Source organism: Cylas formicarius, unplaced genomic scaffold (assembly GCF_029955315.1).
Source record: "Cylas formicarius isolate icCylForm1 unplaced genomic scaffold, icCylForm1.1 PGA_scaffold_6__28_contigs__length_40554024, whole genome shotgun sequence".
Taxonomy (NCBI): Eukaryota; Metazoa; Arthropoda; class Insecta; order Coleoptera; family Brentidae; genus Cylas; species Cylas formicarius.
Genome location: NW_026844347.1, coordinates 34,788,496 through 34,860,584, shown reverse-complemented (window position 1 = coordinate 34,860,584; position 72,089 = coordinate 34,788,496). Strand labels below are relative to the sequence as shown.

The following is a 72,089-nucleotide window of genomic DNA, read 5'->3' as shown; positions in this document are numbered from 1 at the left end:
TTTTTTTTTTTGGCAAGCGTAACATTAGCATGCGGCTGAAGATTTTGGAACCCTGTTATCGCGTTTGCAGATATACATTTCACACAAGTATAAGTCATATTTTAGAATAGAAATTAAATATAGATCATACAAAAGTACCAAATGAAATAAGATATATATAAAAAATTCAGTTGATTAAAAAATTAATAAAAATTTGCTACGAGTTTCGTTCAGTAAGTCCTTAAAAAACAGTTAAAAAAAACATTTTTTTTGGGCATTTTTCTTTTGTCCAAGCGATTTCCCAGTTTTTTTAAAGACAAAGTATGATTTTGGAACCTCCTCAAAATAGGGATTACTTTATACGATTACTACCTGGTTAGAAGTAAACCTTTGTCTATCAAGCCTTCAAGTATGGCAACAAGAAATAGTCTCAGTAATTCCATAATTTTGGTCATCGCAACTGTTCAGGCATGCCGTGGATTGTTTTATCGGAACAGGATCTTCATACTTTTCAAATAAGGACGTTTTTCCTTGATCTGTTTGCTTGGCCGTTCCACGAATGGACATAATAATCTCCTATCAATGCAGATTATGAAAGTTCTTGACATAAGTCGTCAACAATAATTAAACTAACAGCTGACTAGTTTGGAGTGTTATTTAATTTTACTACTTTCGCCCTCTTTTGGATTTTCCAAGGACTTATTGAACCTCGTATATAAAAAAATATGGCAGCACCTAAAATATCTGTTTTATAAAGTTTGGTTCTGGATTTAGCTAAAAATTTTGAAAAAAGTTGTATTTTAAAAACTAGTTAACATTTTGTTGTTCATCAATGTAAATAAAATTCGAGAAAAAGAATTGGTTAAAATTTGTTGAAAAATAAATTAATAAATATCTTTTTTGACTTTGCGAGTATGGAAACTTAAAAATATTACGCAATTATTTTAGGATGTTGAGGCAATTAATTTAATAACAATTGTGGCCTCTCATAAATATTTTACATGATTCATGGTTATGAATCGAAATTAACAACAGCTGTTATGCATAACAGGAAAACATATTTAAAAAATCCTTAATAGGTTATTTAAACGTGACTGAACAAAATATAGTAGTGTTGTCCCAAAAACGCCGCTCATTTCTTACTGAAAAAACCGTTAAAAACGCGGCGTACGATTTTAGGCGGACTGTTATAAAATTCTTCCGTTTCGCGGTCGGAGCCAATTGCATCGCTTGTCTCTCATCATTTGGGCAGGCGTTTAAAATCCGTAAGAAAAAAACGCGACACGCCTACGCGAAGCAGATTGTTCGACTCAGGTTAATTAACGATTATTGACATTCGATCGGTAAGAGTTCGAGCAATAATTTGTTTATGTATGCGAAAGAAAAAGGCCCGCGGTTAATTATTTGACCTTTTCTTCTTCTTCTTGCGGTTTTCGAGTGCCGCAATAACATACGCTAGACATACTTGATTTTGAAAAATGGCATCAGGTATTGACATGGACTGCGTAAGAAATAAAAAGGAGCTGACGAAAATGTCGAATTTTGCATTTACCTCGTTTTAACTCGTTGAAGTTTGAGTAATTTGTAAATGCTGCTCATGCGCAAAAATGTCTAAAAATTAAGTAAGACGATTATTTGTCCACACTAATGTCAACATAACCAACTACTACCACATTTTCTACTGCTGTTGCTAAGTTATTTAATTCAAAACTAAAATATTGGTTAATTAAAAGTTTTTTTTTTATTTTTAAATTTTAGAAAAAAATCCAGACTGGAATTGAATGTCTCTAAATCAAAATGTTGATAATAAAAAAAATGTTTTATTATTCGTGATTATGGCTTGGCTTGCCATTTTATCTATTTTATTCTTATATACTTATACCAATTTTTTTTAATGCATCTTCTACCAATATTAGAAATTCAATTTAATTAAACACCTAAAATATTCGTTAATATATTTAGAGTGTATTATCCACGGTGTAAATGCCGTAAATGGTCACGAAAACAACAGAAGTTTTGAAAAACCAATGTTTTAATAGTTCCATTAAATTAAAAGTTTTGACAGTCCAATTATTGCTATGCGCAAAGCGCGCTTTGAAAAATAAAATGTCATTATTGACAAATAGTTGACAGTTAAACTTCAGTTACAATACGTGGCCTTTAAATTAGTTTTGAAATGGAAATTTCTTGTTAAAGTGTTACATCTTGTGCCATAGTAATACTAGAAGGTGGGCAGATGTATATGAAATACCTACACTAAAAGAATACAACGAAATAAAAAAACATTTTTTATTGGAATACGGGCTCATTTTAAAAAACCAATTAGTAAAAGAAATAAAGCATGCCAATAAGGAAACTGAAAATAATTTACTGTTAGCTGTAATTGAAGACGCTAAAACATCAGTAAGTAAAGTATTTTTATTTTATTTTTTTTTATTTTTTGAATTTTCAATTTTGATTAAACAATGAATGTAATACCAATGCAGAGAATGCGATCAATGGACTGCCAAAACTTTTGTTTTTCCGAATGTCTGTTGAGAGCGATCAATTCCTGCTATAAAAATTTTGCTTTTGTGTGAATAAAACGATAAATCCATCATTAATTAATCTAATAATGAATTTATTCAATATAGCCCCAATAAGAAAAATTAAAAAATATATGGTGTATCTCAAAACGAAGGAAAAAATGTGTTTCCCTTGATGCCATTTTTCTTAAAAAAGTGCTCTAATAGTGTCCTGGTCCCACATTTAGTGTATATTGGGATTTACAGACGAAAATAGAAAAATATATTTTCTTGAATTTCTCCGAAATGATTCACGTTAGAATTATTTTCCGTTCAGTTTAGGTTTCTCATAAAGTTCTTTAAAACTTTCCTAATTTAACTGACCTCGTATCTCCCATGGTTTCCGATATATCCATGCTATCCCTTTTTTACATTGGACATACTGTATATTCATTACAATAATAATAAGTAGGCGAAACACTAGGATGGAAAAAATAGAAAAATAGTCAGTTCATAATAAATTCAAACACATATTGTGTACATGATTTTTCATTTTACATTTACTTTTATTTGCAGCAAATTCATTAAGTAATTCTAATTATAACAAAATACGTTTTAAAATTTCATTTATTACTTTTTAAAATACTCAAATATTATAAAATGGGACTACTTTCCAAGGTATAGAAAATTCTAACGACACTAACGATATTTTTTGACAATCAGTTGTGCTTGCTTGCAGTTTTTGAAATGTTAATAGGTGTTATATTTAAATAGATATCTATGGAGAATTAAAAGTACAATAATTACGAGTGATTTAGCTTATACACGATTAAACATGATTAGGCGTACAATTCCATTTGTTTCAATTCATTAAAGAATAGAAAAGGAATGTTAAGCAGGACAAAATCACAGTCCAGCTTATATCGTTGGCTATAAATTATATTACATAAGATATTAAGGGCGTTTGACGTCAACGTACAAACTAACAAAGCATTTTATCGGGGATAATTTTTCACTACCAATATGTTTACGCTTGCAAAAAATATATAATATCAAATCTGCTCTGTAAAAACAAATGAATTAGACGGCGATGTCGAAAAGCTCCATCATTGCTAACAGCTGTCGCGTAATACTGTAATAAATGTATTTATAATATGATTTATTTATCAAATAGACGCGAGCTATTTTTCCCGGGCAATAACCATTAAAAGTCAGGAAATTTTAGCAATTACCGGCGATACTTTATGTTAGCCGACGAGAATATGTAAATTCCTGTTGTCACAGATTTATCAACCGCACTTGGCCGCTTTATGAGTAATTTTCCCTCAGAGAGAAAATTACTTTCTTTATTTTAATCGGTCGGCAATATAATCGCTTCGACCAAAAAACAAAAAACGAAGGGGCAGATATACGAGGGTAGGCTGAGAAGTCCCAAAAACAACGTTTTTTTTTAATTATATTGAGTTATATAGCCTTTATAACTAGTAAAACAGCAATTTCCTCTAGCACAGTCGCTAGGTGCTAAGTCGGGCGAATAAGGTGGATGAGAAAGCAATTCAATGCTTAATTCGTAAATTTTAGCTGTGGGAACGACTGGTGCATTATCATGGTGAAACAAGGTTTTGTTTGCCAAATATCGAGGTGTTATTTCTTTATTTTTTCGTTCCCTAAAACGTCGTAAGCTGACAAAATTGCCTTTGACTTCTTTGGACTTGTTTTACCATTTGCCGTGTGGTGGTGACTCCATGCTTCATCTGTCGTCACAAGTCGACAAATTCGTTAGAATTTCGTTTATAGAGTACCAAATTCTCACTTGAAACTACTTTGCTCAAACGTTATCAACTGTGCCACACTGTGCGCTCTTTTAGCTGGAGCGTGGCTCATCATTAGTGCTCGTACTCACCTTTGTTAAATTGTGTCATCCATTTCGTTTTTTACTAGAAAAGGAGTTATATTCTTTAAAAGAAAGTATTTTATATTTGCAGGTTTTTGAAAATCTTCTATTTTTGTGAAGAGGTCAATAGTATTATGATTAAAAGGCTGTCAAATGAATACGAATTAATGTAATAACCTGGTTAAGGATAGTATAGTCCAGCATACGATGAATAAATGGAAGGCCTTTTAGCCGCAATAAACCAAACAATAATCCATTAGAGAGCCGATTTACAAACGTTTATCAGTACAGGGAGTTATTTTCATTTTAGTAGTGTCGACAGGTTATATATTTTAAAATCATTTGCACTTTGCCATTAGTGATGTTACAGTCATGATTTGTTATATGTTGACCGTGGGTTGAAGAAAATTTCGACGACCGAATAGAGGAGAGTAACGAACCAAAAAGAAAATGTCATTTGAATATGTGCTGCAAGAGAATCGTTTTACGAGTATATAAAGGTAAAATTTATATGACACTCATAGTTTTATCTTTATTATCGGCCAATGGCAGTTACTGCTTCTCTAGAAATTAAAAAAAACTGTTTGAAAAGACATCAGACGACGTACATTCTTTACTATAATATACTTTAACATGGCACATATAAAAATCCGCAAATAATTTATATTTTTTTATGCAAAATTTGTCTGTGGGTCTTCTTAAAACGTCAGAGGGCATGCACAGTGTAGTTAACTGAAACAAAGGAATAATAAGAGTTTTTAGGAATGGTGACGCAGAGTGGATTCGCAGGGAAGATTTCCACACAAAATCGGATTTAGATTTAGAAATAATAACAAGTGTAGTTGCATTAAACAGACTGAACGATTACCAAAAATATAAATTCAAAAATGTCCGCCCCATGAATTAATATCAGGGGGCAGTTGGAGAGAATGTGTTAATCTTGTGCTTGAAGTAGAAAATAATAAAAAGCGAAACTAAGAAAAACTAATCTGACGACTAATTTTATTTAATATATTTTTATATGTAATATTAATTAATACGTACATATATTTTGTGTTTCAGTTTCCTAACCTGGACCGGTTGGATTTATTGGCCCAAATATGCCTCGGATCAGATAAATACGTTTATACATTATTACAGTCATGACCGTTTATCTTCGGTCGGACTATGCCATACAACGGCAGCAAAAAAATTTAGATGGAGTCGCGATCTGTGTCAGACCCGGGACTTATCAGCCCACCCTCGTATACCGATTATCTATTTTATTATTGATCGTATGCACAAAAACCAGAAATGTCAGCCGACGAGCGAGGTGGTCTTTTAACATTTCAAAGAAGATATCGAGTTTTATAACCGGCAACGGCAAAACAATGAGCTGCATTCCGCGTGGCCTTGGAAAGAGTTTTATATAATACCGAGTCGGCCGCTTTGCCTGGTTCGGCCGCGTTCGATAAAATTGCAAATTTTAACGAATATTTAGTAGGTAAAATGTCTGGAGACACTGATTGGAATTTACCGTAGAATTTCTATAGTGAACGTGCATACTGCCATTGCATGAAAATTTTCCTTAACGTATAGCATACAAAAGAATGACTTTTCGATAAGGGAACGTAAATTTTCGCAAGTGACCACGTTTCCCATTAAAAAGAAAAGAATAACATTTTATAAGAATTGTCCTTCGACCATAATCCATCTGCCTTATTGATGGCAATGGTAAATTCTAAACTGCTAGTGCGATAACGTAACAGATCACTTATAATACTTATAAATAAATGGATATCTCACCTACAAATTAAGTAAATGTTATTCATTTTATATAATAATTAAGCACTCTATTGGGTGTAACTTTCTACAAAATGCAAGCTAATAAACTTACAAATGGATGCGATAAAGTAATTACAAGAAATGAAAATCAAAAGGACCATTAGATAAAACATAATTAATAGCTAGTAACAGGATACGGCCAGATTTTACCAACATTTTGTTAAGAGACTCCGTGTGTGCACATAAAAAAACTAAACTAAAACACACACACTAAGTTTTGGACAACAGGCTATATTTTATAGAATTCAAACAGTTCTGACTTACGAATATCAAACTCTTAGACCACATAATGCGAAATAAATCCAGATGGAATATTGAAATATTCTTTCTGTAAGTATTTAACTATTAAATAATTATAATCGTAAATTGAGAAAATAATAAGAACGTTTACAACTTCCAGATAATCTTCCGCAGAAGTTTTATTATTTGAGTTTTTTTTTTTTAATTATTTTTTCAAGATAACATTGTAATAATTTGAACTGAGGCGGCTTTTGCTTGTTGAAAATCCATTTAACAAAATAAATAAGAACTAAAAGTTCAGATTTTCAAAAAATTATATATATTCACGTGACAATTGATCAAGACACTATGTTGTCGAACATCAAGTAAAAGCCGGCTTTTGAAAGAAGCTGAAATTGGTTTCTTGGCTATTTGGTATTTCAAATTGCTTCTGCGTTGCCGAATATGTTCCCGAAACATTTGGTTTTTCAATAAATGTCTACAAAATAAGGTATTTCCCAAGTTTATTAAATTAAAAACCAACAACAGAAGTCCCGCTGCAAGGAAAGCCCAGACCCACGGCCAGACGAAATGGATGAAGGAAGAACGAAGACACGAGTACAGAAAACGGGATACAAACAACATTTATGTAAAGGTAATACATTCTGAATTTTATCATAACATTGTAATAGTTTGTTATTATTAACCTGTGATTATATTGAATATTTTCATCTACATTGAGTACCCACTTAAACAAAAATACAAAAATATATTCAAAAATTTAAATTTCTTACTTTGACTGACTTCTGAACAACTTCCGTTATTTCAAAAAATTGCGAGAAGTGATAAATTCGGTCAACTCAGTAAAAATTAAAGTAAAAATTATATTATTATATATTTAATGAGTAAGAAGTAAGTAAGACAATAAAATTTTTGTATCTGAATTTGTATTTGTTCATCTTCAATATAATCATAGGTTATAAATAAAAAACTGTCTTCCTATACTCTTTAAAACAACACTTCAGTAAAAAAAACTGGCAAATAAATTTCTGCAAAAAAAAATGTATCATTTCTTGACGTTGCAAAAGAATGACTCTTAACAGAGATGCCGATAATACAAGACCTTATGAAGCACCTATGAGAACAAATTTGAGAAGGTCTATTCAATATGCTTTGGGGTACGGCATTTTTAAGACAGTATTTTCTCAAAATATCTTAGATCTTATTAAACGTTTTAGGAAAACGAGTCAAGTGTGTGGAAATCTATATGGTTGCAGGTTGACTTTAGAATTTATTGAATAATTGTTACTATATTTGTGTTACTTACATTACTATCACTACCATATACATATCAATGTTTCTGGCAAAGAAAGAATAAGTTACCTATGTGGATATCGCTGTTTAACAAGAAAATAAATGAAAATGTCATAGCCGCCTGAGTTATATGAATTTTAACGGACTTACGCAGCCATATTGTCTAATTGCCACGTGGTTATATGACAGAGGAGTTCTTAATTTTTGTGTGTCACATTGGCTCGCATTTTACGCGTTTGTATTTGTATTCTGCGAGGCACGGTGATATGTAAGCATAGAAGCGACGTCATTTTCGATTTCGACGATCGTATTTTCGTCATGGCCGGCTTTGCTTCGAAAAATGTCTAATTTACATGCTCCAGTTGTTGCGTAACCGTTAACAATTTTACCGGGCTCACGTAAAAGAGTTTCGTCGAAATTGCAAAATGTCCGTATTCAGATACGTTCTTTTTTCTGGGCCGGTTAGTGTTCGGCTCGTGCATTAAAGTCTTTGTCGGTCTGACGTGAAATCGTATGCCGGCGAACGGTTTTTATCCGCCCATTTTTACAATCGACCGACGTAAAGATATCATGGGTGCTGCTTAATCCGCGGTTAAATATGGCCCATTATCGGCCATTAAAAAATCATAGTAAACGTGATGCGAATTAATAACCGCTTTAAAAAACCTCGTTAGTTTAGATATTTTATCGTCTGTAACACCGGCACAGCGTAACACCGGTTTACAGAAAAAAAAAGTAATAGCAACAACAATTGCGGTATAGTTTTGTTCAAATTATATCTTTACAGGGGCCAACCGTGAAATTCTAATTTCAACCATAAAATTATCGTATATCTCGAACTACCTTCTCGAGCCACGTGCTTTATCATTTACTGTTTTGAATCACCTATCCTCCGTACGTAGCGCGTCAAATAAATTGTTCCGGTTCTTTGGCTCGAATTTTATTAAAAAAAAAAACGTGTGTTTCAAACGAAACTTCGCTATCTGGAACAGTGTCAAGCAACTTTTTAATTTTTTTAAATAAATTTAATTGCGAAAACCATTTCCTAAGCAATTTTTCATAAAGTTGGCCGATAAGATCTCAAGATTTTTTGCTCTGCGGAAAAAATATGGATGGAATAACCACTAAGGCCTTTAGTACTCATTAATGCCTTCAACAGTATTAAAAAATGCTGTCGGTTTAGTGTGGGCGGTTCGGCAGTTCGAACTCTTAGTTTAGGTTAATAGTTAAATAATTTGTCACATTGTGATTATTTTTCCTTTGTGTCCCTTAGTTATGGTTATAACATTAATAGTATTTTTTAGAATTATTTTTATTTATTATCGTTTATGGTCTAGAAAGATGACACACAATCACACAGAATAACGTCCAACCTTCAGTTCCCACCAACTAACAAATTCAAATCATTATAGGTCGAAGTTAAGGTTAGAAGTTTAAGGCATGTGGCCTACTTTTTATAAATTGACTGCAATTTTGAATATTGGTACGCAACAGCCTTTATATTTTTTACTACTTTACTACTTGGACTAAATTTAAGCTCTCTTGAAATATGTAGTATGCATAAAAAGTTTTCAATCTCTGCAAAGAAGATGTGTTCCCATGAGAAAACAACTTGCTTGGTCCCAATGTACTTCGGAAAGTTCGGTTCAACTTTTATTAGAATCAACTTTTGTTTCAGAAAACCTTAAAAATGAGGAACTTGAACAGAAGCACCTTGAACTTTCATCAACAATTTTCAAGAATAAAGCAATATTTTATTTAAATGTCGTTTATCCTTTTAAATTGAATGTTAGTGGTATGACAAGATCAAATATATAAAATAGTTTTGCAAAATATAACGTTCAAATTCTAGATGCATGTGCAAAATTAAAAAGGGAACAACTTTTATCAGTAACATTTTTTCAGATAGAGACCAATAAGCATATTTTAGTTTGTTGTTTAATTAACTTTAGACTGAAACGAAAGTCTCGTACCCCCTCCAACTAGGAGATTTTTCAAGCAAACTTGAATTTAAAGAAACGATAAGGAAGTGTGACAAATGAGAATATTTCAAAACGGTAGATAAATTCGAACTTGAAGAATCGAAATTTACGCGTAAGTAACCACCTAGTGTTGGGACTAATCAATTGACTAGTCAAATTCAATCGAAATGTTTCAGATAACAAGCATTTTCGATGTTCATTAACTCTTATCAATCGATACTTAGCAATCCGGGGAATTGCAATAAAAATATCCACTCTTAATACATTCTACAAAACTTCTGGATTCCTCCCGCGTCGGTCTTTGCTGAGTCGAACTTGCTGACGTTTCGCCAATCATCCTGTTGGCTTCTTCAGAGCTTGACTGAAACTGGTTCGTATTTTACTCTGTACCTGCTTATATATTGTTTGAGGGGCATAAACACCGTCTCGGATGACTGATTCCCATATTGGTGATAGAGATAACAAAATATCATCGACGTAGCGTTTCGATAATTTTGGTTTTAGATGAAAGGTGTCGAGAGCTTTTTTCTCAAAGGCTTCCATAAATATATTCGCGATGACTGGTGATAGTAGAGAACCCATAGCTGTTCCCCACGTTTGCTCAAAAATTTGACCGTTATAAGAAAAATATGTTCCCGACAAGCATTTCTCAATTAAGATGGGAAGGTTGGGTTCCAGATTCTCGGACTTTTTCAGGAATAGAATGTCTTGTGTATCTAATGTAATGCGTTTTAACTGTTGAGAAAAAAGCTCCCGACACCTTTCATCTAAGACCAAAATTATTGAAAAGCTACGTCGATGATACTTTTAGATTTACCACTTGTCCAAAAATTTCTCAACATCTTCGGTCCGTCAAAGACAAGATTCCATTTGAGACGCCAGGAGTTTACAGCATTCCATGCATATGCGGCAAAGAATACATTGGAGAAACCGGACGAGAAATATCAACTAGACTCAAAGAACTAACCAAAACTAAAATTCTTGCATGCAATGAGTTCTTCAACAACGAAAAATCCGAGAATCTATAGAAATCTATAAACGACCTAACAATCTTAACCACGACTCAGGTCACCAAGTATCGCATCCGAGACTGTGTTTATGCCCGTCAACAATATGTAAGCAGGTACAGAGTAAAATACGGGCCAGTTTCAGTCAAGCTCTGAAAAAGCCAACAGGATGATTGGCGAAACGTCAGCAAGTTCGACTCAGCAAAAACCGACGCCGGAGGAATCTAGAAGTTTTGTAAAAAGTAAAATATTCACTCAATTTAGTTTTGGTTAGTAAATATAAATAAATACATATAAATTTCATTGCATTTTTAAAATTAGTTCACTCAGTTGGCAAAAAAATTGATCGGTCAGTCCCACAACCTACTTGCTATATTTTTGTAAGCGGTTTTCACGAACGATCCCGTAAACCGTAACATTGAGGCGTCGAAGAATGTATCCGATGAAATGAAAAACAAAGCAGTTCCTTCCGATCGCGATCGAAATTTGGGGGGCACCGGTTTTGGAATGGCGTCGATGAAATCGTCGACACGCGGCAGACTTTGTCCTAGATTCGAGTGAATTCGATGTCACCAATAACAGAAAGTGATAGTATCGGCGTATATGATCGTCACGATCCCACTCGCGTCTCTTCATTTCTAGCGATGAAAATTAATGAGACAAATATTTGTTTGCAGGAATGTATGCCCGAAATATACAGCTTTTTTTCTTTACAGAATAAAAAGTCTTTTAATCCGCTTACATGCAATAACAGCAGATACTTTCGTAACCTTCTTATTTGCCAAAAGAGAACTTTGCGTATTTTTACTAAATATGGGCGTGACACAGTCAATGTAAGGTAAATTTAGGGAACAAAACATACTGTTTCAACAATTTATATACAAGAATGTATACTGCTTTGTTAAAAAGAACCTTATTCTTTGATTCTATGATGATTGTTCGACTATATCTACCTACCCAAATAATTTTATAGAACCCGCTTATTAGAATAGAAAATTTGAAAAATATGAGTTTATAAGAACTAGTGCTGCAATGGTCAATGGAATGGGACACTCTTGACGAGTGCTTTAAAAATGTCCAACCGCAACTAATAACACATTTCTGAATGCTTTATATACTTTTTCTACTACCGCTTGAGGACCTTTTTTGCAAAAGAGCACGAATACATTCACTGAGTGACGTCAGTCCTAACGGTCAAAATTGACAAACCTCAAAAAATACCATCAGTATCTACAATACATCCGAACGCTCTCAAACCCGTAGGTAGTATTTAACGAAGCGTTTTAAAGGAACACTTCTTTTAAGTTTTTGGTGGATTGGAAACAAATTGAAAAACCGGCAACACCGCGAAGTACCACACCAAGACAGTTAATAAAGTAATCATAAACAGTTCATTAAATATTTTTTAACTGTTTATTAACAAAACAATTTCAACGAAATTTTGCACAAGCAGTTTTACTAGCCAGTGGCGTGGTAATGTTAATATTATTGGGACTTTGACAACGAAAAACAGTCCAAGGTATAGGATTATAAATCAACAGTGTCCCCAATACATTTTATATAAGTCATAAAATTTCATGTCAAGGTAAGCAGAAAAGCATTAAAGAGCTTTTATTTTTATTTTTTATTAGAGAACTACGCCCTTATAATATTAATTTAACTTCAACTCATAATATAATTATAATCAAGTAAAGCCAAAAAATAAACAAACCAAACAAAACATGAGATAAGAAAAATTGGATTCTATTAAGCTGTATAATACAATATACAGGGTGTTTAAAAAAGATGCGCTAATATTTAAGGGACTGATTTCTGAGATCATTTTATGAGGAAGAAAGACTAACCAAAAATTTAGGACCGGAAATGCATTGTTTTTAAGATGCCATTGTCTTTAATAATGTTTTTTTCAATTTATTCCTCTCAGGGGTTTGTTTGAAATTTGGCACATATATCGCGCCTTTTTGGAATACACGCTTTTTGAGTTCCTGAAGGCACGTACAATTCGTCACAAGAAATCCAATGTGGTTTATGTACCAGCTCATTTTGCATCGATTTCTTGGGAGTTTTTTGCAATAAGATACAGAAATCGCTGGATTGGAATGATTTGAACCCTTTGGATTTTGGTATACGTTACCCGTGTGGAAAATGTAAAAGACCTAAGGGATCGAATCGTTGCTCGGTTATACCCGGGTATTTTTGACAGAATTTGCCAGTCCATGAGGAGATTGGATTCCGGCCGGGAGGTGGTCAGCTTCAACAGTTTTTATAAATTTTTTGTATGATAAATTTTAAATTATTTTTAGTCGAATTGTTCGCAAATATTATTGGAATGTTGAAAAATATTTTTATGATAAATGGACATGAATGCAGTATCTACTTTTACTCCCCCAATCGCAGAGAAGTATCGAAATTGAGTTAAGGTCAAATTCGTGCAAAGATATTTCAATTAATTAAAAAAACATTACTCAAAAACTTTAACACCCTGCTACCTTTTATCTTTCATGGGCACTTTTTTCATAAAATGACCTGAGCAAGAAAGTTTTTTAAAGACACTATACAACAAAAATAGCATTGATTCGCATATACCAAACATACTTTTCAGCTAAAACTGCTTCACATCTGCTAGCCACCTCCATAAAGCACTCGAAAGAGTGCTTTTGCGGAACAGAGAAATAAAATTTTCCAATTTACTAGAAAATAAACAAGCCAATGTGAAAAAATTAAAAATAAAGGTTGCTTTTAAATAAGAGCTCAGACGAGGTCAACTAAAGGGTTTCTAAGGGGTGAAGATTGACGCAAGTTTAGAACAAAAAGTCTCGAAATTTTTTTTATCGCATTTCGAGATATTCGAAATGAACACCCGGTGTATAATTACCCTATACTGGATTGTCCCCCTTGCCGGAACAACTGAACCGAAGCGCTTTCATTTCAAACGATTATACCATATTCGCCGATAATTGGTCGTATACACAATCGCCATTTTTCCGCGTCGGAAAAAAAAACTTACGTTCAATTTCACTTCCGGTACGTCGAGTGTATCCCGCTGCGACAGTTATTCACGCGCGATGCGCCCAACAACTTTTCGCTTCCTTGAAAACGGTCCATCACCCGCGCAGCCATGCTAAATCCTCACTCACAGCACATCACCGCGCGGCAAATCGATAAACAAACGAACATCGCTCGATCGAAACAACGTCAATAATAATTGCACATCGCCCAAATATCGAAACGAACGTAACTAAGCGACTGCTGCGTCGGCCTTCTTCTTGGACATGGCCTACCAAGTGTTGTGGGTATAGTGTTAGGTGCAGAACGAAAGATATATATGAAAGTGTGCAGCTACAAGGCAATCGGAGACAGCCATGGGCGTGCGGTAGAGGGAACGAATGACATTGTTACGTAAGATGTTATCGGCGGTCCACTAATTAACCGGGTGAGCGGCTGAAATTTTCGGGGGCGATATCAACGGCGATTCGTTTTATTGGTGATCGCGGCTTTTGAGCAGTTTTTGGCATAGGCAAAAGTTATTGGAGACACGTCAGGTTGATATGCAGGTTTGAAAGTTTCATAAACCCTATACAAACCTGACAAATTAAACTAAACCTAAATATTTGTGGTTGGCACACACAAATAGAAATAAAATTGAGATTTAAAATAAAAACAGAAATAAAATTAAGAAGATGATATTTTTTTATGCGGCCAAACAAAAATTCTTTTGAACTAATCCCTTTTCTCCTTGCACACACATGACCGTTCAAAAATATAGATTGCTATTAGACAATATGGATAAATATGGATGAGCAATTTTCCACCGCAGCAAAAGTTATTGGCTGGTCGGGTAAGTTTCCGATCAATAATTTAACATACGTACCTTATTGCACACACAGACATTTTCTTTGGATCTCTCGTAGAGAAGGGACTGACTTATGTCTGGCATGTAAAAAGCTATAAAAAGCGGCGAACAAAACATAGTCGATGAAAAATAAAAGTTTAAGACACTGTTTTTTAATATAAAAACCGTATTTATTGAGGATCCGGCGATTTAATGTCAATTTATTCAAAACTGGAGTTTAGTTTCCACTTCTAGAATATGCGCACTTTGGATTCCAGGTATAAATACCAATACGGATTACGGTTATGGGTTAAAAGTAGATTTTTGCGTTCATTTTTATTTGTACTAAATAAACGGTGACCTAGATGAGCTTCTACTTTTATTTAAATTTTTTATTTTATTATTTTAATTTTTATTTTTATTTAGATGTAAAATAAAACTCTACTATGAAAAAAGTGTTTTTTGGAGTGTATATCAGATTATCTCAACGATTAAGACAAGAAACTGAGATAAAATCAGTCCAGTCTCTTATAGTCTAAGTAAAAAATGAATGTAAATGTTGAAAATGTATATTATTTCATATAAATTAAAGTTAGACATTAAAGCATTATATCTTTATTTACCATTTTTCTTAATTTCTTGAAAATATTATTTTTACTTAATTTATATTTTGTTCAATATATTATTTTAATTTTTGATCCAAACTTTTCAAAATGACAACTTACATTTACGTGTGTGTTTATGTAAAAATTTAAAAATTACTCCCGTAATGATTTAGAATATACAAATAACTGTCCAACTCATGATTTTCAAAGAAGATGGGAAAATTAGAATAAAGATAAGAATAAACATTAAAATATAAAATAAAATTTAATGATCATAAAAAAAATATACGTGGTTCTTGTCATACTTCCAAGTGATGTGAAAAATAGACAGTATTTTTAACATAATCATTGAAGATTTTTGAAAAAAGTAGTTTTATAGCTACATATTTTTAGAACAAATGAAAACTTCGACACAAAGTCGGACACTACTGCTCCAGAAAATAAACACAGTGCAATGAAGCAAGGGTATATTTGAAGCAGGAAATTTGTGGCTTGGTGGAATAACATTTGAACCGTTCGAATTTTTAGCCACCCGCGTTCAATTTAAGTTACAAAAATTCTTGGGCAAGCGCCTGAGGTTAATTTTCCAAGAGAGCAGTAAATTTTAAAAGTTTTGTGGGCCATTCACCATTTAAGCGTTTTAATTTGCGTTTTTATTGTCGCCGTTATGCTAACTAGAGAATGTAGTGTTACATAGAAAAACATTAAGATGGTGATATATATAACTAGAGATGTTAATAAAATAAAACAACAGTTTTAACGGGAAGGGCTTAAGTTCAGTTGAGAAAATAATGAAAGTATCCAATTTGTCAACTTTGATAATAATTAGTAGATTCTGCCTTTCAAGCCTGACGATCCACTATGTGAGAAAGTGAAAAGTTTGGATAACTCTTCTGACTGAAAGAATTTATAGAAATAGAAATAGAAATTTCCTTTATAATTTTTTTTATATTTAAAAAAAATGCAAGAAACTTTCACAAATCAATTTTGTTAAAGCTATAAATTTAAATTTTAATCAAATTTAAATCATCAAATTATTCCGCGTGAAACTTAACGAAACTTTAAATTTATTTCGTCCAAGATAACAAAGTCACTATTTCCCATACACAAGTTGAATAATTTATAAAACGTCTCTATCTATCGATTATTTATATTTGAGAGTTCCGGCGTTTCTTTTTAACTGACTAGTGCGCGCCGCACAGTATTATGGAGTTCTCAAAGGGTGAAAATCAATCGTAATTTTGTCAATGCGATCTCTTTTGCAAGTGATCTATTCAAAATTACCTCGACAGGAGTAAAAGTGAATTAAATATTAAATAACAGACTGCCTTAAATGGCAATACATCTGCTCTAAATTTTATAAAAAGCTATAATTTCACAATTTTTTTACGGAACCTTTTTTAAATTGAAGAATTAAACATATCTGTATTTACTGATTCAACAATTTTAGCGACATATCCATAAATATTAAAAAATCACAAAAGCGTTCCATGTTACAGTTATGAAAATATAATGGACAGAAAACTCTTGAACGAATTCTGGGCTGAGCGAGATCCAGAAAAAAAATATCCCCCGATCAAGTATTTTTAAATCTACAAAAGTGTATGCCATGCCACTGGTCGGAGGTCGGTTACTTTCGATTCGATTATGAACCGTAGGCAATAGTGAACTTGAGATTAGCGGTGCTTTGGTGCTGTCGTTGCCGCTGTATCAGCTGGAATGGCGGCCGATTGACTTCGCATCGACGAAGTGCTGATTTGGGCGAATTCTTCTAACCGTAGCGGTTAGATGACTCTTACTTTCTATACACCGGCTGAGGTTACCGTCGCGATGTGCGTTTGGGACAAGAGGAAGTCGTTCAGGTTGTTAGCGGACCATCTTCTATCGCATCGTACTTAATTAAATTAATTTTCGGTATTCAGCATCCTAAAGTAGTCGCTATAAGTTAATTAGAGCGTCTGAAACTCTGTCGGATGGGCTGTTAATCGATTTAGCACGCTGATAATAGGCAATTCCAAACCGCAGACCAAATCAAATGGTTGTGTTTAACCATTCTTAAGAATTATTTTGAGTTTCGTTGTGTTTTGCGTTTTAGGTTTCTGTCTTATAAAAATTATCCCCTCTGCACCTTTTACTCCGAATCGCAAAAGGGTGCGAAAGCGAATGAATTCTTGTTTATAGGAAAGTGCTTGGCTATTATAAACTAAATTATATATTTAAGTATCAGCTTTTCAATTTATGTTCTACCTATTGAATTACAAATGCATTAGCACCATGTACTTTCTTAATATAAAGTAAATTCTTACTTAAAGTAGTATATATCAGTCTACTGATAGATACCACAAACTGAACCACAGAATACAAAGTTTACTGTAGCTTTGTCTCATGTACATTTGAATACAATCATTCAAATGAAAATTAATGACTCCACAGAGGACTTAATCTTAACCAAGACATATTATGCGTGATCAGCTTTTAAATGTGATTAAACCAAACAACTGTCAATTTTTCTGAGTGCTCTGTTTTTGGTGGCTAACTAGGTTTTTATCTACTTGCGGCTGCTTTGTGGGTTTCAATTTTGCTATTGAATATATGTGTGCCTTATACATAATGATTGAGCATGTGGTTGATGGGTTTGAGGAAGGCCTGTCGACTTCGGTAAAGATGTGCGACCTCAGCAAGGAATTGGACTGCGTGGATACTAATATACTTCTTTCTAAATTTAAATATTACGGAATTCGTGAAATCGTTTAAAATCTTTTTTGACCCGAAGAAAGCAATATGTTGTCTGGAATGATCGGAAATCCACTCTGTTGGACATTACTAATGGAGTGCCTCAGGGTACCATCCTTGGTTCACTTTTGTTTATAGTATACATAAATGACGTAGTAGTATAGTATACTCTATGCGGATGACACATCATTTATTGAATCGGATAAAGATCTAACTAATTTAAATAAAAAGGCTGTCACTACACTCTCCATGATTAAGCAGTGGATCTCTGCAAATAAAATTAAATTAAATTCCGATAAAACAAAGACTCTAATTTTCAATACCAATAGAAGAAGTAAAAAATCTGAACCGGTCAAACTCCTTCCTGTTTACCTAGATGCGTTTTTAACCTGGTCGCCTCATATAGACTACCTGATATTCAAAAAATTGAAAATACTTACGTTACCATGTATGTTTATTCTCCAAACTATAGTTGAAATCCACTCAAATTTGTCTGTTTTTCCGACTCATCACAGTCACATGACGCGAACAGCTGACAATATCATAACATTAAGGTCGAGGTTGTGTACTACATAAAAAAATTTTTGCAAACATTCCTTTTCGGTCCAAAAATATTGATGTTAAACGACTTTCCATTAAAAAATTCAAACAACTATCAAATAGGTTTTTTTGAAGAGCATTGTTTCTATTCTATAAACGAATTTGTTACTCATCAGGCACAGTAGATCTAAGTTATTTTAAAAATTAATTATCCTTAGAGTGTACAAAGTTTTACTTTCTGGTTACACTGGTTAAACTGTTTGTATGTAATATATTTATCTTGTTTGTACTCTTCCTGACTTCAAAAATACGTTTTTGTATTTAGAAGTGGTCAATAAACGATTATTTATTTATTTGTTTGTTTGTTTTGGTATTTGACGGTGACTGTGAATATGCCACTACATTCAAGCTGAACATAACGTCATTGGTGTGAGGTCGGTAACTTGGAAAACAGTGTTTATGTCAGCGGAATATTCCCTGATGTAAAAAGAGTGTTGAAGGGTGGTGAGCGAGATGCGCAATGTTCGAATGTTAATATACTGTGTCAACCTGCGAAATGTTTTTAAAAGTAAACTTATTTCATAGCGTTAGGATCTGAACACATAGTAAGAGACAAAAATTAAGCTGCAAGAACATTTTCCGTGGTAAGTATTGTTGAATGTATTAGTGCAGAACGCAGTTATTGTCATATAGATGGCATTACATGTATTGTTTTTGAAATAACTTCCTTTTTGGCCTACGTGACTAGAGAACAAGCACGCGGTGGAATGGTGGACCAAGTGTTGGATGAATTTTGTTAGTTTTCTTATAAATTCCAATATTTAATATATCCTTCTTAAAATAAAACGCTTCCGTGTGTGTTATTAAACCCTCATAATTCAAGAAGTATAACTATCAGACACCTCTTAAATTTTATCAGCATTTAATATTTTATTCCGAATTAAGGGCTCTCCATGGAATGGTAGGTATTTAAGGACAGAACATTAGGGACGGACTCTCAAAGTTTGTTTGTTTATGTAAGATGTAAAACAGTATGCCCAGCCTGTTCAGCCAAATTATCGCATACATACTGTTTTTTAATTGCATATGGATTTGGGACCTCCAGAAGTTGCGTTTTTTTGTAACTGAATTCAAAATAAATATCATTTTCTAATAAATACTCCCGGATTTCAGTTTTTCAAGTTAATAGTGCCTTGCGTAACAAACGGCTGTGGTAAATTGCGTTATCCATGACATTTATTGGGAATATTTTTGAAGAGATTGTTTTGAAACCATTATTCAGAGTCCGAAACTTGTATGCCCATGTGTACTATCGTGATGCGTTTTCCTTTATTTGAAAGTGCTTTCGTCTAACAATTTTGAGTGAAATCAACCCATCATTTGGATACATTATCGCGTGTATCCAGCTATGTATCCATCTATATCTTTTAATTTCTTGAATTAAGGTTATACGTCGTTAAAATGTCATCGCTAAAATTTCAATCAATATATCTTCTATCTTATACAGTACAATGCGGTTGTTATTATATGCAATGCACCAAATTATAATTGTGGTTTTTGTATTAAATCCCACATGTAATGAAAAGTATTAACTAATTAAGGCTGTTAGCATGATTCCTTTCGTATTACCATTTACCGGGAAGTACATATTTTCACATCAGTTTTTATCTTTTTCTCTCTTCATTTTAAAGAATCCTCGTTTTTCTTTATCCGAGTCAATCATCGACCAAGACGTAGGTAGAGGTACCTACAACAGCAATTAGAAAATTACTAATAGTTAAAAAGCAAATTACACAAATTGTCGTTTCCTGTTCTTCGCGACATCCTTGATTAATGGGAGTATAATAGATTTAGACCTTTTACAGTTAGTCATCGGTTCATAAAGAGAAAAATTCCGGATAATTAAGCGGGTCTGATAAGGTCAGGGATATCTCAAAATCCCATTTGCTTTATTGATACGGAACGCACCTATAAATGAAAAATTAGATCATAGATATAGGTAACCTACGTATGTATATACACGATTCGACGAAATGCTTAACAGGATGTGGGCATGGATATCGAATAGTTGATTGGAATAACCCGCTTGTCCCCAATCAAATTTTGGTGAACAATGCGGAGTAACTGTTTTATGCCTATAAACGTTAATGAAAAAGTCTGGAATATTTTAGCTGCCAGATAAGTCTCCGATAGACCTATACATTTTATTTTACTTATTTTATCGGTTCTGTACACTATAAACTTTGTGAGTGCGATTGAAATATGAATATAGTAATAATATGACTATTTTTGTGTTCATTAGAGCTAAAACTAAAAAATTTATACAGGGTGTTTCAAAACAAATATGGAAAACTTAAGGGGGTGATTCCTTGTTCAAAATAAATGGAATTTTGTTATAAGCCAACCACTAGCGAGAAATCTTGCTACAAATATGGCAGAGAAATAATGTTTATATTTTTTAATTTAAAACGAAAATAGAAAATAGAAAACGAACGAAGAATAAAAGGTTACGGAAGTATTACTATTATATATTATATATTTATTTATTTATTTATTTACCCCTGTTATTCTTCTTAACTAAATTTAAGGAAAAACTTATGTATTGACATAAACAACGTATATATTTTTTTTCTATTATATTTATTTAGAAACTTTTTTGTCTCCTGTAATTGCTTCATAATACTTACCGTTTCTAAATAAAAAAATTTAAAGCAATCCAAAGATTTATTACATGAAAAAATACATTTTCGTTTTTAAGATAAAAAATGAAAACATTTTTTCTCCATATTTGTAGCGCTTATTGTTGATTTTTGACCCAACGTTTATATAACACCCCCTTAAGTTTTTCGTATTTTTTTTTAACTACCTTGTACATGATAGTTTTAACAAAACTGATCTCCCTATATACACAGTTAAACAAAACCTAATTTAGTTAGTGATTAGATATTAATTAGAGATATTAAGCGTCCCATCACAAAATACATTTCACCACAACCTTCTAAAGAATGCGAGTCCAAACCCAAACCCAAAAGTTAGTAATGTTAAAACCAAACCAAAAATCTATCAACATCTTCGATCCCTCAAATATGAAATTTCGTTTGAGATACCAATGGCTTACAGTATTCTATGCATATGCGGCAAAGAATACACTGGAGAAAGGGAACGAAAAATATCAACTAGGCCAAAAAGAACATGAAAGACCCTCAAGACTATGACAAACTCATCAGCAGTTGCAAAACACAATTATGAAACCGGACATCAAATCATATTTGATAAAACTAAAATTCTTGCATATAATCAATTCTTCTATCAAAGAAAAATCCGAGAATCCAAAGAAATCTATAAGCAACCAAAAAATTGTAATCGCATCTCAGGGGGAATCAGAAGATTTGTAAATAATAAACTAAAACCTGGTGGTAAGCACCCTCAATAATAGGCCATACATAATTTTTGAAGGTCCCGCCTATAGTGTTTGCAGTCTTTACAGCTTCGGTCAGTTATTAACTACTACGCTAGTGATTCTCGTTTCATTGCATGGTATCCTATGGTAAGATAGAATGGCAAATAAACCAACAACAGTTCCCTGTTTGCTTATCCCAGGAGTGTTTTTACATTAAGTTATTGTTATATTACTAAGGAGATTGGAATTATTTAAGTTATTTTTCAACTTAACTAGCGTTTAAATTTACTATAGAATCAGATTTAAATTTAGTCCAACTTCTATTTAATAATGTTTATACTTAAAATGTAAAATTGCGACCGCTAAGATAACCCGTTTTTTTTATTTTTATTTTTTTAAGTTGAAATTTAAAACGAAATTCGTTAAACTAGTTTTCTTTTTTTGGGCTCTGGTTTGTGATTAAATACGCCATTGGTTAGATACTCAAAGTACTAGAACTTTCTTTGTAGTCTGTGACAGACGATTTCTTCTTCTTAAATTTTTTCAATTCTTGAAAACATGCTAAGGACACTTGTTCATTAGCTATATCTGTCGAAGGCTGAATCCACCTACACAGACGGCAGCTTTCACGTCACGACCTACTTGATGCGTTTAAAGTAGACGAGTACTAGGACTGGATGCAGTGACAAAAACCAGGAAAGTTATGGATCATTTTAACAAGCTTCGTTTTTTACATTTCCATTCAAATTCTTACCAACTAAAATTAGATGCGTCATTAACATTAATTTTTATCAGTTAAAAAAACATATTTGCTTTATACACCTTTATTTATTGCAAGAAAGTGTCACCCAATCAGGTTATATTAATAATATGCTTGGCTACTACTTATGAAATTTGAAAAAAAAAACTTTTGGTTTTTGATAATCTAAACCGAAGCCGAAGTTACCATCTGTGGTGATTCTGTGGTGGAGCATTGCACGCGGCGGTCTAACCTCCGTTCGCTCCTAGCAGAATCCGCTGAATTCGTTCTAAAAACCTTTGGTATCGGTCTTCAATTTGTGTGACTCTGTTTCGGCAGTGTTTGGTGTTTGTTTTAAGTGTAAAAGCTCCGCCGGCCCCGTTGTTTTAACCGTTCACGCCGGTATGGAGGCTGGATGGTCCGGGTGGAAGCGGGGGGGTATCGGTTTTTTTGGTATCGGTCAAAATTGTTTTTTGCTAGTTGAGCAAATATTGGTTATATGTCTTCTTTGTACGTGTTGGTCCATGACCAAAAGCGAAGATCCTCGACGGAAGTCGGCAATGGGCGAATGATCCTAGCAGTCGAGCCCAAAATTTTTTTGTGAAACGCATAAGTGAACTTGAACTTTGAACCATCTGTGGTTGGGCGAATGATCCTGGTAGTCTTGCCCAACAGTTATCTGTGAAACGCATCATTGAATTGAATTGAACCATCTGTGGTTTTCAATGATAACGTCAGTCTTTGAATGTGAAAGAACAGCGATTTTAGTATTCTATGGCACGATAATAAAATTTATAGAATATCCCAAAAAGTTAATTCAAGGCAAATTTTTTTGAAAAATGTAAATCCACTATGGCGACTCAAGAAAAACTACAAAAATCACTGGAATCTCTAAAAAACCTGCTGAATTCTAATCAACAGACGGACAACGCGAAGTGCATCTACAATTATTTACATATCTTGTATTGGATTCCAACTCTATTCTTTTAGGAAAAAAGAAAAAATTCATCATTGTTTGGTCATAACGGAAGCTATTTCGAATCCAACAATCAGAATATCAGCTAACTTCTCTGTACTACTTGGTGTGACAATTGAAACATTTTTAACTCTTTGCGATGATTCAGATTCTGATGTACGAATGAGAAGTGATGAATGTCTAAACAAAATTATAAGGGTATGGTTGTGTATAATTAGTAACGGCATGCTACGAACAGATTTTGTTTCTCTTTAGTCGGTCACTGAAGGGCACATAGGGAAAGTTCAAATTGAGCTGCATAAGGAGATTAAAAAGAATGGATCAGCTAGGTCCCTACGTTTAGCTTTAATGAGGTTTTCTCAGTTGGCTCACCACATTAGACCACACAAAGGAAAACCCTATATTGTTAACTTGTTTCCCAGTATTATAAAAATTACTGAGAGAAGTGAAGAGTCCATTCACGAGACTTTAGCTAGCTGTTTGCCAAAAATTATGAAAGTGCTGGGTTGCTTTGCCCCAGAAAATGAAACTAAGGTATTTCAATCAATTGTAAAATATTATTAAAAGTTGTAAGTCATTAGATCTAATTTTTCTCAATATTTCTCTTAATTCTGTTGGTACATTTAGATGAATTTGGTTTTAGATTTTGTTAAAGTCATTTTTAAAAAACATCTCTAACCCATCTGCAGTGATTAGACGAACATCTGCAAGTTCCATTTTGATTATTTGCCTGAATTCTAAGAGGCCTTATACATTTGTGACCTATTGTACTGACAATGTCCTTGGTAGGTTTTATTTATAGTTGGTGAGCTATTTAAAGAAAAAGATATAACAAAGGAACTATATTTTTTTGTAGATTTGGTAATTCCTGTTGAAGACAAGCAAAATATACCAACAATAATGGGAGTACTTGGATGTTTAAAAGTCTTATTGCCTTATTTAAAGGATACACCAATAAATTATTTTGGATCATCTAGGGAAGAAATTCAAATATTCCCTCTAATCAAATTGTTGCAGGTGATTTGTGTGAATTTCACTACATTTTTTATAGTAACTTTAAATTTGTTTTCTTTTATAGATATATGAACTATGTATGTATTATTTAAAAAGTGAAAATCATAATGTTATCAATGCAGCTTTTGAAACTCTAAACATCTTGCTTCAAACGGCCAGTGTTGAACTTAAGGCTACATTATTAAATCCTAGAGGAATTGATAAAGCGAGAATATATAAAAATCATTATGTAAGCCATCTCAAATCTCCTAGTAAGTATTTTAACTATAAATTTGAAATCCATTTTCTTAATCACAAATTTAAAGGTCAACTGAGTGTTGTAACGAACTCAACTTCTGTGGATGATAATTTATTCTCGGACTGTGAACTGACTGAAACTATTGAATCAGACATGATTGAAAAATGGATAGGAGAGTCAAAACTGTCAGTAATTAATGTACCACTTACAATCACAACAAACAAATCGGTATCTGTAGATACTTTAACTGGGTGTTCAGATTCAAATTTTCAGGCTATTGATCTCTCTGGCGAAAAAATGCCTGAAATTTTTGAAATCAAACGTAAAAGCAGTAGTGTTGGAGATCAGTTGGACGTTTTGAGTGATCGATCATCGGAAAACAGTTATTCTGTAGCATGTGATTTAGACGAAGTAGAATATCAGGTAATTTCATAAATTTCTGTTTTGTATTTGTTCTGCTTCTGCTCCTCCTTTAATTTTTTGACAAAGATTATGAAAACTATGATTAGCAACTGCAGTTTTGTTTTTTCTTTGAGGAATTGGATGTTGGAGATTATATGGAAATGTCAGTTCCTCTCTTATATTGCACCAGATTTATAACAAAGTCCTTCCTTCTGTCTGGGGTGCCAAAAAGATATGTCAGCGACAAATTGGTCAGAGTTTCTGTGAAAGCTTCGGCTCTGTCCTGTCTGTCGTCTGTGTTCCGCATTTATCCAGCGGGATTTTTTCAATTCTTGGATAAAAATTGCAATAGCGTCAGCAAGGGGTACCGAGTCAGCCCTCAAAGGATATCGGAAATTGTCTTATTTGCAGACCATCCAGACCTACAGCTCAGGGGAGCGTTAAGAAGTTTAATTGCAAATTTAATTGTTGCAATATTGCATGAAAGCGGAAAGGAGTTTGACGTATGGATAAGTGTAAATGGGCATCAGGACTGTTTTTCTGAAATTGATAACTTCATAGATATATTATTAAAGGTAATATCGAAATCTCGACATTTTTGAAAGCGTTCATTGTGCTACGGTTTTCACAAATTTCCATCACAATTTGGCAATACTGCCCGCATTAAATATTAAAAGACTGCGAAATTAAATTAAAAGCTACCGACCTTCATTTTTAAAACGAATTTCAGGGTCTCCAAGATGAAAATGCGAATTGTTTACGTCAAATTTTGTTAAATTTATGTCCAGTTCTGAATGGAATTTTGGTGTCGTCAAAAAATCAGCACGTCTTACCAATTTTAGCGAGGTTGCCATTTTTGGCATATAATCCTTACTGGCTGGTAAAGGTAATGTCGAACACAAAAGAAGGTTGCCACCAAGGTTCATGGATCTTTTGTAGGTGGCATTGGCTGAATTGGTAGCGAAGTTGTGCTACACGACCATATATCACGTGACGGGAAACAATAAATTTCAGAATAAAACGTTTAATGTTTTACTGCTATTGCTGCAGGACTATGACCAGAGGATAAGGACCGCATCAGCCAACGCCGTCGCTGAGTATAATGAAGAATCGGGTGTTTTCGATTGATGCCTTGCCAATTTCATTTCAGAATCGTAAAAAAATTTTATTACGACGACTTTTGTCCGAAAGATTCGGTAGTAGTTGCTAAGGCCATAGAATACTGCAAATTATATCTCACTAGTTTAAGTACCAGGAAACTGGATACTCATAATTTAAATATAAGGCATTTTATGGAAAATATGCCCACCCCGTATTCATATATTGCTCATGAGGGCTGTGATAGGCTAGAGTTCACTTTATCGAAAATAGTATCGAATTTGTACATTAGTGTGCTGAAGTCGTCTTCGAAGCATTTCATTGTAAGTGAGGATAACGGATTGCTAAATTTTATTTATACCGGCTGTCTTTACTTTCGTTCAGTTTGGTTGTGTCGAAGCTTTGTCTATGCTGTCGACTCGTTACCCGTGTACAGTGTATAGAAGAGCGTGGACCAATCTCAAGGCATCTAAATCGAGCAATTCGGTTGGGGTAGTGTCAAGTGAAGTGCCAGATTTGTTGAGTCTGTGCATAAACTTTTTGACGGGCTCCGCCCATGTGTATGACATCAGGTTTCAGATCCATGTGATCAGTTTAGCTGCCAATTTGTTTGCAGGTAACTGCCACTAACATTTATTCAACCTAGGTATAACATTTTCATATACAGTGAGAGACCTATCCAAAAAAAAAAAAAAAAAATGAAAATCAAATCGTAATCAAAGATTTTACAACGAGGTACACCCTTAAGCAGATCATAGACGATATTTCAAATAACCTGTATTGAAACATTATGAAAATGGTATAGTTTGGTTCTAAGTATTCCTGAATAAGAATTCGTTGCCAATTTATTTATTTTTTTAATTCCTAATAGTACTTCTCTCTTCCCTCTCTTTTGTTAAATAGCCCCAGCATGACTTTAGGTTAACGCTATGAGCAAAACAAGGTTTTATTACATTTTTCCGAGAGCTATCCAACAAAAAAAAAAATCAAAATCAATCTATAAACAAAGTTATACTAGGGTGTACGGTTCTTAAGTGGGACACACTGTATATATAGGCAAAGTTGACATATACAGATACAAAACTTCTTTATCTTAATTTAATAATTAATAGATTTTTTTCAATGTTTATTATTCCAATGTTCACAATGTTATTACAGATTTGAATAATTCAGCCTATTTTTTTTTTGGCATTTGGAGTGTTGCCGAAATGCAATTACATTAATCGACGTTTAAAATTAATTTTGCCTTGTTTTGGAGAATAATTGCTGTACTACCTAGGGTTATTGTTTTAGGTTATTCCGTTTGTAAAATAGAACCTCCCACTGATATGAAGCCATATTTGTGGCACATGTTTTCCGACAAATCGTTCAGATCCCTTTGTGAACAATATCTGACGTTCATCATGAAACTATTGAACATATTCCACCACGTAATCAACGATATCACTCCAGTTTCCATTCCAAATAAAACCAGTCTTCCTCATTTACCCGCCCCTAGTACAATTTCCCCAATCAAACGAAGAAAAAGCGATTTGGAGAAGAAACAAACGCAAGCAAAAGCAAGCGAAAAAGACGAGAAAAAAACGTGCGAAATAGGAAGTTTCGTTCAGAGTCAACATTATATGAAAATTTTTGAAAATCTTAGAAATTCCTTTGCAAATTATAAGGTAGTGGGAGCAAATGTTTGCCGTAGCTAGATTTTAAGAAACTTAAAATCGTAGATATCGTTAGAACCTGAGGCTTCGGAAAAATTTGTAGATTTACTGAAAAACACGCTGAACGCTTTGTCAGTGATAATGGAGGTCGCAACTCTAAATGAATTCGGTAGAATGGCCGAAGAAATTTTAACCTATATGAAATCAACATTCACCATGGACCCTAATTCGACTATGCAATGTGTTCAGCAATTACTGAAATGTTTATTTGATACGAATTTAACCGCAAATTTGTCTAGCGTTCTTCAGGAAATTAAGAGTCGTGATGTATGAACCTTTCATCAACAGCAGGGACTTTTAGCTTTAGAATAACTGTTTTTCTAAGTGTATAGAATGCCAAAACCCTACGGTACATTTAAAATAAAGTTCATATAAAAATGTGCATCCTTCAAAAATATGCAGGGTGTTAATAATTTTGACACAACTAAGCTTTGTAGTTTATTTATTGCGCCTGATGTTAAAATAATTTAGATTATCGTACATTCAAAGAAAAGTTGCTGAAGTAACTAACACATTTTGGAAAAGGCAGTGGCGTGCCATTTTTCATTTGACATGTTGAAATCTTTTGAGGCGACCTTCAATGCATTTTTTAATTGATTCATTTTAACTACTAGATGTGACTGCTAAAAGTCCCTAATATTTTTTTATTTTCTTTTGAAAAATGTGAGTCGTAGGAAGCTCCCAAGAATTGCGGATTGTTCTACAATTTATTTCAAAATCCCTATGATGATATTGCATCTAGTATAGAAATGCTACGAAACAATAGTAAAATCGATTACGATGGCGACTATACAATTATGGGTTATTTGCATCGCCCTGGGTTAAAAAGTATCGTCTCCATATCAAAGGCATCGGATAAAACACTCGCCGACTACATTAGAATATTCGAACCCATGGTGATAAAGTCATTGAAGGTAGGTAACAGAATATGGTCGTTATCTGTGCTAATTTTTACTTAATTATTAATTTATAAAACTTGGTGTTCAAATTTTCAATTTTAGAGGAATTCTCTAAGAGTCAACTCGTAACAGACATTAAATTGCTTCACTTTAAAGCACTTATTAAATTTTAAGTCAAAAAGTTTTACTCTATGTGTCACTTTATTACTTGAGCTTGGGATTGATCAGATGTTTTCAGTAGATCTTAGTCACGGATGTTTCTGTCAAGTCACACTCAAATATTAATTTTGCAATATGGGACTGGGTTCATTAATAAGCTGCAAGTGTCCCATTTTCTATTTTTAGCAATATACCGTCACAAGCGATGTTAGGCTTCAGTCGCGTGTTCTGCAACTCTTAAACCAACTGGTACAACTTAGAGTCAATTACTGCTTACTAGACTCTGAACAAGTGTTTAAAGACTTTGTACTGAAGCAATTTGAATATATCGAAGAGGGTCAAATTTCGTAAGTAAAGTCTGTTCATAGATATAAGAAAGTGACTAACTGATACGAATTAAGGAAAGACCAGGGCAAGCTGTAAGAATGAAATATGGCCGAACAGATCCGTACTTGCTTAGAATTTAATTATTTGGGGTTTTGTTAGGAAGGATACTAAACAATATTTATTTATTTATGTATGTATTTATCTTTAAATCTAAAATTAAATTACAAATTATTTTCATTACCTACTTAAATTACTTAAAATTATTCACATAACATATGAGTATCACTATCGCTATCATCGCCTGTACTGATTATTTGTTCTATATTATTTGCAATATGGATATACGATGGTTCTGCTTTTTCTATATATTTAACAGAATTTGCCCAACTTTGTGAAGGGATGTTAAAAACTTCGGTTTCTATAAGTTTGAGGACATTGGAGTTAACATGGGGAAAAACATTGTTACGACGAATGGCAGATTTCAGATGGTGCCAAACATGTTCAGTGGGATTAAATATACAGTGGTAAGGTGGAAGCCTTACAACTGTATGCCCTAGATTTTTTTCATAATTATCACAGATGTATTCCTTTTGTAGGTTCAAGCTTTGTAGAACATCAATTAATTGCTTTTTGGTATAATCTTCGTGAAAATAAATGTCGTTATTATACATGTTATACATATTATACATTGTTGCTTTTGTGTCACATGAGGAAGGGGTTTTAGTTAACTGCATACTGTGATAACTTGCATTGTCCTTTACAACGACGCTATTGAGAGGAATGTTTGGAACTAGTTTGTTTTTAAACCAACTTTCAAATAAATCAGCGGTGGTGTCTTGATGGTAATCCAGAGAAGAATCTTTAATATTTTTCGCAGACAGAGAAAGTCCATTTGGAATCCAACCATCTTTAGAGCCAGCATGCAAAATAGTTATTCTTTTACCTCTTTTTGATGGCACGTTTGTTTTCCACTTATCAGTTGAGTCAACCCCACCCTTTTCCGGTGTATCAAAAGTGTCGAACCAGATTTCATCCAAGTAAATAATTGGCCTTTGTTGTTCTCTGTAAATCCTAATTTTTTCTACATATTCCAGTCGACATTTCCGAATTCTAAAAGATTCCATTAAAACTTGCCTTTTGTAATTTTTTTTAAATCTTTAAACCCATGTGTTGAATACACTCTCATAAGGTAGTTTTGTTTTTCAAGCCTCCTAATTAAGATATCTAATGTAGACACGCTTTGTTCCTCGTATAATTGGTAAATTTTACGCCGTATTATATCTTGATCACTCACTTTCATCTACACTCGCGAAAATGTCAGCATCGCTTCTTTTTTTCCTCAACTCACATTTGATAAAGACACGGTGTTGTCGAAACAATTGTCATGTCATAATATATAATTTCGTGAAAATCTGAACTTTTAGTTTTTATTTATTTTGATAAATGGATTTTCATCAAGTAAAAGCCACCTCAGTTCAACCTTTTTTTCCTCGCTGAAATGGGATTATTCACAATTTTCGATACAGTTGATGTTGGAATTTTCGTCAATGTGGCCGTTTCTTCTAAAGATGCTTGCTTGCTGGCACCACGTTCAATGAGAGTCAAATAAACATTGTTTATAACATCCTTTGACTCAATAGAATAGTGTTTTCTACATTTGGGCGGAGCATCTCCTGACATACACTAGACTCGCACATATTTTGCATAATTCGCACACGATTCAACACACGCTGTATTACACACACGAAATAAGAATGATTACTAATAAACTTAAACTAAGTAGTATACCAAACCAAAGAAACACAGGTAGGTATAAAATTATTTTCTATTACGGACCACAATTTTACCTGAATTTAAATTCCGAAACATTAGGTAATAATCTTGTATTATATGTTGACCACCCTTGGATAATCCCATTCAAAAGCAATTGGTCACTTTCTTATATCTATGAACAGACCATACCATTTGGTACTCACAGTTTCTCTGTAAACATTTCCTTTAGATTTTCAGAGGAGCTTATTCCGAAAATCTTCCAATTTTTCGTCAGCCTATCGTACAGTAAGCAGCATTCAAAAAATATCATTAGCATACCCAAAATAATTCAGCTTTGCGACGGTCTCATGGCAAGCGGTCAAGATCCGCTGACCCATTGCATTCCCGCGTTGGAACCGATAATAGAGGACATTTTCCTTATAAGGAACAAAGCTAACACCACAGACATGAATGAACTGGAAACGACTAGGGAGGTGATGCTTTCGATGCTTCTAAGGCTGTTTGAGTATAAGGAGGTTGTTAAGTTGATCACTTTGATCTTGGAAGATAGCAAATATTGCATCGACGATCCGACAAAATGGTTCAGGTGGTCTGGTCAGGCGGTACAGGTATTTCTTCAGTGCCTCAAGGTGGACAAAATGAAACTAGACGACGCAGACGCGTTCCATACCCTTTGGAATTTCGTTTTGGCTCTGCATCCCAAAGTTTTTGAATCGGTCGGTGATATTGTAGTGATGATTTTTCAATCCCCACCTCAAACAGTGAGTACCACAAGAGTTTGTAGTTTAATTCATTAGCAGCCATTTTGTTGAATATATTAGCGTTCATAAATGGTTATTTAACAAATTTCAAGATCACTTATCAATATGGCACTATTCAAGTATTACTTTATAAATATTATGAACATTGTTTTACTGTTGGGGTCTCTTAAAAAAATTGTTCCCTCCTATATTGCAGTGCCATTGTGATTAAGACTAATCTTGTAAACACACTCAAATAGTATGTTTATCATTAAAAAACACCCAAAAGGCCAAAAGGTTGACAGCTGCCAGCCCAATTGGATGATTCCACGACATCACTAATATAACTTATTAAAATATTGTATTGGTTAGAAATAAGTTGTAGGATAAAATTGGAAAATTTAATTGTAAATTAAAAAAAACATACATGTTTTTTAAATTTAAATAAATAACCTTTTTTATTTCAAAAGTGTGGTAAAAGCAACATCTTTTTAGGATGACTCAGTTGCATTAGACAGATGGTTGTCGAAAATCATAATTTTATTATTTATACTGACCTCGTTGAAGGAAGATGATTTATTATGGAATATCGATGAGGTCAAGGCGGAATTCAATCCGGGCAGTATTTTTCAAAAGGTCCCCACTACCGCAGATCCGCTCAACGTTCACAACAACGCCGATGTTTTTAACGGTATTTCCCCGGAAGAATTAGTGTCCAGACTGTATTTTAGGGTCGCGTCGGTGGTTTCTGGTGAAATTTTAAAAAGAATGACCGACGGAAAAGTTAGTGACTTTTTGGTTTCTCAGTTGACCGTGTTCTTGTTGTGTTGTTCCTACACCTTTCAGTCAGGTAAGCTTAAGTCATTCAAAGAATCAAACTGTCAAAATTTTGGTCAGTTTTGTTGATTGGTGTTGGTTGTTGTGTCCATCTTATCAATTATTCCAGGTAGCCACTGTAAAATAAGTCGAATCGCTTCTACGTTAGTAGGACGAACGGACTGCGATAATACTCTTAATATTAATGAAGTAAACGAGAGGTTTTTGAAAATTGGGGGTGCCTACCCGACCTTAACGTTATACTGGGGTTACGTTTTAAGTTTTCTAAATTTTAAGGATATTTTGTATTGGGAGCATATTTTGAGCGGATTTAAGGATGGAAACTGTCGCATGGAAAAGTCAATTAACAAGGCGATCGTCCAGCAAGGCGGTACCATATTACTGTGCGATTATCTGGTATAGTTTATATTCGGAATAATATCTGTAACTTCTCATAGTTTTATTATTTTTAGACGGAAAATTCGAAAGATATTGCGGAAATAAATTGGACGTTAACTAATCATTGCTACGAATTGGTACTATTCGTGGAGGAGCTCCCGGTTTATGAATTTATCTGTTTTGTTCATCGGTCGCCGGAACACAGTAAAACTTTCATCGAAGGTGTGATGAAGCATTGTCTGACTGTTGACAACGTGAGCGCAATTTAAAAAGACTTAGGCATTGATCTATCACGTACGTTATGCATTTTAGCCCGTTTTTAAAACCAGAATTCTCAAATCTATAGAAACGTGTCACTGTTCCCAATTGGGCGCGGTTGTTAAATTGCTAGTGCCTGAAATGTTATATCACAACCAAGTCGCTGTCTCCGGAATGGCGTCCAGCCTGGCAAGTCGAAAAGTCGAGCTACTACTAACGTTCACCCTTGAAGAAGTGCACAGTCAGTTGACAAGGGAGGAAATATTTGACATCAAACGGGCAATGCGCGCACCCAGAAGGTAAGGGTATCGTCACTCTGGGCTGGAATATATTTTTTCAATGGATTCTAAATTTTTAGACACGAAACCCTGAAATGTCTTTTAAATAAATTGCTGATTCAGTTTTACGAACTGAGCCCTTTGGAATTCGACGCCAGCAATTTGAACGCAAGTTACGTTAGAACTTTGAACATAAACAAGGATTGGTATCTCTCGGAAATAAAAAAGAATTATAGCAATTCGACGCCCAAGCAAAACGTGGCCGCCGTTATCGATGGGCTGGAATTTGAAGAGATTGTAAATTTTTTATCGGATGCTGAATTCGGAAAAATTTTTATCGGTGAATGCATAAAATTTGGAATGAGCAAATTAATTAGTCACGATTCAAAGGAGGAACCGCTTATTTTAAAGGCTGCAGTTCAAGAGCTCTTCAGCCACATCTCTGATTTATTATCTAATGTCTTTTTGCCTCACGATGTAAGTACGGGAAATCTCTTGGGTTCACATACAACGCAAGAAAGTCCCTATTGGTTTTTCTTTTAAAGTACTTGACATAATTTATTTAAAATATAACATAATGAGACTTTAAAGTAGTATCTTTAAAACACGTTTAGCTTGTTTAGTTTATTAATGTTGTATATTTTTGCCGAACACCTGGTATCAATAAGATCACTGAAAGAACTCACCGAAATTAGTTATAGTTTTGCTGCTGCTATTAATATATCTAAAAATACATAATACAGGGAAAGAAAAAATTACTGTCAATAAACTGTTATTAATTTTTTTCTTTCCAGATTTTTCAATTAGATGATCCGGGGACTAACTGCAATATCAACGACTATACAAGCACCATGATTCAGGTTTTATATAGAGATTTAACTTTTCCGTCTTCGGTAGAAAATATTTCCGTCTCTCTGCTTTCATTGTTAGAATCTGCCATGCCAGAGGACATCGCTAGGCTAAAAATTTCCCAAAGTTGTTTCAGCAATATATTTAAATTTGCGGTAATGTCGTTGGAGTTTATAGATTTTAGTATGCGCGTCGACAAGACTTTCAAAAATATCAAATTTTTAGATCTTTTGTTGCACTGTTCCAGTGTAATCTTTTCACATACCCAGCAACTTTTAGCATTCGTGGCCAACGAAAGTATTACCTGGTTGTGTTCAGCTGTTAACAGCTTACATAAAATAGTGACATTCTTATTAAAAGGTGCCGAATCTATTCCATTAGCTGAAATGTATGGTACCTCCAAAATTAACCCGTCAAACCCCCCCCTCCATGCCTGTCACCGACTGTACGTACTGATTACTTGGATTCAGTCATTGAAATCTTCCGTTCTTCCCGTGGGAATACCTAATTTTTTATTCGTTAATATCAAAAGTGTAATTATTTCCGTGGCTAGACTACCCGTATTTAACTCATACATCTTGGTTCCGGAAAAAGTGTGGAAATCTGGTTGGGATCCGATATTTTCCGGAGAGCATGGCACCCAAGTTCCGCCATTGCATTTGGAATTTTTACAAGAGGTCGAGATTTTTCAAGAGTATATGTTCCGGTGAGTAAATTATATACAGCAGCAAGGTAAAAGCCATTCAAAACATTGTTCGTCTTCTATCCGCTTCTCCACAGTCATCATAACACTCAGTGACAAGCATTCAAGCTATAATGTACAGGTAAAATAAGTCGAGATTGGAATTTCTGACTTGTCGTCGCTATTTGATCAAACCGCAACAATGCGAAAGAGGAGTGTCCTTTCTAGTCTTTGTTTATGTTCAGACCATGCAGAAGCAATAATTTCATAACCAACTTCCACAAGCCCAGCTGTTTTGACACGTAAACCTGTGGTTTCAGGATCAGCTTGCTAGGCTGGGCAACCAGACAACAATTTGAAGAAACATGGATGTGCTTTCTCAGTGTCTTGTGTTGCCCTATTGATAATCGCGAGTCTGATGAATTTGCAAACTCTATTTACGTGTCCAGTCAAGCCGTGAGAGCGATAACGGTATTATTGCTGCAAACTTTGAGGATTCCGGTTTTGGGCAATGAGTCAATGTCAATGCTGTTACATGCCTCAAGGAATAAAGTGATAAGAGAGAGTCAACAAAGGTAGTAGACATGACAATGACCTATCTACAAGAGACCAGACATAGCATTATATTACTTTACCGCTGATAAAAATGATAAATAAAAACCACTTTCTTGGCGATATGGATTTTTCAATGGGAACGCTTAATATTAAGAGTGGAAATCTTATTTGGTATTTTTGGGTCTCTTTTGGTTATGATGTCATTGGTAATAGGAATAAAATAAACAATAAAAAAACATCCAGATGATATTCATTTTTAGTATTAAAAAGTTGAAGCTTGTACAGCGCACTATCGAAAATGAATTCCTAAAAGCATTTGGTCAGACCAACAGGTTGGTAAACGTATTTGAGGAAAGAAATTTTGAAAAATGCAGCGATCATTATTCTTATGGGCAGTTGTCAGTTAAATATTTTTTGGCGGCAGTTAATCCGGAAATGTCGGCATCTGCCATGTCCACCAAACGAGCTCAACTCCTGGAAGAGTGCGGTTTAGATGTAAACTCATGTTTGCAATTTTTGTTAGAATATTATAATCAGCTTTTGTCTCCTGAGGTGATTTGTCAGTGTGTGTTAAATGAGGATATGGGAATTTGAAATTTTAGTCGGCAATGTGTGATCTGCGGATGCTGCACGAAACTGTGAGGTCAATCGTGTTTATTTCCGACCTATTTACCGATGTAACGCAATTTAAGTGGATGCAGGACACATTTCTGACCCTAGTCAAAACGCATTCCGTGGAAGACGAGCTATTGCACCAATACCTTATTCTGGGGATATGCAAATCTGTTGGTGTTTTAAATCCTGTAATTATTTTCGCGAGATTAACTTGCGACACTTTTCTTGATATATGCGTGCGTTACAGGATTTGGAAATTTATGAACAGACTAAAAGGCTACTGGTTCAATTTATGAAAAGTAACTTTTTGCCGTCGCGAATATCGTGTCTCTACGGGATGTTGTACATTTTGGAAGGGTGCCTGGCGAACAATGTCAAACTGGACGGGCTTTCTGAAGAAATGCAGCTGATTTTACCGTGCGCGGTGGAATACATCCAGAACCATTTAAACACCAGTAACTGCGTGTTAAAGAAATCGCTCGAACACACTTTGCTCGTTTGGTCAGTGGCTTTTTTTATTATCGAAAATGTCGAAGAGAGTCACGTGGAATCTAATTTTTTTGATAGCACTTTACAGAAAGTTTTCGAGGCATTGAAGAGTAATGAAGAGAGGAATATTGGAACACACCTTATAAAGGTAATTTTTAATATTTTCGGGCCTTATGGTGGTCAGTAGTGTTTTCTTTAATTCTTTAATCAAACCTGTTCTACATATTCTTTTCCTGCATCATTCACAGTATGAGTACTTGATGTGTACTTTCCAGGGTCTTGAAAGATTAATGCTTACAAGACAAAAGCTCATTTTGGACAAAATTGGTAAACAAATTTATAAATTAGCTTTAGAAACAATGAAAGTAGACGATCCTTCCACTTCTATCCTCGGGATACAACTTATGGTGACTTACATGTACACAGGCGAGTGAAGAAGAAACTCTAGTTTTTGAAATGATGTCCAAAGATATTTTTGCAGATTGCTCAGAACAGTTGGAAAAACAGCCTTGCGCAGAGACTAGTCCGGAACAACTGGTTCAAACGATAGAAAAAATATCGGCCTTATTCGAAACTATTAAAAAAGGGTACCAACTGGAGGTGCAAGTGTTATGCGCGATGTTGCCATCCATCTTGAAAGACTTTTTCTCTCCGTCTGATATTCTTACCAAAGTTATAGGAGAGTTTTTATCGCCACAACAACCGCACCCGAAGCTAATGAGTGGAGTTGTGTTCAAAGTAATGAAATTTATTATTCAACCTTTATTGTCTGGATCCTTAGAAATAAAGTATTTTTCTTACAGGTGTTTGAATCTGCTATAGAACAAAATCAGTTATCCTTGCTCCAAGATTGGGTAGTGTTCAGTCTTTCGAATTTTACGCAATCTTCGTCTATAAATATGGCAACGTGGTGTCTGACTTGTTTCTTTATCAGCGCGAGTACCAACAAGTGGCTCAGGGCTCTTTTTCCCCACGTACAAACGCGGATTGGTCGATATGAACATGAGGATAGAGCAATGTTGTGCATAGCTGGATCAGACTTTTACCGAAACTTGACCAACGATAAGCAAAAGGTGAGGTTCGTCGAAAATTTCCAGAGCGTGAAAGATCCTGCGGACATGATGTTCAGAGATTTGCTAAACTCGTTATAAATCTTGACCGTCGAGTGATATAGTTATAAGTTCAGATCTATATTTGTATGTAAGTTCAATAAAGTTATTGTTTGTTTTTGCGAATTTCCATTTCCGCGTATCGCTTATATGTTAGAAATCAGACTTTCAATTGAATTTTATTTCAATCGAAATCCTTTTGAAGTCTCTAGTCCACACATTTTGATATATTGTTAAAAAAAATATTGAAAAAAGTTACAACCAAAATATTTCCGTAAGTATATTTGATATTCATCATTTTTAATTTCATTTAAAAATTGCAACCTACCATAGTTATTAAATTGGGAGAAAATGCGTAAAATATTGTTTAGTCGCGTTGCTGCGTTTACCATCAGACGCAAATAAAAAGCTTTAATGGTTTCCACAGTATTTTATTTGTGTTGAGGAATGCTCAAGAACAAACATATTACCAATTTAAAAAATCCTACCACCTTCAAAAAAAAGTGGACTTCTTAATATTTAACAAATTCCTATTGCTATTCGCCTACAAATTATACCGAAGAAAAAAAATCGTTCTCACCGACAGCAGCATACAATATTTTATAGAAGGATCACATAAAACAACAGGTAAGTAAGTAAATACTTGTGAGGTGAAAATGGTAGATAGTCTAAACACCACATTAATTCAATTTTGATATCTATGTTATAACGATAGTGACACTACCGACGCAATATAATCAGTAGAGCCATTATGTTTTGCCTCTTTATCAGACAAAAATTACGCAAAATATAATTTAAAAAATAGATAATAAGTGATACAAAGTCAAAATGAAAATAAATTCATCTTAAACAGATTAAAAAAACATGGCCACATATTTTTATTAAACTGTCTTAATAGGTGTTGACCAATATAATGGTCTTTGCTCAGTATCACAATTTTTGCAAAGAATATTTCAGGAAAATTTTGGTCTTACAGAAAAAATGAATTTTTCATAAATAACTCAAACTGTGTCATCACTCGAAAAACTGATCCCGTGGCAGATAGACCGGCAACGATTTTCAAACGAAGTAGAACTTAGGAGCGTTAATTTTAGGTCAATAAATTAAGATTCGATAAAATTTGAACCTAAATAAATAGAAGAAGCAAATTTATATTCACTAGGACAGCAAAAGCCCGAGTTCGGCTTATCTGTGAGCAAAAATGTGTTTTGGAGACGGCTTCCTTGAAAAACCCCATTCAGCAACTGCAATTGAAATACATTCTGGTATAAATATCAAATTTTAAGGCAATAAAAAGTCCAAACGGTCCCGTCGGCGAATACTCACATTATTTTATTATGATGGGAACCCAGATGGTGGCTGCCCCGGTACCGAGTACTGCGGTCTGAAGTTGGCGAAGTTAGCCGCAGCCGCACTAAATCCAGACAAGCTGCCCGCGTTAAAACCCGGTGGGAACTGACTCATCACTTGTGCTAGAACAGTAAGTTTATTTTTATGATAAAACCTGAATTCTCACACCAAGGTTTGAGATGCACATAATACTGATCGTAGAATATATTTGAGTACTAAGATTCATTACTTCATTAATTTCAAAATTAATGCATATTATGCATTAAAATTTTCGATATTGCTAGTACTTGTGTTTAGGGTCGCCATCAAAAATAATACACGTGCTAACATTCACCAAAAAATTGCAGGCGTCAAAAATTTAAACAATGGATGAAAACAAATCGCCTATTCTAATACAAAAGGAGAAACATTCGATAATTTTTAATTTAAGGCTGGTACCAAATCCAGTGACAAAGTGCATTTGAACTACTATATCTGATTTAAGATACGAAAATACAAAAATAGGCGCAATTCAAATAACAAAGGGCGTGGCTACAACCAAGGCCACAAAAAGTGGCGTTTCTAAATCACATAAGACGAGACAACGAAAAAAAAAAACAGAAGTGACTATAGCAACGTTCACGCTCCTTAGAGTAGGACAAAAGCAAAAGCTAATCTCTAATTTCACTCCTAATACATCTGCAGAGAAAAAATGTGCAAAGGTGCAATGAAATTTTGCTCTTTAACAGAAAGGAGAACAATAAGTGTGCTTTTAGGTCATTAAAAGAAGGAAAAAGTAAGATTTTAGATGAAACCAACATTTCACAGACAAGAAAAGTCGCAACTCATATAACTGCTTAAAGAAAATGCAAATAATTCTTAATAAAAGATGAAAAATAAAAAAATAAAAAATCAATATAGAATTACAAACTTCATCCCCCCAAACGTGAAACCATGTAAATACTTACTGGTGGACTGGCTACTCGATGACGAGGTGGCGGCCAGTCTCGAGAGGATGCTCCTCTCCGACATTTGCAGCCTCTGAGCGACCGGCGGGATTCGAGCCAGAGTCGCCGGCAGCCTAGACACGTCCGATTTCATGTCGCTGAGCAGCTCTTCCAGCTGGTTAAGCACCTTGTGCAGCACCGCGTTCGCGGGCTTGTTTCCGGCCAGCGACTCCTTGCTGAGGTGCTGGTGGGACTCCGCCAAGCACTCGACTTCGGCAAAACGGGCGTTCAGGGACATCGCCGGATGGTTCGGGTCTTGCGTGAGGTTCAGGTACGCCGCCCTGCGCAGCTGCTCTTCAATCACCAACGCCTGCTCCAGCAACTAGGACAACCAAGGTGGTGATAAGTGCCCCTACTCGCGCGCGCAGATCGCCTTTTTTCTTACCTTGAATCGCCTGGCCAAGAATTTGTTCTTGATCTCCAAGAAATTACCTTTGCCGACGTCCATTTTGAACGGTTCGTTTATGATCGCGAAACGAGCGTCCGCCTGAATGTCTTGCCACCTATAAAACAATACTTTTCAAAAAAGGGGGATCTCTTGCAATAGATTAGACCTTTAGCTATAATGAATCCTTCCTTCAGTAGATCTCCTATTTTATTGTGGGTTAAACACAAATGGCGATGTAGGCAATAGATATATTTTTGATCTGACATTGCCTTTATTTCAATTATATCTCAACCTTTTGCTTGGCTAGATGATACTGTAATGGAGCGACTAAAGGAATAGTCGTATATAATGTCCAGGAGGCCCACAAGAACAAAAGACAACCCACTGGTACAGAAGGCAAATATCCAGTGGAAACCACTATTTTACTCATAAGCAACCAGCAGCCACACCTAATGCACTCAGGACTATGCAGGGTACTATTAGCAATTCTTCTAGATTCGTCTTATGTAGGTTGTTGATAAATAAATCAAAATAAATACGAACTAAAAGTTCAGATTTTCACGAAATTATATATTTTCACAAGACAATTGTTTCGACAATAATTATATAAATAATATATATATATTGTCAAGTGAAAATATATATTTATTTTGTTAAATGGATTTTCATCAAGTAAAAGCCACCTCAGTTTAATGTTTGCTTTAAGCCCTGAAGAAGGCAACAGGATGATTGGCAAAACGTGAGCAATACAAGATGTTTCAAAAAACGTACAGTAAATTGCTAGAGTAAATAACTAGACCTAAAATTAGCCAAGCGTTTTTTAAAAGCACCCTGTATATAATATAATTTGTTATTTTCAAAAAATAAAGGCAGCCGAAGTCCAAACTGGGGTGAAACATCCAAGGTTTCTTGGCCGAGTGCGGCAAAACTCTTACCGTTTGCTCGTTTTTAGTTGATTTAGCGTAAAATTTCAACTTTATTATGTTATCCCTAATCCTTAAATTATGCTATTCTTTTTCAAGAGGATCTTAGTGTGTCTTGTAATATGCCTCGATTAAAATAAACTGTTACTGAATTTTACATTGTCAGAAAATGGCTTTCATTAAGAAGCAAGAAGAAACCACATGCATCACATGCAATAAATGCAACGCCAATTTCCTGTTAAACTGTATTCTTGGTAGACAGTACATTAACATTTTCCAGCCACATCAAATTGTTCCAACATTGAGCAGGTTGAAAGAACTTGAAATAAATTGTCCAGGAGGATATACCACGAGTGGAAGAGCCTTTGGAGTTTGGTACAATGTTATTACAGGTCACTGAGTGATAATGAGACCAAACTAACAAGTAAATATTATTTTCAGTGCCAAATTAAAAAAAAATTATTTCAATGTTTGAATTTTTTTAAATAAGTACATAAAATATTCGATTACCTGCCATAACCGTGGGTGACGATACCGGCGAGCAACCAATAGTCGTGACGTCGGTGCCAAATTTCGTATTCGCGACCAGGCGTGGCCGCTTTTTCCTCGTTCAGCCACAGGGTGTGTAGCTCCGTGAAACCGCCATCGGCAATGTTGAACATGAACTTTCTTTTGCCTTCCGACGCGACGATGTCCACGTCTTTCTTAGCCTCCTTCTGAAAATCGCCCAAATTGTAGAAAAAAAAAACTATGGTCATGTTCAATTTCGCCACCTTTGTGTCCTTATCTTCATCAACTAACACGACCTCCTCAGATTCCTTCTTTTCCAGTTTAACCTTCTCCTTGTCGTGCTTGTTGTCCTCTTCCTCTTCCTTTTTCACTCCCTTCTCTTCTTCTTCTTTCTTAGGCTCGACTTTCGGGTCTGTTTCTTCCCTCTTAACCTAAACATAAACACCAAATCAGTGTACGACCAAACATACTCTTCGATAAGTACCTCGTCTTTATCTTCTTTCTTTTCTTCCCCTTCCTCTGTGCGTTCTTCTTTCGGTTCGTATTTAACGGCGGCAACGAAGTCCTTATCGTCTTTTTGTTCTGCACGGTCCTCTTCCGGCGACTTTTCCTTTTCTCCAACGGCCCCTTTAGTTTCTTGCTTTACCTCTTTCTCTTTGCCTTCTTCACCTTAACAAATGGCAATACACATTCATAGCGATTCTGTTTCAAATAACAATAATCATTTTTTGCTGAATAACGATGATTGCTTTAACCATAGGAATTGCCAACTAAGGACGGTTTTTATGTTATGCCGCGTCCAAATCACCAGTCATTATATCATTAGATGCAAGACAAATTATATTTTATATTTAACTAGTAAAAGTGTCATTAAACAAGAAGCTATAAAAGAAAACGGCCAACAAGTAAAGGTAAATAGGTTGGGAGGAATCCTGAACCACATTTGTACTAAAGTTGAAACTTGGTTTGAAACAAATTGGTAATGAGCAACACCAGTAGCAATGTTGGTTAAGTCTTATTTCATAACCATTATTGGTAGTATGAAGTTGTAGTTGTTTGAGGTTTTAACGATATTTTTATTAAGCCACTACCATATGTAAAAACAAAATAGCTCTACTTTTCATTATTAGCGAATCTTATACCAACAACTAACCTTCTTTTTCCTTGTCCGCCGATTCGGAGGGAGCGTTGGGTGCCGGGCTGGGGGCGGCGCTAGTCGCTGGAGTCGCGCTGGTGCTCGTCGTCGCACTCTTCGGAGTTTCCCCTTCGTTAGATGCGATGCTACTCTTGTTCTGCTCAATCAGTGTCTTCTTGATAAGCTCGGGCATACTGTACGCGCCATTAATCAGCTCAAACTCTTGTACCTATCGTCAAAGAAGAATTATTATGTCAATGTTATTAAGCGAGTAAACATTTCCTCACTTTCTTGCGTATTAGGGACATCACGCCGATTCTAGTCAGCACGTGCTGCCGGCTAAGCCCCTCCCTGGGTACGCCGTCGGCAAACGTTTCGGCGTTATCCGCGCCGGGTTCGCACAAATGCCTCATAAACAGGGACACATACGCTTTGAAATTCTTCTCCGATTTGCCCCTCAGATCCCTCACCAGCCACTGAGAATTGAATGCGTCCTGCGGTGGCATACCGTAGCGCATGATCGCGTTAAGGAACGCCTTTCTCTGCCTGGCGTTGAAACCAAGTACCTAAAAATAAGGGCGGAGCGTTACAAAACATCTGCAAGGGCAGTTTAAAGGACGTATGTACTTCGATGTTGCCCCCGACTCTGGCCAACAACGGTGGCAGCGGTCTGTCTCTTTCGTCCTTCCTTTCCATGCGTCTCCTACTTCGTCTGATCAGGTCGCCGTCGTTTTTCTCGTCGAAATCGTCATCCTCGCGGTCTTCGTCGGATCCGGCGGAGAAATCGGAATGGTAATCGGAAAGGTTCTCCTGCCACGTGGTGTCTTCTCGGGTGTCGGTCGTCATGCCACCGTCGTTATAGTTCACCTGTTTTCTGACCCGTTTGCCCTTGCCTAGGGTCCGGGCTATGTCCTCTTGTTGCTAGTGGCAAAAAAACATATTTACCTCCACACCACCATCCACAAAAACGAGTAACAGGACATTCCATTCCACCGAAGGCCCTTTATAGAGAGCTATTAAGGCCTACCAAATGTTACCCAGACTACTGCTTGAGAATTCTTTAAAACATGGTTAAGGAATTTTTACTCAAATTCATTCTGTCTACCACTTTATAATGGTTTACATCGCATCCATGTCACCCTTTGGTGTTGATTTTCATGTTTGAAATAATTTTACTGGCAGTATACCGGGTGGCGCGCAGTGGATGACCTATAAAAGCATCTGGCGAACGGTTCAACGAATTTACTTTGAATTATGTAAGCAACGTCCTCCTCTTACTCTATCGTTCTAAAATATTTTTAAGTATGCAGGGTTGCCGCTTCTATATAAATGTGGCAACATTTTGCTTAGTTTTAATGGTTCCCCCTGTATATCATTTCATTCTTTGATTCTAAGTAATAAATAAAGTAGAATTTCTCTTTTAGATATGTCTGACAGTTACAGAAACATATAACTACCTAGAGTTTTAAGCAATTTGGACCCTTAAAGAAATCTTAATAGTTCCGTGCTTTAAACAGAAAGACGAACTCTTCCAGATAGTTCCCGGAAGAGCTCCTGGAATACCGTTTTACATGGAACATACTGGGTGTTTCAAAAATAAGATTTTGTAAGAGAGTTCCAGAAACCCGATTTATTTATACAGAAACTAACCAAGTCTCTTACCTCTGAAAGAAAAATTTATTATATTAGTATTAGAAATTAAAATTAAAATGAAAAGAAAAGTTCATTCTATACACAATTGGGCGAGTCTATCAGCTATACTTGAAAAATGTACAGGGTGTGCTATATACGACAACACAGTGTTTCTAGAACTCCCGCACAAAATCTTATTTCTGAAATCCCTCACATGTTCCATCGAAAATGGGCCAGGAAAGAATGCCTTTCAAGAACTGTCTGGAAAAATTCGGCTCTCTGTTTAATGAAAGAGTAGAACTATTAAGATTTCCTCAAAGGTCCAAATAGCTTAAAAAACTGGGAAATTATTTTTTAATGCGATAACGGTAAGAAATAGGTAATAAGGACGCAAAATCTACTTTTTTTCTTGCGCCGAATCAAAAATGAACCGAAATACAAAGGTGCTATTTAAACTAAGCAAGATGCTGTCACCTTCATATAGAAGCGTATACTTCTGTATACTGTATACACTGTATACTTTATATTTTACATCATTCTGTATAATTTAAAGTAAATCTGTTGATTAATTCGCCAGATACTTTCAATAGACCAGTATATATAGTTTTTAACTGTTAATTAAATAGAGTTAAATAACAGATCTGCATCTCCAGTATCAAATGCCTTGTTCAAGTTGAGAAAGTTGTTTTTGTCATTTCTCTTGAGATATAATGCAGATCCACTCTTGCTCCTACGGTACTGTTGATTTTGAAAAAATCATATTGATTTTCATCATAGTGGAATGTCCTTTCAGTGAAATTAATCAATCTAATTTTTGTAACTTTTTCATGGACCTTTGATTGGTTAGTACAGTGTTTACTAGACTATGCGACAGTGGATAGGCTACAAGCATTCTGAGGCAATTTGGACCGCTATTGAATATCAATTAGTCAAAGGTGTCTAGCTCCAACGTCACATGCAAAAATAGTGGAAGTTGCCACAGAACGCCTGTAGCCTATCTATTTCCAACAACATGGCTTCCTATCAATCTTCAACATTGGAAAGCAATATAGAAAAATATTTCATATTTGTTTTATTTGAAAATAATTCAGTTAAGTGTCGTTACCCCTTCCCCTACCTGTTCATAATGGTGTCTCAGTAACTTTATCCAGTAAGCCGGATCTGTATTTTCAGCTTCCTGCTTGATAATCTCGGTATCAACCTCCTCCTCGTTGTCGCCCTCTTTCGTCGCGTAACTTGCGACCTTGAACGAGCTGAGGTACTCGTTGGCCCAGCTTTCCTTCTGCTCAATACCCTCCTTGGACCGGTCCAGCAGCTCTTCCACCGCTTTGTCGTCGTAATGGATCGCCTCCTCTTCTTTACCCTCCTCTTCCTTGAACAGTTCTTCTGTGCCGAACCGCAAAATATCGTCCAGTTCCTGTTTGGTGAAGTTGGAACCTTTGCCGCCCATCCCGGGTCTCACCACCAAATGGGTCAACATCATTTTCCTCTTTGCCACCTGGGTCACCCTTTCTTCCACGCTGTTTCTCGTCACGAATCGGTAAATCATCACTTTATTGGCCTGGCCGATTCGGTGGGCCCTCGAAAACGCCTGAATGTCGTTATGCGGGTTCCAGTCGGAATCGTATATGATGACGGTGTCTGCCGTCGCCAGATTGATGCCCAAACCGCCGGCGCGGGTAGAAAGCAAAAACACGAATTGAGGCGCGCCGGGGGCGTTAAATCTATCGATGGCCTCTTGACGCTGGCTGCCCGTAATCGCGCCGTCGATACGCTCGTATTTGTAACCCTCGCCGTCCAGGAAGTCCTCTAAGATGTCCAACATTTTCGTCATCTGGGAGAAAATTAGCACACGATGGCCCTGGTCCCTCAGTTTTTTCAACATTTTGGAGAGCAGCACGAGCTTTCCAGCAGCTGAAATAGCATGTTAAAAATACTTAAAATACATTGTTCAGCACAGTGTCCCACCGGGAACGTCGTCGATGTATTATGGCAAAGCTATAAGTAGCAAAAATTTGGAAATTTGAATTAAAGTAATGTCGCTAAGGGCGATCCGGCTGCATTATTTTTGAGAATGCGATATAACCGGATATATTTATATATATGCTACTGGGTATGCTAATGGTGCTAAAAGGTGAAAGAAATTTAGAGATTGTTCGTTCTGGAAACTTAAGCACAAAATATGTCTAAAATTTTTCGAAGAAATCAAAAAGGCGATAATATTAGTGTTCCTTTCAAAATAAACAAATTGACATCTAATTCCCATATATCCGATGTTCGCCCGCCATCTTGAAAATATTTTAATTTTTCAAATTTTTGCTACTTATAATTTAATTGTTAAATGTAAATTTCCGTTGAGTTTTACAGACTTCAATGTTTTGAAAAGAGACTGAGAGACTCAAATATTGGATTTGGCTATACAATCTTGCACAATATTCATAATAACTTTTTCCCCATGTCACTTTATTCCCTAAAACGACTTATGACGTAATTTTTGTAACATTGTTTAGGCCCTAATGGTTTTAGTTTTTGCGCCGTAATAGATCCAATGTTAAGTTAACTTTGCTCTATTTCTTGCTTAACGCAAAAATGTAAGACGCGATTTGACGTGACTCACAACCTTATCGGGAATATTATTTTGAGATGATGCTCAAGCATCCAGGCTTTCTTATAATTTAGAAACAATGGATGTGATTAATTTCCACTGTTTTTAAGCCACATGTTAATTATAAGTTTTTTAAAAATTGAAAATGAAAATTTCTACCGAACTCAAGTCAAATAGCGACCATAGAAATGATTTCTTTGGTACATTGGGCGATTTATGGAATAAACAAAAAAAAACTATTACACTAAACGACTTTAAAAGTTTCTAGTACACTGAAATAAGAGCTTCAAAACTTGCGTTAGTTTATTTTTAAAGCAACGTTATTTCGTCGCATGTAGCTTTGAACTTTAACGGTTAGCTTCAAATAAGTGACAAACTAAAACATAATATTGCAAAAAGTTAGTTTAATCTTAATGTTTAAGACTTACTAAGTTATTTTTTAGTAGAAGAGAATTGAACAAACAACCATCAAAACTAATAAACCGCAAGTCTGCTGCAGAAGATGAAATATCTAACGAGTTGCTGCAGTATGAAGGAGAGGAACTATCAATGGAGCTCTTTAACAAAACAATTAAGACCAACAAAGTACCAACTTAATGGAAGGAAAGCATAACCATTCCAATATTTAAGAAAGGAAGCAAAAAAGACCCAGCAAAATATCGGAGAACCACTCTGTTAAACCCAATAATGAAGTTATTCACCAAAATCTCGTCGGACGAAATATCTTCTCGTGGGCTGTTTGAAGAGCAACAAGACTTCAGAAAAAGTAGGTCAACGATTTTTTACAACCAGGCAGATTGCTGAAAAGCCTATAGAATACAATAAATAGGGTATATGTGTTTTATTGATCTTACAAAAACATTTAACCACGTAAGACTCCCTGACGTTGTCAGACTTCTTAAGAAAAAGAACGTGCACCCAGACTTAATAAAGATCGTAGTTGAGTTAAATACCGAAAATATGACTCAAATATAAGTGGAGGGCTGAAAAACACGCAAAATACCTATGCAGACAGGAATAAGACAAGGCGACAGTCTGAGCCCTATCCTTTTATTATGGCCGAGCTAATATCTGAAGTGAAGAAGATTGGAAAGGGCTAACGACTAGGGAACAAAAAAATAAAGATAATCTGCTATGCGAATGACGCCGTGTTGAAGATGAAGACAACCTACAGGGAATGCTGTTTAAGTTCGAAAACATCGGCTCCAAGTGCAACATGGAGATATCGGTAGCAAAATCTAAATCACTAACGATATCAAAAGAGCTCACGCCATATACAATAAACCTGTAGAGCAGGTCATGAGTTTTAATTATCTCAAAGGCAGCGTCACGAGCAGCAGAGATCTCCAAAAAGAAGCAGGGTACCTGCGAGATGTAATATGACGAAACAAACAAATGGTCATAGAAGGTAAAACTGGCATATATAAGACCTGCAGAGATAAGAACTCTAAGATCTATAAAAGGCTACACACTGAGGGACTACTAAAGAAGCGAAGACATCTGAGAACTTTGCAGTGTCTTTGATACTGTATGATGGTTGCAAAACAAGAGATGGTCTCCCAAGATCGAGCAGACCTCCTGGACGCTAGCATGGGAGCTGGAGCTCATCTCGTCTCTGACTACAGAGTACAAGGCAAAAGCCTTATAGAAAGAAGAAGAAGATAATTTGAACGCTTCTTCTTGATGCCACAAATCATTCCTAGCATATTTAATGATTAGAAATTGATTAAGGGCGTTAATAAATAAATAAATAAACAATTATTCAAAGAACCTTCCACAGGCGGCGGTGGTATACTTCTTTAAAGCGCTGTCTGAAACGCAGGAGATATGCAGAAGTGTACTTACAAACAAAGAATAAATAAATAAATACCCTTGGTCAAATGTTGAATGTCGTATTGTCCGTGGGCGCCGATGGGAGCTTCTTCCGCCGCTGCGGGGAACAAATACGGATGGTTGCAGCATTTTTTCAGGTCCATCATGATGTTGAGTAGAGAAACGGGCTGGCCTCCGCCCTTGGGATTCAACGCCGCGAAATTCCTCGTCAAAATGTACTTGTAATATTTCTTTTGCATCGGACTGAGCTCGACCCTCACGATAAACTCGGATTTCGAGGGCATATTTTTCAATACGTCGGCTTTCAGACGACGCAACATGTGCGGGCCCAGCATCTCGTGCAGTTTTTTCACCTGGTCCTCTTTGGAAATGTCGGCGAACTCGTTCTGGAATATCTGCAGATCGTTAAACTTCTGAGGGTTTAGGAAGTTCAACAAGTGGAACAACTCCTCCAGGTTGTTCTGAAGTGGGGTGCCGGTCAACAGAAGTTTGTACTGGATGCTGTAGCTACTCAAAATCTGAAACGACAGAGGGGTCGATGCTTTTTCGAGGAATCGCGCGACAAACGTCGAATTTCACCTTAAAAAATTTCGACTGGTTGCTCTTTAACCTGTGGGCTTCGTCGACCACAAGTACCGCCCAATCGATGGACGCCAAGCAAGGCGAATCGATTGTAACCAATTCGTAACTGGTCAGGAGAACGTTGAACTTAATGGAACTTGATCTGATGCGCGAAACTCGGCCTCTTGCGATTGCCCCCTCTTCGAAACTTAACTCGTTCTCTCGAATTACTGCCCGACAATCTTTATCACCTGCCAGACAAATTAATACCTTATAGCTCTTTTTTTTTATAATATAATACGCGAAAACATCTTATTTGCAACTTGCCTATCCTTAATTTTAATGAAATTTCAGCAAATTAATTAATTATTGTGATAGCGATACCATAAGGCAGCTATTTCTCAAAAAAAGTAAAAGTTACTTTGATTTTTATTAAAATTTTCTTAAAAGATGCGTTGATCTTGAAGCATGATGATGAGGAGATATAAACGTAAGTCTAGAATGTGCTTAGTTTTCAAGATATTTAAATATTCATTTATTTTAATAATTTAAAGCTTGGAAATATAAATATTAAAAAAAAATGATGTGCAAAAATCCTTACTACAAAACAATAAAGCTTGATGGTAGTCCTTTTCGTGTTCATTTTTAGAACCAAGTTTTACTGCATTTAAAAAAACTGTTAATTTTTATGAATTTTATTTTTTCAGCCGAAAACGAGATATACAAAAACAACTCATTTTTTTTGACTTAATCAAAGTAAATATATAACCAAGATACCGGACACCAAACATTTCGGGGCCTACCTTTATGAAATTTTTTTTTTTGGATGATGAATCAATCTCCAGCCAACTTGGAGCATGTTTTTTGAAATAGATTCTATTTCTGCATCTTATGCAACTTCAATTTTAATTTACTTTTCATATGTAGAAAAAATCATATTTCCATCTCTTGCCTAGGACACATTGTATACAATTCTGTTCTATCACAGAGTGAGACTAACATTTTTTCCAAATTTAATATACTTAATTTATACAAAGTTAGACTGATACTATCTATAGTTACTTAGGCGTGTTTCAATTTCATTTTCATTTTGATATATCCAATATTCAAGAGCTTCACTTGTCTAATCGACACGTATTTACGGGGACATTTGAACTACCTCACTTCATTTGTGACTTAGTCATAAAACTTATTAAATTTACTTGGTAAAATTAACATTTATTTCCTTAATGTCTTCACAATTCTTAACTTACCGACATAAGTGATACAGTAAAAGTCTGGAGCCCAAGTTTCAAACTCACGCTCCCAATTAATGATCGTAGACAATGGGACGCTGATTAAAAACGGCCCCTTGCAGTGCCCCTCTTTGTACAAGGAATACAAGAACGTGATTGTCTGAATTGTTTTTCCGAGACCCATCTCGTCGGCCAAAATGGTGTCGATGTTGTTCGCCCACGAGTACCGCAACCAATTCAAACCTTCCAGCTGATATTCGTGAAGCTGCATCCCGCACTCGTCCAAATACAACGGCTGCTTGTCTAATTTTTTCTTAAGATCGCTTATCGGCTTGTCGGGAGGCGGCGTGAAACGCCGAGGGGTCACCCGGTCGTCGTCGTCCATCAGTTCGCGCGTTTTCGACTTGCTTTTCCCTTTACTTTTCTTAGATTTCGATCCGGAACCGCTGGTGCACGCGGCCCTCAAGTCTTGGTAATATTCGATGGCCGCCTTCAAACCGATAATGTCTTCGTTTTCGTCCTCCCACGTCGCTTGGTCATAGGACAGTTCTCGCCATTTGACCAAGTACAGAGTTCGACCGTCCCTCATGGTTCTATGATTGATTACGCGATGCACGATGAGCCATTCAGGCTTTACACCGTATCTGTAGTACTTTTCTTCCAGCTCATCATCCCTGGCACCGCCTATAAAAAATTGATGAACGTTTCGCAAATAAGAGTCAACTGTTTCTTTTTCCAAAGCTCCTAGTTGTGCATACTACCACTTATTTCATATTCATTTAGAAGTTATAAAGTATATTAAAGAACCATCACTGTTTTAATATATATTCAACCTATCATAACACAAGCATTTGACCAGCATGACTATACTTAATGCTTAACTTTTTGAAATGGTCTATCTCTAAGAACATGCACGATATTAGGACTCGACATATATCTCTGAGTTATTAGAAGTCATTGTTTTACGGCGTATGTCCCTTATTAACAAAGCTAGATGAGGCTTTTGTGAACCGAGACTACTTTTTCACGAAATTGCGGGTGGCAGAAACGGAAATATACCTATCGCGAATTTTTAGATACAAAAACCCTTTGTAGTTTGGATATGCGTTAACGCATCGAAAAGTCACCACTGATCTGGCTCGGGTTTTTATTTTTCATAGCATCCAATGGCGTAGTCAATTTCTTATCAAATTCCATATAATACATATATATGTAAAATAAACTTGTTCTTTTTTCTTAATAGAACACTTTATTATTGTTATTAGCTTTATAAAAACATATATCATATAAGTGCTATTTCAAATACAAAGCATTCTTTCTATAAGTTAACGCGAACCACAAAGGGCGTCTAAAAATGCTACATTTTCAAAATCACCCTGTAGCTAAAGATTGCAGATAGCTGTGGAACGTTAGCTTTATTAATAAGCAAGATGCACCATAAAACCATAAAAACCATAAAAACCTGTAACATAGGGGAAGAATATTTTTAAGTGGATTAAATTTATATATTTTCTTGCTATTTTGTGATATAATCCAATTTCCAGTTGTTATGTTAAAGGACGGCGGAAAATGATTTATGATATATTGATGACCCTAGTGAACAGGTACTGATGTTCTTCAATAATAATATTCTCAAACAGTAAAAAAACTCACCCATCTTCATAAAGCGAACGCATCTAGTGTCTGCTTCATCGACTGGTTCTTCCAGTTTGGGAGGTTCTTCCATGTCCCATTTCCTTGTATAACTCCTAAATGTCAATGGATGATAAACGTCCAACTGGAGCTCCGTGATCCAGCTGCAGTGCCAGTAAGACAGCTCTTGCCACTTGACGAAAAACTCCCTGCGTCTGTGTCTCGGTTCATCTTTATCGACCTTATCCTTTGGCTGGATCTCTACCCATTTCCAAGTGAGAATCTTGGCGACTTTGCCCTTCAAGGGCGGACAGCCGCATCTCGGACATTTCCAATCGCCGTCCGGCACTTCGGTCAGCGGCGGGTTAAGACAGTGGGTGTGGTAGGCTGATGGACATGAATCGCAACACAGCAGTTCGCCGCCATCTTTACAAACTCGACAGAACTCCTGGTGCTCGTCGTCGTCCTGATCGACCGGTCCCTCGCTTTCGCAATGTGGGCAACTCCATTTGCCTTCGGGCGCTTCGTCTAGTTCAGGTTCCAGACAAACCAGATGGTATGCGCGCGGACAAGTGTCGCACAGAATTATCTCACCACCTTGCTGACACACTTCACAGTAATCCTGATGCTGGTAAATCAAAAAGAAAATTTGTCTGAGACCTATTAAACTATTGTTGAAATAATAAATTAACAAAAAAAAAGTTTTTACCAATGCAAGAATATTTAACAAAATAAATATGATACGTTTAGGAAAAAGATCTATACCAAGAACTGGGACCAATTTAAAAATTGTATTTCAAGCATGAGCATGAGAATATTGGTATTTCTTCTGACCCTGTCGTGTTCAAGAAATAAAAAAATTCGAAAGTATTGTTATATTGTTTTTGGAATTTTTTAGGATCCTTTAAACAAAACACTTAGGCCAGAACCTGAAGTTAACTGACAGGTTGACTAAATTTAAAAGGAATAAAAATTAGAAATAATTTTAAACATCTAGGTTGGGTATATAGTCATATAGCAATTTAAGACCATTTGCTGAGATGTCTAAAACATACTTCATACGGTTCTTCGTCCTTCTGTTTAATCTTCTTCTTCTTTTTAGTCTTGTTTCCAATCTTGGTTTTGGCTTTGCGTTTAGGTTGGGGCGTATCGTCAGCCGCTTCGGACGGGGCCTTGGAAGAGCCCGCGTCGTTGTCGTTGCTTGATTTAGATTTTGGTTCGTCCGCATCCTGAAGCATCTGCTCAAATTCGACGTCGGAATCCTTATCGGAGCCCCCGTTGCTAGCCTCGTCCTCTTCTGAACTACCGCGCCTACGTTTGCCCAACTTTATTTTCAATGTAGGAACCTTTGAAGCTTTTTTTGACGCTTTCTTGGAAGCCCTGCCCCGTTTTTTTCTGTTCCTAAAACAAATTTGTTTGTTTCAGAACCATAAACATGAATCAAATGTCTGCTAAGGCTGTCATATATTTATAAGCAGAATAATAATAATAATATGGATTTCAACTTGCATCAAGTATCGGTTTAAAACATTCAATTGACAAAAATTTACTATGACTATAATATACAACTTGCAGCAGTTAATACCTTCCATCATCTTCATCCTCCTCTTCATCATCTTCTTCAAATGCTTCAGATTCTGCCTCAACAAATTTAGCGGCCGCCTCTTTTGAAGCTCTAGATCTACTTGGTTTAGGGAAAGTATCTTCTGAAGATGCATTGGATGGAGCTGGGGTGCCTGCTTCATTATTATCTGATTGCAAGTTGGGATTTATATTTGAGAATTCTCTCCACTTGGCAGCCACCAACATCATGAGTTTCGACATCGGGACCTACAATTCAATATCATTTTTATTTTGGCTAAGAAAATTTTATATAAAGTTGCACAACACAACAAACCTTTGGATTTTCCTTTGTTAACAGTGGCCTGACATGTTGCTGAAATAGTTTGTATGATGTCAAATTTTGCATATCCTGCTCAGAATATTCAATTTCCACATCAGTCAAGCCAAAGGTGGAGCAAACTTCTTCTATTGTAGGCATACCTGCGGTACATCCAGATTAAATAACTTTCCAATACAAACTATGAACAGTATATAATTAATCAACTACCTGTATTTGAAGAGGACTCTGTGGAAGGCGTTGTTGGTGCCGATGTATGTTTTAAACTTCTGGACTTTCTACTGGATTTTTTGTTAGTACTGTAATCGGAGTCTGCATTGTCTTCATCCACAAAATCACTTTCCTAAACAACCAGTATTTAAAAAATTAACTACCCAAAGGGCAACTAGTTATCCTTACATCCCCACTATCATTCTTCTTCTTTTTCTTTTTTTTCCTGCCCCTTTTCTCTTCACCACGTGCTTTTCTTTTTTTACCTTTCTTATTTTTTTTGCGAGAATCATCGGGCTCGTAATCGTCATCCTCATCCTAGTACAGACAAAATATCGACATTTTAGAAACTTACACCTATACATATTTTTCACAATCCTAGCTTTATTCAGATTTATAAAAAAATACTTTGTCACCAAAGGTCAAAAAATAAAATAGCAATAACTATCTCTAAAATATACTAAGTTCAAAATTAATTTAAACGAAAGAGAGGGATAAAAATAAAATAAACATTTCAAAAATTAGATCACACATCAATTTTTATAAATAATTACTTACTGCGCCTTTTACAATTGGTTCGTCATCGTCGTCTTCGTTATCAATCTGATCGCCTATGTTATCATCGGGAAGATCTTCGTTCTCTCCTGAAAATTTAATTTCAGAAAACGCATTTTTGTGCCATGTGGACAGTGGTCAGTGTCATTATCGCGTCGGTTTGGAGGGAAAATACGAAATTTCTAACCCCAAAAAGCGTAAAAAACAACCTAATTACATCTTTATACTTATTCGCGAACTGCCAATCTCTTTGTTTGATAGCCTCCATTTTGTTAAGGGTCAGGATATGCCCGCGCTGTCACAAAAATAATGAAAATCCGTCTACCCCTCACCCCGCACCATTAGCTGATTGCAAGTTAATAATTATGCATTTTCACAGAAAATTTCGACCACCCGTGGTTAACTGCCGTTACATAAACGATAAGAGAAATTTTAAAGTGGCCCTAACTTTGTTTTCACCACAAACTCATTATTTAAAACCTAAATATGAGAATTTTAAATTCGGCTTTGGCATATCCCAATCGGAAGCATTTCAAAACAAACTCACCGGTAAAAGACTCGTCGACTTCCTCGTCTGATGCCATAATCAGGCACGTTTTCTTCACAGATTAAACACCTTTGCTAATGTTCAGAGTTATTTTCATTAAATATTTTTCCAGATGAAACGATAACAGAATTATTTTCGATGCCGTTCTTTCACACTTCACCTTTTTCCCCCCACCTGAAACCCTGAGTGACATGCGCAATGAAAAAAAAAATAAATAAACGCAAAGCGCCAGAGATTAGAACCAATGCTGTTTTGGTTGGTCGAATTTTAAATAAACCAATTGCTGATACATCTATAACCTCGCTTTAATAGCTGACGTCAGCAGTTACTATTTGTATGTCTATATTTCAAAGAAAAAAAAACTTTTTTTTTTTTGAAAAATTTTCTTTTTATAATCAAAGTTCATTTGCCTCTGTACCTATAGCAAATAACTATATGAATACGGGACTGTTTTATAAAAATAAAAGCAACCAAAATATTTTCTGGGTTGTGTAGAAATGCAGAAAAAGAGCAATTCAAATTTACTTTATTAGCAACAAAAGTTGGAAAACAAAATAATTACACATAACCAAAAGTAAGTAAAATAACACTATTGAACAGGAAAGTAAGACTGCAATATGCCTTCATATAAATCTTTATCCTCTTCCAAGAATATGCAGAAAATTATTCTGTCAATATTGTTGATGTGTTCTTCAAGAAATTTTCTAACTGTGTATGCAGCAACATGGGATGCCTGGAGGTTAGGATATCCATAAATTCCAGTTGAAATGCAAGGGAATGCAATGGACTTTAAATTATTTTCCAAAAGAACTTTTAAACAATTTAAATAACAATTTCTAAGTAAATCTGGCTTTTCTCCTCGTGGTCCTACTGTGTGAATTACATCTAAAAATAATCATGTTTGTATAATATTTACCTATTGTAAAAAAGCTTTTAAACATGCATTATATAAATATAGAAACAGAAATGAAAATAACTCATAATTTGGTAATAATAGTTACATTTTGCTGGTAAAGCATATCCTCCTGTTATTTTGGCCTCTCCAGTTTCGCAACCCATCAAACTTCGACACTCTTCTACCAAAGTTTTACCTGCAGCTCTGTGAATAGCACCATCTACTCCTCCTCCGCCCAGAAGGGACTTGTTAGCTGCATTTGCAATTGCATCAATCTAATAAAAAAAGAATCCAGATAAAATAAGAGTAAACTTATATAATTACTTAAAATGTTCATTGCACAAAATTCAAATAATAGATTGGAAATTCCAGAAAATAATGAAGTACCTCCAACTTGGTAATATCACCACGATACACAGAAATTTTATCTAACAAAATTTCATTTTTCGTATTGTCGATATTATTTCCCGGCAACGGAGCAATTTTTTTCGACAGCTTGTTTTTATTTATTTGGTAATAATCCTTCCAAGTGGGAATATCTTTTAATTCTATATGCGATGTTTTGTAATTTTTTCGTTTTTCCTCGATGCTCATCGACAGAAACTTCTGTTTAACATTCTCCCAAGTCATTTTATTCGAAACTGTATTGAATTTTTTCAAACAAAACCGACTTTTTACACAAATCGGCAAATTCTCTAGCAATGTTTTGAAAGAAATGAATAACATTTTTTACCTTACCCATGGTAAACATTTTGGTCAGAGAACTGCAAGGAATATATTTTGTCACGTCATTGATTAAACCTATATTCGAAAGGATGCATCAAACCTCCAACAACGATCGAACCTTGAAACGTCACGAGTTGCTTATATGCCACGTACCAAGAACAGAACTGAGGAATACGCTATTACTAATACATTATTACTCACTATTATTTAATAAAAAAAAATCAATATAAAAATAAAACTGACAATATTTACTTCAATACATAAAGTATATCGACGGATGGAGTAGACAAGGGAGCAAATATACTAAAAAGTGAAAGATACGGAAAAAAGTAATTCTTTATATTCTTTACTTAAAAAAAAAGGTTCACAATATCTGTTGTTTTTTTTTTATATAAGGTACGAAAAAAAAATCAAAAACATAAAATCTACTAGAGAGTGAAGCGGTCTTTTTACTTTTTAAACACAAAATGTTAACACAAATATTTTAAATTTCAAAATACATAACATTACAGATTTTCAAGCAAAGATTGTTAGAGTACGGGGGGAAGTTTTAAAAATATAAGATTAGGTCCATACGTCTTTTGTTAATTTCAATGTGCAATATCCAAAATATTTTTCGTTGAATACAATCATTACTATTCTGTCATTTTGGATTAGAAATATTCTCTATTGAAAAATCAACATTTTTCTTGCACATACATCATAGTTATGAAAGATACAATCAAATAAAATAGGTGATAATGAGACTGTGAATGTTAAATGTTTTCGTTTTAAATCGAAATTTTGAATATTTGTAAATTAGTAAATTTTAATTTTTTCTCGTACCCTATATACAAAAGCAAACGTCAGGCACTGCGACCCTTATTGTTAAAGCAAGTAAAAGCTTTCATAAAAAAGGATTTTTTCCACTTCTTTAACTTTTTCGTGTGCACTCCAAGTTTTTATTTATTTTCGGATAAAACAAGGTGACAAATTTGGGAATTTATAAATTTGTATTACAAAGTTGAATATGGCCACAGGCTGGTTGCTTTTGTTTCGTCGGGATTTAGTTTTGGTTAGTAAATTTGCATCATTCCGTAATTAAGGTTCGGGACGAAATTTTGCTCTTATTTTAATCCCCTTTGTCTCTTAATTGATACCGAAGTTGCGATATAAAATGAAAGTTAAATCTCCTTTAAAGTTTCTTCAACTTTATCCCCGTCAGCGACGGCAAATAATTATTGTCCTCTATTCATCTTTCGATAATCCTTTACGTGGGCCTTATACTACTTAGAGAAGCAAAATATAATTAAGAAACTCCATAACAACCCCTAAACATAGCAGCATGAACGGTATGTGACCGTTGAGTGTCTTAAAAATTCTTTGTTTTTATTATTTTTCAAGATGATTTATTGCGATTGATTATTGACTCAAAACATATTCAAGTAATGAGTTCAATGAAATATGTTGTTTCAATATTTATTTGTGCTGGTTTTAATAGAATTATTTCTCCATTCGATTTAGAGAAATGATTAAATCGATATTAGTGAGTTACGTATGAACAATATAATATTGCTTCGACGTTTTAACCGCTTATCTAATATATTGGCCCTAAACAGACGCGTTCTCGTATTCAGCCCCCTAGGTCTGTGGATGACTTTGATGGATGTGCGAGTGCCCTAACGCGTTTACATTATAGGAACCCGCAAGCAATTTTCGGTTTACAAAAGATACACACGTATCACGTAACAAATCCGATCTCGATACATTGTGAAGTTATAAAGTATTTCCGGAGTGTTTATAACCAATAACGGAGGTATACACTTTTTTTACCCAGCATGCAACACGTTCTTTGAAAATTTATTGCGACCAGGGCATATTATAACGAGAATCGACGAACTGTCAACGGCCATGTTGATTATTGGACGTCGTAAGTTATTAATATTGGTTGAAGCCGCTTACGCATGCGCATCTCGCTTTCCAACATTTGATGATGGCTTCAAAAGTGTCTGTCTCATCAGCATGGTAATAAGGCTCCTTTAACTAGTATACATATAGCCACATGTTTTCAACTAATAATAATATCTACCTAAATATAATTACATATACGGAGCTACAGGGTGATAAAAGTAATTTTTTCGTTTTTATTACTCTATCACGTTCATAATTTTTAATATAGGCACAAAAGTTGGACTGCGGTGGTTTTTTGGGGATGAAAAATTTGATGGTGTAATCAGTTTTGCAATAACTTGTAGATGGTGCGAACTCTACACACTTTTTTGCAAATTTTCCGGTAAAAGAGATATTAATGTTCAATATCTATATTTTAAACCATTTTCAATATATTTATATTTTTAAATTGCTATGTAACCCTTTGTAGATTATATAATAGGTGGCTATTAATTTAATATCGAAAATGAACTTACTAATATTTGCGAGTGAATACCGCAAAAAAAAAAATTTTAAAAACAAAAACAACCTATAGTGTTTTTAATTACTATTACTAATGAAAAATCAAAATAAGGCAAATTTTGCTAGACATAATTTTAATCAAATCAAAGAGAAAACAAAATTCGTTTAACAAAATGTGATTGACTAATTTTAAAAAATTAATTTTCTATTGTGAATTTTCTGCCAAAATTTATTGGGTCTTTGTAAGGCACTGATGTAATATAGCCTCAGAAACAAAAATCCATTGGATTAAAATCCGGATTACGTGCAGACCATTCAAGAAGCGGTCTTCTTCTGTCAATCCATTTATGGGGAAAATTTAAATTAATTTAATTTCTTACAATTAGTGCAAAAGGAGGTCAAACAAAAGTATCTTCTCATTTCTTATTTCTTATAGCCAAAGGCAAATCACCCGGCATCAATATTTGGGGGTAATTCAAATGGTCCTAGTACATAATTATTTATTATATCTGCCCCCGCATTTATCGCGAATTCGCCATTCCCATATCAAATGAAGATTTTACAATTCTCACGAATGTCTGTTATAAAAATTAAAAATACCTCTAAATATTTATAATATTTTGTTAATAAAACTAGGGCCTTCATTTTGATGGTTTCGAACAAAGGTAAAAACATTTCTTCTTGTTTGCAGATCAGGATTCAGCAAGACTTTCTGGTATTTGAAAACGAAATGATATAAACGAAAAATTAAAACAAATAATAACTTTGAAATATCACATAACTGTCAAAATTATAACGTACTATGCCTCCTACAATTTTAATTGTTTGCTGAACAAAAACCGGTTAAAGCCTACTTTACTTTTATAAGACAGAAAACTAACTAATAAGTAAAGTACTGATATTTTTCTTTTTGAAACAAAAATATCGGGTAACAAAGTGACAATTTCCAGGAATTGTAATACTTTTTACTGAAACGGTACACGAAAGTGTGTGCAGGTGGCGCCATGTACAAGTTATTGCAAAACTGATTGAATCATCTAATGTCTCATCCCCAAAAGCCACTCATGCCAATTTTGGGCCTATATCAAAAATTGTGAACGTAATAAAGTAATGAAAAAACAGAAAATAAAATTACTTTTATCACACTGTAGCTCCGTAATTTTTGACTTTAGGAAATAGATTTATTTGACAAATATTCTATGGCCCATTCGTTTTGAAACACCCCCATACCTATTGCTATAATAGCATCCCCAAAAATGGAGAGATCGAATGAAATGGAAAGTTTTGACGAACTTAAAAGCGAGTTATCTAACTTGTGTTAACGATTCCTCACAACGTTGTGCACAAAAATCATGTATGTACGCGGATAGAAAAACTAAACAAGCAATTTCCTCAGCCTGGCGTTCGGTCTCATCTTCGAGTACGGAAATTCAAATCTCTGTCTCTCTGTCTCTCTTAAAGAATGAATGTCAAATTTCCGCATTACATGCGGCACTGTTGGAATTCAATTTCGGGCATATTTAAATCATAGATGAGAGAGCGGGCATACAACCGACAACAAAACCTCGAATTTCTGAGCACGGTATTGCGAAGAATTCGTTTCAAAATATTACGAATTCAGCGGGAATTTGCTTAGACGGCTTGCGCTCTTCGGTCTTTTAAATTAGCAGAATTCGTATTAGAGTTGGTATAATACGAAAGCATCAATTTGGAATTCACAGACTATTCTTGGCGTATAAAGATTCCGATTTCGGATATTAACCGTACTCGGAACTTGCAACGTAAGCCGCACGAGTAGTAAAAATAAAATACAAGCAACGCACTTTAAAAACCGTTCTAATATATTTGACGACATTAGATACTTATCTATATTTCTGAAATGTTTAAAAAAAAGGATTGCCAGATCCATGTTAGTAATAACGGGGTGATAAAGCACACTTTAACATATTGATAAAACATTTAGATCGCCCAGATCGCTTTTACCAGGTATTTCTTTCTATTTGTGGGAGCAGCAGAGTTTATAATTACATCAAATGAGACTCTTATTAATGGGATTATTGACTCATTTGTTAATGAACTACGTAAATCTTCTTTAAAACTTAACTGAAACTTTTTCAGTTAAACTCTTCTTCTTCTTCAGGGTTTAACTGAAATCAGCAGTTACGAACATGGCCGAATGATCCTAGCAGTCGTCGCCAACAGAAGTAAAAGAAGAAGAAGAACGGTTACTAACAGTTTCAGTTAAGTTCTTCTTTTTAGAGCTTAACTGAAGCTCAAAACAATCCATAAATAGCAAATAGTGGCAGGTCATTAAAAAAAAAAAAAGATTGATTATTGACTGATTGAAGATACATACATTTTTAAACGATTTCGGCTGGCGATGTGTGTCTTTAAAAAAAATCTTAAAAAAATTGAAAATAAGGCATTAATCGAAACATACACACTTTAAAAATATCCTTAATTCCACAGAGTGTTTCGTAATAGTGTAATTTTACATATTAAGATTCCTTTGAAAAATATTACTATGATTGAATTAGAATTTTAATTTTTATATATTAAAAAAAAAAATTTTGTGCCACTTCTATAATATTAAAAATAGACGTTAAAATAGTCAAAAGACTGAAAGAATTTTAGTACAATTTCAAAGGGTCCAGAAGGAGAAACAAATTTGAAATTTTCCGTCTCATGGTATTGACTCATTTATGCAGAGTATCGACATAAAATAAATTGAAGTTGTAAAATCATATAAACGCTTTGCACTATTTCATCAACTCCACGTTTGTAAGCAGTACTCAGATGACTTATTTTCAACATGATTCCAGGCGTTTCGTAAATCTCAAGGTAGATGGCGCGCGAGTTACATAAATTGAAATTCACAAATTCGTTAAATTTTAAAGACAAATGTTAGTGAACCAGAGTTTAGTGTTAACCTAAAACATTAATAAAAAAAGTGTCAATTAATTTTAGTTTGATCACAAAAATATGAATTTATGAGGTAATTAGTTTAAATGATTTATTGCGACAAAAAAATTAGAATTTATAAATGATTTTTAGAAATGGACGGTACTGATATTTACCTGATATATTGTAGGTTCTCTCTGAACGACAAATTATATTATGTAAAATATATAATGAAATATGTTCATGATCATCTACTTAATAAAAAAAAATTATTAACAGATTATTAATTAATCACCAGTGAGAACAAACAATTCAAGACATAAAAATCACAAACTACGTATATGCCACTGCTTGTATGAAATATTCTGTATATTTTGAAAAATTTCTCAATTGTTTCGATCTTATCTATTAAAATATTTTCTCAAGTCAGGATGTTGATAAATTAAGAAAGTATAAGGCCAGTAACGTAAACTAACCAAAACTGATGTAAATATAACTTTACCACCCTTATTATAACAGTTCAGCATGTTTCGTTATACGAGAGAGTATTGAAATGTAGATTTGCAATGACAGGAATCATTAAACAAAGTAGTTAACTAAAAGCTTATATAACACAAATTAAAATGATAGTTTTCCGACTTTCAGCTTTCAGGAACTATACACCTCAAATCATTTCTAAATTACGGTCATACTAATTTCGCATACCATATAAATTTCGGTTTGAAAAATTATTATACATGACTATAAACACACATAAAACTTATATAGAAGTATAGATAATAAGGCAAATTGATAAATATCCATATGTATTTTAGTTGTTTTGTACCATGTTATCAGCTTACCACATTCTTTTTTATATTCCAATCCACTGTTTTTATTTCCTCTTGCTACGAACCCCTGACAATTATCTTTGTTGCATGGAATACAGCTAAGGCCACAAATTTTTACAGTTTAATAATGATTTCCAACTCTCTCGCATTAAGAAACTGTTTTGTATTTATCGTATTTTTGAATAATTACACAAGACACTAAAATAAAATATAAACTTTTATTTCCTTAGACGGGAACATCATACGCAAATCTCTATGGTCCTAACCTTAAAATAGAATAGCATAGAACAATGTTTAGAAAAGTATACTAACGAAACCATAACCATAGTTTCGTTTCCACATGACGTCTAAGGAAATGCTGTAAGAGAAATAAAAGTTTAGTTTTTAGATGCCCGTTTAGTTATGTTTTATTTCAAAATTTTCCACTCACCAGAGGCTGCTCCTATTTAATTAACTAAAAATCCGACAAACCACTTCGACAAGGTACTCGCTTGTCAAGCGCAATTAAATTAATCCTCTTTCCGATATCCTTTCTCGGCCATCAAGAGGCGAAAAAAAAAACGAACAAAGTAACTTCATTGTCTCTCCCGTTTTGTTTTAAATCAAACCTTTTACGCACCACCATGGTTTCTATCGTTTTTCTTTTCATTTTAGAAGTGTTTTTTTATGGGGTGACAAAATATAATTTTCCGGTCTGTCTTTCCTTGAGTTTCCGTTTGATATCCCTTTTAAAACTCGAACCTTTCTCCTCCATATATAGGAAAAAGGCAGCCATGCGAGACAATTTAATGCAGCTATAATTTCATAGGATAGACCCCGAGAGCCGTGAGCTGCTGAACAAAAAATATCCGGACAGAGGGTTAGTGAGGGTGCAAAAATGCGTTATTAATCGGTGCTGTGTACGAGATGACAGCCGATACCTATAAAGTTAATGAAATTATTGCGATCGTATTTTTACGTTAGGTCTAAAGTGACGACAGGTAAACAAAATTAACCGGCTTGATGTAAACATACCGCTCTTCAGGGATATTTAGATATATAAAATATAGATACAAAATTGTATAAATATTTATCATTTTCTACGGCTGAAATTCTGTTATATATTTGTGATTTACTTTAGTAGTATGTGTTGATATAAATATAAAATAAATTAATTAATTTGAAAAATTTCATTGAAAAACCGTTAAAAGTCATTTATCCAAATTGAAACACTCCACTTTTGTAAGTTTATCACATTTGTCATTAAAAAAGAGGTTGACTAATGAATTAACAATTTACTATACTACTTACAATACTACTTACTGTCATTTGACATTTTTAAAATAAATCTTATAATATACATGAATAATAGAAATAAAAACAAAACTCTTTCAATTTGTTTTATTTCCAAACTTTTAATAAAAACATGACATTTTCTGTCTAAACTTACCAAAAAGAGTGTTTTAAAGGAATAATAGAAATACTTAGATATTTTAGGTTAAGAAAAACGAAAAAAAAAAGTCTCACTTGGACATGAAAAGTTTCTTAGTTAGGTGGCACAAAACTGTTAAATATTAATTTCCAAACTTACAGCAAGCCAAAATAGTGACGTTTCCGTAGAGCTCGTTTTATTGTTAATATTTTGAACTCTACGATTTCGATAAAATGTTAATATTCCATGCACATCAATGAATATACATCTATTTACTAGATAAACGTAGTTGTCGTTTTTTCACTAAGGTTCTATGGATATTTTTTAAGCCAATGAAGATCAGTGTCAGTTAAATCGAATAAAAGTTGTATATTTAGATGCCGTGAAGCTACCACAATTAAATTAGCAGAGCTGGACTAAGAAATACCTTAGGTAAACTAAATTCCTTAATTTTTGTATTTCTTGCCTTGTCTACAGAGTGTTCCAATTTTGAACTGCTACTACCCTGTATTTTTGTGCATTTTTAGTTTTTTTATAATAAATCTCAGCTACCTTTATTATTAGGGTTTATTACGTACATACGTATTTACGCTGTGTATTCTTTGATTGAAAACCTTAAATTAGCTCTTAGTTGTTTACTTACCGCTTCATTGTTGAATTTTCTTGCTTGACATACAGGTGATATGCATTAAATATATTGGAAAACAATGACAAATAAATATATTATATTTTTGGTTTAACTCAACCCATCCCATGTAAATTTTGAGGTGGCCAGGTATTGTCTGTAAATTTTAATTAGGTACAATCTTCAGATATTGAATTAAATATGATAGCAAAATTAGAAAATTAGAAGTTTTGGTAATTGAAAAAAGCAACCATAATTGACAGTTTTAGAGCAGTGTCTAAAATGTTTTCATTTTATTTTACTGCTAAAACTATATCTTTGATTTCGACAATTAAACGGATTATCATGTATGAGTTCGATCCTAAGAAGCACATAATGATATAGCTGCATGCTTCGTTTATTTTGAATGTGTGAACCCAAATGTGCATGTCTTCATTGTAAACCAACATTTATTTGATATGTGATTGTCCAGCTTGTCCGTCATATTTAATTCAATAACTGAAATTTGGCTTATTAAAATTTATTCAAATTCGGCACATGAGTTAATCATACCATCCCTTTCAAAACATATATTACAACCTTGCTATAAAATATACAGGGGAGCCAATATTTGGGCACCTAAAAATTTACTTGTTGTTCCGTTGAGCAATGCATCACACGACATAAATCAATATAAAATAATAAGGAGATGGCAAGTGTTAGCGGTTAAAGAGATTCAAGGGGTTGAAAGTGAAAATTAATTGTCGAATTTTAAAATAACTACGATAAGTATTACTAAAAAAAGAATAGATGTTTGGAAATACCAATTATTGTGAAGTACTTTCCATTATTTTGTTTAAAATTTCCAACTCGCGCTTTACCCGTATATCAATCCAACTGACAGATGCAGCTGGAATATTTATAAGCCAGCTTAAGTTTCCTCGCATCAGAGCGAGACAATTTGCACCGATAATTTTATTATACCGTGAAGTTAACGAAAGCAATCCACAAAAGAATTAAAAATTAACGGAATAGCCGGTCGGGGAGTAATTTTTTACCAAAACCAGTGAAATCCATTATAGAGCGATGAGAAACGGCTGTTTCAAAAACAAGACTTTTTCCTCCGGTCTTATTTTGGTCTAAAGTTATAACGAGTTTGAATACATTACTTTTGACTGCGTGAAAATTTGCTTGCCGGATTTAAACTTTTTCGCAATATTTTTAAATCAAACCAATTTGGTTCCGAGCACCCAGCCTTTTCTTGGTTTAGAGTTTGGCAGTGTTTTAAAAGAGGGAACTAAGTGGAATGTTTCAACTTAGTGATGCATTCTTCATATTTTTGAACTCTGCAAACATATAAAATCATATTCGATAGAGTGGTTAAGAAAAAAAATAAAGTTCAAGTCATGAAAAGCTCCACTTTTGAATTGCAGTGTTACAGTGCTACAAGAGATTTTATTCTCTTAAAATGATATTATTTCTTTGGTTGCATGTTGGAAACAAAACTGACAGGAAAAGAAAATTTGTAAAACATTGTAAACTTCGATTGAGATCACATACTTACACTTACAAAAAGATTCACATTTAAAAAATACTATTACCTTTTTGTGTTTCTAATCTAGAAAATAATACAAAAGTGAAAGGAAAGTTGGGAGAAGAAAAATTAAAACACTGCCGAATTTTTTCGCATTCTGGGCTGTGATTTAGTTAATTGCTGCTAAATTCGAAGCAAGGTTTGGTTAATTAAAACATACGGCCGAGCGGAGCTGAAAAAGGAAAAAAAACGACGAATAAAGTACATGTTCGGGGCAATTTGGATCATTTGGCTGAAATAATAAAGAAATTGATATTTCAACCATGAAAATCTCCCCATGTATTGCGATAAAAGTTCTCGTTCGCTAATGGCCGGCATGTACAGGTTCGTTTAACTTGACCCGGCGGTTTTCGGCCGTCTTTCGCAGTGTTGCCGGTTTTAGGTCCTTCCATAATAGACATTTTAGGAAATACTTAATTAAACCAGTTTTAAATTTCTAAATTTAGGAATACATTATTTTTTTATTAAAAATATCCTTTTGATCGCATGCACTAAGTAGTATGGTAGAGAAGGTTCTGTGACAATTTGGTGAAAACACTTGTTTAAAATTAGATGGATACTTTACCAAACTGTTTCGGAACTATCCTTCTTTTATCACTGAATATTTCCAACATTATTGATTAAATTTTTTATGTTGTCACGTGTCTAAAAAAAATAAAGAATAACATGTGAATTGACTCGTTAAAGTCTCGATAAAAGATAATTTAATAACAATGTATCCTTTGTTCTCGATCCTCCGAGCAATTTGACTGGAAACCAGATACGATTACACCGAATTTACTACTTAGCAAAGTTGAAGCGATAACAACAAAGTTGGACGTATAGTTCGCCCCAGGCTTTACCTACCACAACTCGAGAAGGTAAAAAGGAATATCTCTTCGAATTGGAGCATATTTTCATTACGCTCTGCAGGGTACAACATTAAAAACTTTGCTTGTCTAGAGCGGACTACCAAATAACGCGTTGTCAACAAAAACGTACTTTACAGAAAAATAAAAGAGCAAACCTTGAATTTTCGAATTTGAAATTTAAATTAACGGTTTAACATACATCAGAATAATATAGTTTCAGTTGGTGACTGTGTACGTGAATATGAATCGTCCGTGGTACGAAAATATTTCTAGCCTTATTACCAGATCACACGTTTATATATATTATTTAAAGTGGTACATTAAAATCCTCATTAAAAACAGTTTTGCGCCTCATGATTCCACGGCTAGGAATGTGCAAATTTAATGGCAAAATGAGAGATTTCCTTTGAATGTAGGTATCCATTTGTAAAGTTTAAATTGCTGCTACCCTGTACTACGCAGTATATTTGTCGAGTTCTATTAAATATGCCAAAACTTCTGAATATAATTAAATTATGTCTGTTTAATACTGCGTCATGAAAAAATCAACTTCTGTAAGCAGGGTGTTTCAAAACAAATGCGAACAACTTATGAGGGTGATTTATTCATTAAAATAAAATGAAGTTTTTTATGCAATGCGCCATTCGATATCCTTCTTAACTAAAACATAAAAAAATACGTGCCGTTTCCAAATAAAAAAGTAAAATCTAAAGCTATGTATAACGAGATCAAAAAAGTTATTATATAAGAAAATCTAGTGAGTTGCTGTCACTGCTAGAAGAGTTTTTTATTATTGCTTTTCTTTTAGTTTAATACAAAATACGACTCATTTAATCAAATAATTATTATCTATTCATTTAATGGTTCAATAATAAGACTTCTAATTCAACAGTGGTGAATTACACTTATGCAGAAATGGCAGGTATACTTTTCATGCAAGAACGTGCAAATTGATATTCTTTGAAAGCATAAATACATGTATTACTATATCTCAACACTTAGTATAAAAAATGTATTTTTGTTTTGCCTTGTCATCGTTAAAAAAGCTTGTCTGAAATGACGCATTTTACTCTGTAAGCTATGAAGAAGCCAACAGGATGATTGGTGACATTTAAATTAATTTTCTTAAATAATTAAAAAATTGTTGTTTCTAATAAACAGGCTTTTCGAAATTTATTTGTATAAGCAAAAAATAAATTATTAACACGATTTCCATTTCTACAGAGCTTCAGAGCTTAAATGAAACTGAATCAACAGTTTAACGACAACAACAACCGGTGCAGGAAGAATCCACAGGGTTTGTAAGTAGTAACGGAAATATTGTTTGCTACAGATCATAATGCAAGGAAGAATAGAGGGAAGAAAGTGTATTCGTATAAGGAAAAAAAATGGTTTTGCAGCATTCGCAGAATCGACAAATGTTTATAAATGTGCTCGCCAACCGTCAATTAGAAGATTGGCATGAAAAGAAGAAAAATTGCCTAGGAATATTATTAATAATAATATTAATAAATACGTTTATTGCTTTGCCAACTATACATATTATTAAACTACAAAATATTAGATGGTACCACTTTTAAGGCAAACAAAGGCCTAACAAAACGCAAACATCCAGCAAAACCAGTCACTGTTCAAGCCTCAATTTAATGTAAACCAAATTACCCTAAGAATAAGAAAAAAAGAGAATCAAATTAACAAAGTTAAATATCTTACGCAGAGTTTAGAATACATTAACCATTAAATATATTTTTCAATAAAGATAAAAATCGCAGGACAAAGTAGTAAGGCTAAACAGTACAGTGATTTTCCGATACAGATATTTTGGTTGGTTGTTTTGGTTGATATTGTTAAATCGAAAAGATTTGAATTATTTGTTGTATGTGCAATGCTATAACAAAAAAGATTTTTTAAACATTTCTTTTCGATGTTGTGGTATTCTTAATATAAAATTTTTTCTTAGATTCAAGTCATGAACATCTGTGGATATTCGGAAGATTTATACTGAATTAATTTAAAATAGAATGTAGCACAGTGTAATCTAAACCTATTGCACATGTTAAGCCAACCCGAAACAGCCAGTATGGAGAAATATGATCTTGTCGGCGAACTCCATAAAAAAGCCGAAAACATGAATTTTGTATTTTCTGGATACGATATTGGTCAGCAGAGTACACTCCCCAGCAATGAACTTGACAACACACCAACTAACACTAACACTAACACAACTAACCAAAACGATGGATTCACAAAGCAGTTTTTTGTAACAATTGGAAGGAAATATCTATGACTGTATATTAACTTTAAATTCCCATATGCTATTCTCAATTTGTTTGTAATGTGTTCCTTAAACCACAGTCTAGAGTCCAATATCAATCCTGAACTAGGTATAGGAGTGTCATTAATTTTTACGATCATTTTGTTTCTGTTGTACTATTTTCCCTGCTGTTCACCACACGCGGTCTAACAATCATATTTAATTTTTTCAATCCGGTTCTGTTTTTTTTTTATTTTTTGCTTTTGCCCACAAACGCAACGAAATGGGCAACAGAGACTCGCGCAGAGTAGAAAATGGTTTACAAAACCCCCGACGCGGTCAATGCGGTAAATGAAAACGCTTTCGGCAACATTTCAATTAAAAACGGGTCGAATTACAAATGACGCGAGGAGTAAAATAAAGGGCGGCCAAAGCTGGTGGTTTAATTTCCGATCGACCAAAAAAGCGGGTAGATTCGAACAACCACGTTCCGCATCATTATCCCAGAAATTAATTTTTCCATTGCGACAATTCTTTTCATCGTCCGCGATGTTCCCATAATTAATTTCGATTTTCGTTTCGGTTATCGACAGAAGGTGGAAGAAACGAGGAAATTCGTTACACTCATTCCTATATTTAATGACTTTCACGTTTCAAACATCTAGATTAATTAAAAGTCTTTTGATAACAAGCGCCTGCTCTAGCGTTAACGCGTTAATGCCCAAGGGGTCGCTAATGACACACCAACTAAAAATTATTCTGTTGTGTGTTGCAATGTAGAGATGGCGCTAGGAATTTGTCGTCTTTAATTAGCAGGCACGCACCCGCCTATTTTCATTCCTGCCCGTATACTCTGGTTTGTAAGTGCTGAGATTTACGAGTGTAAGAAAAAGGCAAAACATTGTCTTCGAAGTATGATTGGTAAGTAGCTTAAATTTTAATATTTTGCTTTTATAATTAGTTTTAAATATTTGTTAGAGATTCTTGTAAATATCTGTTATACCCAAGCCATTTTTTGTTGCTGGGTCGTTAACGACCCCTTGGGCAATTATGAGACCATTTTATAATTACGGTATTCTTTAGGAAAAAGCCACTTTCCGTTGCTGAACTGCTAGAAGAAGCTGAAAAGTTGGATATGCCAGAAGGGGTTTTAGTCAACTGTCTACTGTGATAACTTGCATTGTCCATTACAATGACGCTATTAGGAGGAATGTTTGGAACTCGTTTGTTTTTAAATCAACTTTCATATAAATCAGCGGTGGTGTCCTCATTCTAATCGAGAGAAGAATATTTTTCGTAGACAGAGAAAGTCCATTTGGAATCCAACCATCTTTAGAGCCAGCATGCAAAATAGTTATTCTTTTACCTCTTTTTGATGGCGCGTTTTTTTTACACTTATCAGTTGAGTCAACCAAACCCTTTTCCGGGGTATCATAAGTGTCGAACCAGGTTTCATCCAAGATATTCTAGTCGCCAGTTCCGAATTCTAAAAGATTCCATCAAAACTTGCCTTTTGTCAATTTTTTAAAATCTAAAACCCATGTGTTGAATACACTTCCATAAGGTAGTTCTGCCACATTTAACACCGGTTTCATCTTTTTCAAGCCTCCTTATTAAGATATCTAATGTAAGCATACTTTGTTCCTCTTATAACTGGTAAATTTTAC

The 72,089-nt window shown here is 34.6% G+C and overlaps 4 protein-coding genes and 1 long non-coding RNA gene across 7 annotated transcripts in view; 2 read left to right on the top strand and 3 right to left on the bottom strand.

Annotated features, from left to right (window-relative positions):
- Positions 1–14,096, bottom strand: part of LOC132703735 (uncharacterized) — a 71,946-nt gene extending 57,850 nt beyond the window's left edge. The window contains exon 1 of the mRNA XM_060673174.1: positions 13,731–14,096. The gene's annotated coding sequence lies outside the window, so the exon portion shown is untranslated. The remainder of the gene's footprint in view (positions 1–13,730) is intronic.
- On the top strand, positions 2,119–5,723 carry LOC132703883 (uncharacterized). Its single transcript, XR_009619182.1, has 3 exons — positions 2,119–2,382; positions 4,469–4,877; positions 5,140–5,723. It is a non-coding gene; the product is annotated as an uncharacterized LOC132703883 (long non-coding RNA).
- Positions 14,097–23,325: 9,229 nt separating the features above from the next.
- On the top strand, positions 23,326–38,075 carry LOC132703047 (huntingtin). Of its 2 annotated transcripts, XM_060672085.1 has the most exons (30): positions 23,326–23,507; positions 23,563–23,746; positions 23,804–24,082; positions 24,192–24,333; positions 24,405–24,565; positions 24,627–24,813; positions 24,868–25,223; positions 25,337–25,777; positions 25,933–26,088; positions 26,142–26,299; positions 26,353–26,623; positions 26,685–26,916; positions 27,594–27,967; positions 28,022–28,282; positions 28,690–28,929; positions 29,260–29,420; positions 31,403–31,934; positions 32,409–32,763; positions 32,860–33,146; positions 33,203–33,382; positions 33,441–33,685; positions 33,745–34,141; positions 34,459–35,219; positions 35,516–35,770; positions 36,011–36,302; positions 36,353–36,553; positions 36,613–37,002; positions 37,130–37,280; positions 37,336–37,592; positions 37,658–38,075. In XM_060672085.1, exons 1-30 carry the CDS (start codon positions 23,425–23,427, stop codon positions 38,003–38,005), a joined length of 8,337 nt encoding a protein of 2,778 aa, XP_060528068.1. In that variant the 5' UTR covers positions 23,326–23,424; the 3' UTR covers positions 38,006–38,075. The 2 variants fall into 2 exon arrangements, 1 of the variants encoding a protein (XP_060528068.1); XR_009619012.1 differs by lacking the exons at positions 36,353–36,553; positions 36,613–37,002; positions 37,130–37,280; positions 37,336–37,592; positions 37,658–38,075 and having other exon boundaries at positions 35,516–35,956; positions 36,011–36,145.
- Positions 38,076–38,384: 309 nt separating this feature from the next.
- LOC132703031 (chromodomain-helicase-DNA-binding protein Mi-2 homolog) lies at positions 38,385–56,144 on the bottom strand. Of its 2 annotated transcripts, none has more exons than XM_060672052.1 (22): positions 55,966–56,144; positions 55,422–55,507; positions 55,053–55,181; positions 54,864–54,996; positions 54,651–54,796; positions 54,339–54,583; positions 53,809–54,154; positions 52,775–53,381; positions 51,140–51,805; positions 49,905–50,137; positions 49,363–49,843; positions 46,005–46,801; positions 43,883–44,176; positions 43,543–43,821; positions 43,274–43,484; positions 42,605–42,789; positions 42,384–42,551; positions 42,121–42,326; positions 40,685–40,802; positions 40,261–40,621; positions 39,290–39,441; positions 38,385–39,207 (listed from the first exon to the last, which is right to left on the bottom strand). In XM_060672052.1, exons 1-21 carry the CDS (start codon positions 56,000–56,002, stop codon positions 39,299–39,301), a joined length of 5,871 nt encoding a protein of 1,956 aa, XP_060528035.1. In that variant the 5' UTR covers positions 56,003–56,144; the 3' UTR covers positions 38,385–39,207; positions 39,290–39,298. The 2 variants fall into 2 exon arrangements, with proteins under 2 accessions (XP_060528035.1, XP_060528036.1); XM_060672053.1 differs by having other exon boundaries at positions 39,290–39,435.
- Positions 56,145–56,480: 336 nt separating this feature from the next.
- On the bottom strand, positions 56,481–57,592 carry LOC132703557 (macro domain-containing protein CT2219-like). The gene is made up of 3 exons (XM_060672883.1): positions 57,248–57,592; positions 56,967–57,135; positions 56,481–56,850 (listed from the first exon to the last, which is right to left on the bottom strand). The coding sequence occupies exons 1-3, from the start codon at positions 57,584–57,586 to the stop codon at positions 56,555–56,557; spliced, it is 804 nt and encodes a 267-aa protein (XP_060528866.1). The 5' UTR covers positions 57,587–57,592; the 3' UTR covers positions 56,481–56,554.
- Between the last annotated feature and the right edge of the window lie 14,497 nt (positions 57,593–72,089).

Excerpts from the sequence above, each read along its gene's own strand:
- LOC132703047 (XM_060672085.1), top strand. The coding sequence starts at position 23,425 with ATGGCGACTCAAGAAAAACTACAAAAATCACTGGAATCTCTAAAAAAC. Across the intron at positions 29,421-31,402 it reads ATCGAAGAGGGTCAAATTTC|ATTTTCAGAGGAGCTTATTC; the intron begins GTAAGTAAAGTC and ends CATTTCCTTTAG. Across the intron at positions 36,303-36,352 it reads ATCAGCTTTTGTCTCCTGAG|TCGGCAATGTGTGATCTGCG; the intron begins GTGATTTGTCAG and ends TTGAAATTTTAG.
- LOC132703031 (XM_060672052.1), bottom strand. The coding sequence starts at position 56,002 with ATGGCATCAGACGAGGAAGTCGACGAGTCTTTTACCG. Across the intron at positions 54,797-54,863 it reads AGAGTCCTCTTCAAATACAG|GTATGCCTACAATAGAAGAA; the intron begins GTAGTTGATTAA and ends GATGTACCGCAG. Across the intron at positions 54,584-54,650 it reads TAACAAAGGAAAATCCAAAG|GTCCCGATGTCGAAACTCAT; the intron begins GTTTGTTGTGTT and ends ATTGAATTGTAG.
- LOC132703557 (XM_060672883.1), bottom strand. The coding sequence starts at position 57,586 with ATGTTATTCATTTCTTTCAAAACATTGCTAGAGAATTTGCCGATTTGT. Across the intron at positions 57,136-57,247 it reads GTGATATTACCAAGTTGGAG|ATTGATGCAATTGCAAATGC; the intron begins GTACTTCATTAT and ends TTTTTTTATTAG. Across the intron at positions 56,851-56,966 it reads ATATGCTTTACCAGCAAAAT|ATGTAATTCACACAGTAGGA; the intron begins GTAACTATTATT and ends GATTATTTTTAG.